This window comes from Cupressus sempervirens, chromosome 10 (genome assembly GCF_028749045.1).
Source record: "Cupressus sempervirens isolate cs-2001-9-10 chromosome 10, ASM2874904v1, whole genome shotgun sequence".
NCBI classification, from domain to species: domain Eukaryota; kingdom Viridiplantae; phylum Streptophyta; class Pinopsida; order Cupressales; family Cupressaceae; genus Cupressus; species Cupressus sempervirens.
The window spans coordinates 420,880,522-420,952,610 of record NC_143127.1 but is presented as its reverse complement, the minus strand read 5'-3'; the positions used below and the strand labels follow the sequence as shown (position 1 = coordinate 420,952,610).

General features: G+C 33.2%; 1 pseudogene; it reads left to right on the top strand.

Annotated features, from left to right (window-relative positions):
* The first annotated feature begins 28,518 nt into the window (after positions 1 to 28,518).
* Positions 28,519 to 54,505, top strand: LOC149534498 (nucleosome assembly protein 1;4-like; annotated as a pseudogene).
* Positions 54,506 to 72,089: the final 17,584 nt, after the last annotated feature.

The following is a 72,089-nucleotide window of genomic DNA, read 5'->3' as shown; positions in this document are numbered from 1 at the left end:
CTCTTTCTTGTTCTCTTTTTTAGTACAAAGTTCACATGGCAATGACATGTGGACTAAAGTGAACATGTGGAGCATTATGATGATGAGTGGTTGAGCTAGAAAATGGGCTTGAAGAATATGCTCTAAAAATTAATTCCTACCTATGATTCTAAATGTCTTACTTGATGCAATTTAGTAGTATGACCCATCATGACCTATGTTAAAGCTTTCATGTATGCAATTTCTAACTCAAGGTTTGTTTGGTGATGATAGAGCTATTGCATTCGGTTCATTGGTGTTTCTAGTCTTTTTATTGTCTTTAATATTCATACAATAGATTGTCATTCTGAATGATTTCATTGGGTGTGTATTTCCAAAATTTAGAACATTTGACATGACTGCAAATATTTTCCTTCCTTTGCAAGGACACTAGTAAGAAATCTATGTAACTCTTGAGTTTCTTGATTATGAGTCAGAACAAAGGTTACACTTCAAATTTGTTATCTTGTGGAAAGATTTTATGAAAAACCAATCTTTTCTCTCATTAGAGATAGTTTGGAAACCATTACAATTAATACAAATTCCTTATTAAGGGGGATCACACTTATGTTGTAAATGCTTAAGTAGAACCCAGGGCCATCAATTTTAGTTTCTGGGCTGACTATTTTGCCTTTAGTTTTGGAGTGCTATGAATATATGTTATTTCTTATTTTCTTTAGGTTGTAGATGTGGTTATATAATATGAATATAATATTTTTTCAAGTTGTACATATTAATACTAAATAATATATTATGAAATTATCTTGTTTCCCCCTCTTTTCCAAGGCAACTTGTTCATCAGGGCTGGTTTCTTTTTTGTTGGATGTATATTTTGAGAACAGTATCTAAAAATATTATGAAATGGTTAATATAATATTTATGCTTGTTTTCTAGACACGTATGTTTAGTTCTCTTCATTTTTTCCTAAATGATGAAAATATTTATTGAATATCTATGAGAACTATCTTGTTTGTGCTAATTGTGCATGAAATTAAAGCTACTTCTATAATGTTACTTAGCAAGCAATATAATTTTCAATATTATAGATGTTACTAGGAATTTGGAGCATTTTGTTAAAGAAATTAATTAAGCCTTATTTTAACATAATTGGGGTTGAACAAATGATTGTTTAATGTGTACAACTTTATTTGCCCATCTTTTCAATTTTCTCTGTAAAAGTGTCTAGAAAGTACCTAATTTCAGGCCACTCTTATAGTGATGATGATGATGAGTAGAAATATATTTTGTATGATTTTTTTTGAAATATACATAGAATAGGTGCTTGGATATTTGGATTCAATGATTTTTAGTTGACTGGGTCTTGTCTTTTATAAAGGTACTGGTGGAGAAAGTATTTATGGTGAAAGGTTTGCAGGTTTGTCATTGTCCACTCTATTATAATTTATTACATCACTTTGAATGTAAAATCTTATTGTTAGCATTTTAATTAATTTTTTAATCTTTTTAGATGAGAATTTTTGTTTAAACCATGAGGGATTTGGAATTATTTCAATGAAAATTCTGGTGTAGATGCCAACAGATCTCAATTTTTCATTAACTTTGTTGTAGCACCTCATCTTGATGGGTATTTACTTGATGCTAAGCTTGTAGTTAGTTAGGTTATGCTTTTATTTTGAAAAGGCATGCTTTGCCTATTTTTATAAATTCTAGTTTTATAGCAACCTGGGTTTGTGTGTAAACTGATAAATTTTTGTTATCCGCTAAACGAATAGATAGTTTCCTATTAACATCAAACACCTTTTTGATTTTTAACAATTGTCCTACAAATATTCATAATATTTTGTAGGTTATTCTCTACATTGTAGTTCAATTGGTATATATGCTACTGATGGAGAGAAACTAATATTTGGTTGACAAATATGGTTACAATTGATTGTCATTTTCCCCCTTGTGAACATTTCTAGAGTTCCTTTCTCAATAGTAGACATGCAATACTATTTTTTGTGTTACTTGTGTAGGTCTCTTTTAGGCATGTCTTGATATGCTTGACATGATTTTTCACTTTAAAATATAAATAGGCTCTCTTCTTTTTTTGTATCCATGCTAAAATATTTTGCTACTTTCAATATATAAAATCACAACTATTTAAAATATAAATTTGAGATGATAAGTTGTTTTCTTTGAGTATTTTGTTAATTGTGAAGTAATGTCATATAGCTTTTAAGGATTTTTTTAAAACTAACTAACCATCTTCCTTTTTCTATTCGATTATAAGGAGGCAACTCCTCAAAGAGAGATGGTAAGCACTTACACTTTACTATCATTTGATTACTTAATAGTTAGTGCATCTCTTAAGTCTCATGTTAAAACATATTCCTTGTAAAGTACAATATGATCTAAATAAAAAATCCTTCCCCTTCCCTTATTCTAGATTGGGATGCTTGCAGGGATGTTGAATGCAAAGATAACACTCCTATGACTTCCGGTTTGAGTACCCTATACTATGAAGTAAATGTGCATGTGATAACTGTAGACACTTTACCTAGAGTTATGTTAAACTTTTCTAATATCTTTGTTGGGTATATGAAGATACCCATGGAGCCCAATACTTGTAGGTAGACCTTTTTTTATTAATTGTTCTTGATGTAGTACAAATATATTTGAACTCTTGAGATAACTACCCAATATAAATTGTAGCTATCACATTATTCTTGAGAATACTTAGGCATTCAGTCTATTGGGAATTCAGTGTCTAGTTAAAAGGTAAAACTATATGCATGGCTCTCTATAGGTGCATTGTATCCCTTAATACTATATTATTAATATAAATTATAAATGTGGACCTATACCAAGATATTCTTTTTTTTTTCTTTAGTTTTTTGCAATAATATGATATTAATTCCTTTTAGATCAACAACTTTGTATAAAATCTATACAATTCAATGTATACACCAATCATATTATTTGGGAATCATGTCTGAAAAAGATAGCAATAGAAAAGATACTGACAACAACAAGTGAAGAGGTATCATAGAGTATTAGGCTCTAGTCTATATCATAGTGAAGAACATGTTGACTAACTTGGGTATGGTAGGATACTTCCCATAGTTTTGTTCCTACAATTTAATTCTGATCATCCTCACATGTAGAAAGAAATTGGTAACATGTATCTGTTGTAATGTACCCTATAGAATAACTTAGATTTTGTAGGTGGGATGGTTGCAGGTGATTTGATAGTTTTTGATATTGTTATTGGGTAGTTAGGTTAGGGTTAGTATCTTGATGAGTGTTTTTTGTCATTATGAGTATTATCAAAACCACATTACAATTTCATCCATAATTGGATATTGTTAACGAGTCATAATATTGAAAACACATAACAGTTTCATCTATATTTTTATTATGTAATCTGATACATTTATATGCATAACATCTTTATACAAACCCTTCATTGACTTCTCTATATATTTATTTGAGGCCTTGCCTCACTCAAACCATTGAATAAGCATTGGAATCCATCATTTGACATTTTATTTAACTGTTAATGAGATTTATTTCATATAGGCATGTTGAAAACCTCAATCGATAGAAATGTTGTTTCTTCATTTGATGTTTCATATACTACTATAATTACAATGATTAGGCAACATTTGTTTATTTTTTTCATGGTAACAATCATTTTATAAGAATTCTCTAAAACTCATATGTTAATATATTTTATGCATCTTGTGTCAACCCTTGAAAGGTTTTGCAATCATAACCATTGCCTTATACTTTTCTTATATATCTCTATAGCTATAGTGAGAGAGCTTCATGAATCAATATACACTATAGTGATGACATCATGGTCATAAGAAAAATTAGGTGTCATATCACTATGACATGTAGCGATCTCTTATATCACTATCTAGAGAAAGCATAAAATTGACATTGTAATGAGTGATAAGGAAGATATATCGCTATAACACCTACCAATTATTAGCAAGTGGAAATGAAATATAGTAATCCTGGTGATGAGTGATAAAGATATTATATTGCTATATATCTCAATGATAAAAAAAAATTATGATTGAAAAGGGGAGGATTGTGTTGTGGCAATCAATGAGAAAATACATGATTGCATGTAATGTTTGAAATAAACATGACATGGTGATAAGCGATGAATACACATGTATCACTATGTGTTATGATGAAAAAGTAGTATAGGTCTCTATATATTATAACAATAGGTCAAAAAGATCATGCGTCGTGTTTTTTGTAAAAATGACTGCTATGACATGTAGTGATATCTTATATTGCTATGTAGAGAAGCATAAAATTGACATAGCGATGAGCAATAAGGAAGATATATCACTATAACACCTAGCAATTATTAGCAAGTGGAAATGAAATATAGTCATCTTGGTGATGAGAGATAAATATATTATATCACTATATGTCTCAATGATAAAGTGTTTTCAATGATCAAAAAAGGGAGGATTGTGTTGTGGCGATCAACAATAGAAAATACATGATCACGCATTGCATTTGGAGTAAACATGACATAGCAATTAGCAATGAAGACACGTGCATCACTATATTTTATGAAAACAAAGCAATATAGGTTGCTATATATTATAGTGATAGGTTAAAAGGATTGGGTGTCATGTTTGGTGTAAACTTGACATAGCAATAAGTGATGAAGAGACATATATCACTATGTGTCATGATGAAAAAGCAATATGGCTTAAAGAAGAATTGATATATATTATACTGATTAGAAAATTTTATCAATGAGTAAAGTATATCACTATGACATGTAGTGATCCCTTTTATTTCTATGCAAAGAAATTGTAAAAACAATATAGTGATGAGCGATAGAGGAGGCTTATTGCTATAACATATAGTGATCATCAACAAATGGAAAATAAATATAATAATTACAATGATGAGCAATAGAGATGTTGTATCACTATAAGTCATGGTGATGAGTGTTTTCGGTGATAAAAAAGGAGGTGATATCACTATAACATATAGCAATCTCTTCTATCGAAAAGTAGGAGATATTGCTATAAGTCATGGTGATGAGTGTTTTTGGTTATCGAAAAGGAGGTGATATCATTATAAGTCATGGCGATGAGTGCTTTTGGTGAAAAAAAGGAGGAGATAATGCTATAACATATAGAAATCTCTTCTATCAAAAAGGAGGATATATCGCTATAAGTCATGGCAATGAGTGTTTTTAGTGATTGAAAAGAAGGAGATATCGCTATAACATATAGCAATCTCTTCTATCAAAAAGGAGGAGATATCATTATAGGTCATCGTGATGAGTGTTTTTAGTTAGTGAAAAGGAGGCTTATCACTATAACATATAGAAATCATTGGAAATTTGGTAGAAATTTCCTGAAGAAAAAATTGTTTGAATTTTCAATGACAAAAATAGAGACAAAATAGTTTTTCAAAAATTCAACCAATATGAGTGAAAAAATTGAACAATATTCATCAAAAAATTAGTCAAAATGTACTAGTGATCACCATGAAAAATAAGGAAACCTGCAATAATATTCTTCTCAAATATGACCAAATAAATTATTGGAGCTCTTACCAAGATGAAAGAAAAATTGATGCTTGACATTGATAACTAGTTTAGTGTAGATCTTGAAAAAATGAAACATGTTCATAAGTGCTTGGTGAATGTATGGATATAACTATAGAGGTGTCCCAATTTGTTTGTTAATCTCTCTCTCTCTCTCTCTCTCTCTCTCTCTCTCTCTCTCTCTCTCTCTCTCTCTCCTAATTTGAAACAAGAGAGATAAAAATTTCCATGACATTCTAGTAGTTGGAGGTGCCATCTTCATCACAAGTTTTCCATGACAATCTAGTAGTTGTAGGTGTCATCTTCATCACAAGTTTTTATGATAGTCTAGTAGTTGCAAGTGCCATCTTCATCACAAGTTTTCATGATAGTCTAGTAGTTGTAGGTGCCATCTTCATCACAAGTTTTCCATGTCAATCCAGTAGTTATAGGTGCCATCTTCATCACAAGTTCTCCATGACAATCTAGTAGTTCCAGGTATCATCTTCATCACAAGTTTTCCATGACAGTCTAGTAGTTGCAAGTGTCATCTTTATCACAAGTTTTCCATGAAAGTCTAGTAGTTGCAAGTGTCATCTTCATCAGAAAAATTTCATGATAGTCCAGTAGTTGCAAGTGTCATCTTCATCACAATTTTTCTATGATAATCCATTAGCTGCAGGTGGCATCTTTGTCACAAATTTTCCATGACAATTTTTTGTTCATCCAAATGGTAACACTTACCTAGGGAAGACCTAATTTCAATGTAATAATGCAATGTAAGGTCAAGATATAGGAGAGATATTCTTTTAGTTGAACAAGAAGATAATCTTTTGAAGAAATGATAGAGACTTCTTGTGAAGGCTCTAAGGTACATTGATTCAATATGCCACCACCCCCAGATTTGGAGGGCATGGAAATGAAACCATCATTATCCTATGTGATACACTTAATTTCATATGTTACAATAAATTTTTCACTTATATACATGATAGTACAGAAGTTGCAGGTGTCATCTTCCTCACAAGTTTGGTTAATGAAGTAAATTTTACATCACGGTCTTTATGTATTGCAACAACATTAGAAGCCATCTTTAACACAATATGATCACTAGATAGGTTTGTGTGCTACTTCTACAATTGGATGTTTTCTTTCTTGTTTTATGGATTTGGAAAATCCTTGGAATCCATATTTCATATATTACCACAAGTAATAGGTATCATGTGTTAAGTGCAACCAAGGTGAATGTTAACTAGGTCTTTCTAGTCTCAACAATCTTAGAAATCATCATATGATCCCTTAAAATATTGTTTCTAAGTACATGTGCACTAAATACCATTTTCCATTACTTGAGCTACTAGTAGATGGTGAGTATTCATCATCATCATCTAACATAGGCTCACATGCATATCATGTGTTAAGTGCAACCAAGCTGAATTTTAAGTAGGTCCTCCTAGTCTCAACAATCTCAAGAATCATCAGAGCCCATCAATATGCCACCACTACCATATTTGGAGGGTATGGAAATGAAACCATCATTATCCTATGTCATACACTTAGTTCCATATGTTGAATTTATTTTCTCACTTGTAGACGTGATATTTTTTCTATGTAACAAATATCAGTATAGTTATTTGGGTTTAAGTATATAGTTATGACTCTACATGTTAATAGGGTATGTAGTTTTTTCATTAGTGTCAACTTATTGTAAATACTATTATTTTTGTGAAATAAATATTTCTTTTGGAATTCTCATGAAGCTTATGTACAACCATTGAATCCTAATTCACAAAATTCTTTAGAATGGAAAGAGAAAGAACAAGAATAGAATGACCTAGAGATGGATAGAGGTATCAAGTCAAGGTACAAATAACATTTTTTTAATCATGTTGGGTTTGATATGGTTTTTATAACTAGAATGCTTTATATGTTGCCATCCATCCTATAAGGTATGTAGAGCTTATCACTAAAATTCAGATTTTTGTTTTCATGTAGGTATTATAAAAGGACAAGGAGGTCTACTTGGGAGAAAGCTTTAGAACCGGTGACATCAATTGAGGTGAGATATCAAATATTATTATAGATCCAATGTGTGTATTTCCTCCATTGACAAATATAAGTGCTCCTAGAAACTTTTTGGCTTTAATTTTTTTAAATGGGTCATGAGGATTCCTATTATGTTGAAAGGGACATTACAACCCCTTAAGATCCCATAGGATCCCTTAAATTTATTTTTTTGAGTGCATGTGTACTAAAGACCTTCTATTACTACTTAAGCTACTAGTAGATGGTGAGTATTCATCATCATCATCTAACATAGGCTCACATGCATATCTTACTTCTTTCATTTGTTTCTGTCCCATTTCTTAATAAAATTCATAACGAGATTCTCCATAGCTAATTTTCTTCTTGATCGCTGCAATATTTTCTCCTGAACTAAATATTTTGTAGTTAGTTGATATACAATCACAATTTTCTCTTGGCCAATCCTTTAGGCATGTAATTAAGTATGTTGATTCACAAAAGGGTTTAAATCTAGATTTGGTAGAAGAATAGTATTAGATCCACTTAGGGCACACTTGATTACTATAATGTGTCAAAAGGGGCCATAAGGGATCCTAGAACTTCTCAAAAGGGACATTAGCTCACCCCTTATGACCCCATTTGACCTCTTGGGACACATTACAACCATCAAGTGTTCCTTAAGGGGATTTACATCTCCTAAGGGAACACTTGACATATCTAATACTATTCTTCTACTAGATCCATATTTCAACTCTTTTGTGGATCTATAGACTCAATCACATGCCTAAAGGATTAACCAAGAGAAAACTGTGATTATATATCAACTGATTACAAAATGTTCAATTGAGGAGAAAATATTGCAATGATCAAGAAGAAAAGTGGATATGGAGAACCTAGTTATGAATTCTATTAAGAATGAAACTATTAATAAATTACACAGGATTAAGAGACAAAACCCACCTAGTTAATAAAAAAGAATGGAAAGGGATTCTTGGACCCATGACATAAGTTACACATAAGGACCTAAAAAGATAGAAAGGGGAAAGAAACAAAGGAAAGAAGTAAGATATACATGTAAGCCTATGCTAGATGATGATGATGATTAATAATCACCATCTACAAGTAGCTCAAGCAGTGACTGTTACAAGCTAGAGTTGCCATTGTATCAAAAGATTGACCTATTAATGCCTAATACAACCACTAGACTTATAGAACACATAGGAGGCAGTTAAGCCATGTTAGAAATCCTGAAGGGGAAGGGTGGTAGTTAGTCCAAAAATTTCCCCCTCAGTGTTACCCAAGGGGATTTGAACTTGTGACCAAGCTCTGATACCACTTGTTACAAGCTAGAGTTGTCATTGCACCAAAAGATCAACCTTTTAATGCCCGATACTACCACTAGACTTATCAAACAAACAGGAGGTAGTTTAGCCATGTCACAAATCCTAAAGGGGAAGGCTAGTGGTTAGTCCAATAGTGATAAATGGTCTTCAATGCACATGCACTCAAAAACAATTTTTTCAAATAGAGAAGTGACAAATATTGTGGAATTATCCATAGAAAAATGTGAACTCTGTCATTCCCCCTCCCTATCCCCCTTTCTCTCTCACTTCTCCCTTGAATATTCTTCACCCCACTCTCTCTATATATCTCACTCTCATTACTTTTGGTTCTTCATAACCTGATGGGGTTATGGAGAACTAGAATCAATGCTTCTAGTTCTTAATAACATAATCTCGTTATTTCAAATTTCAAATTTTATAATCTTTTTTTCTTGGCTTGGTAATGAGCCAAGACCCATTTTGAAATTTGATCAATAGTACACATAACACGATCATGTGATGTGTACCTTTGAATTATTTTTTTTATGGTCTCCACTTTTTTGCATATGATCTTGGTGCATATGCCCTTAATGAGGCAATGCCTATGCTAAGTATACCCTAGTTTTACTTTTAGACAAATGTTTTTGGATCAACAGAATAAGAAATCCCTCAAGGGACAAATCAACCTTGATGGAGTAAGAAAAATTGGGATTTCTTGCAAAAATACTTTAGAGCCAACTTGATTATGTATGTTCAACAAATGCTTTCATGTGGTCAAGTTACAATGAATACACTTAAAAAAGACACTTTAGCTTAAGGTTCTTTGTCTTCATTATAGTGTTCATAGGAAAGAAGGAGACCCATCTAGGTGTATCTAATTCCCATATATTGGATCCCTCTTAATCCAAGAGGTAAGATGATACAAATATGAATGACTTAAAATATGTGTGATAGAGTCTTCAAGGTTGTGATGATTAGGAGGCCCTTTTATGTGGGATTTTTGACTTTTGGTGATGAATTCCAAATAGCCTTATGTCTACAACCAAGGATAACACAAATTGTGAGTAACTTTAGAGGATGATGCAATATTCTTTTACTATGAACAATATATCGAGGAGAAAATGAGGCTTCTATGTTGGATCATAATAAGATCTATGGTGTCCTCCTAATCAATTTATATGTGCATGCCTTACTTAAGATACTAGTTGACCATGTTGGCTATTTAGGGATAATTCATCTAATCCAGACTACCATCAACAAGCATCACCTGATCTTGAGAGGATAAGGCAAGAATTTAATGAATTCTTTTTATATACTAATTAGGGGGTTACTAATTTGAGGTAATCCTCTAATGGGGAAACACACCCACTAGATAGGCCTCACTATAAGTAAACTAGATTTCTTAACCTTTCTCATCACCCAAGTTTTAGAGTAGAGTTTTTTTTGCACCAAAATATTGATCCTTTAGTGTTCAATACAACCACTCAACTTATAGTACATAGGAGGAAATTAAACCCTTGTAATGAATCTTGAGGGGAGCACTGAACAATTTTCCAACAATCTCCCCCTTAGTATTACTTGAGGATCTAAGGATTTGACCATGTGACCAAGATCTGATACCATTTGTTAGAGTGGGGTTATTGTTACACCAAAAGACCAATCTTTTAGTCTCTAATACAACCAATCACTTATAGTACACAAGAGGTGGTTAAGCCCTTGTCATGAATCCCAAGGGGATTGTTGAACATTTTTCCAACTCCAAGTTCTATAAATAATGAGGCGAGAGGATTGTAACATAAAAATAAGAATCCATTTAATATGAAAGATAAGTAATAAATGTGTATATATTGATTATGCCTAATTTTAGATGTCACATTAGGGAAAGTGAAAGAGTGACCTCTTCACATAAGCCTCAAATGGGCCTTGATGCAGGAGCACCCAATGGTGTAAGGGCAATCCTGTATCACCCAAAAATATGCTTAGAAATAGTTTTTTTTTAATGTGTTTTCATTTCTAGATACCCATTTGGGTCAAATAAAGGTTCCAACTCTCACAATTCCACCATTAGTGTTTAGGGTTAGAGTTTTTAAGCACCTTGGGATATGTGTAAATGTCAAAAAAGTAGGACTATGTAATTGAGCCATAATTATGGTGAGTTAGAGGGTCTAAATTGGAGGGATGGTTATATTTGTAATTTAAAACACTCCAAAAAAAGAATCAAGTCAAAAGGCTTCATGGTTAGAAAGTTATTGCAATTTTTTAGTTCTTGGAGACCTCCTAAGAGTGCTTAAATGTTAGATTGGGGAACTAAATGGCCTAGCATGGGGGATGAGAAAATATGGTCCATAGGGCTATAGAGAACTTCAAGAGCTTTCTAGAAATGTAAACAGTTCGTCAATCGGAGTTACGGTCCAAAAGTTATGCCTCCCAAAAGTTGGACTACCATTTTTGGATTCTTTTAATTTTACATTGACTTCTAACATGATTTTTGGAATCTTCTATTTTGGCAGTGGATGCCAACTGGCATATTCTATAATGTATTCCTAACCCTAAACCATTTGGGGCTTATTTAAGAACATTTCTGGCATTGTAAAGACAATTCTTAGTGGAGTTAGAGAGAAGGTACTGTGTGGAGGATTTCTTTCTCTAGAATCATACTGTTGTAACCCCATAGGGAATTTTTCATTGATAATAATATTTCCCTTTTCCTATTTGTTCATTTTGACCTTTGGTTGTGTCCCCATCAAGTGGTATGAGAGCTGATTTTCCTGAGTGTGTAGATAGAGTGCCAACTGTGAGGCAGTTTACACCAAGACTGTGTGGTTGTGGGTTTGAGTCAAGAAGATGCCTCCATGAAGAGAGCATGGTGGAAGGGCTAGAGCTATTAATCCTAAGGAGGTTAGAGCCCTCCAAAGGTATGTTGAAGCATTTTAGGAGGAGTCCATAAAGGACTGAATGTTGTCGTAGGTGATGAAAGTGAGGAAGAAAATGGAGAAGAAGAAATTGGACAAGAAGGGGAAAGTGAAGGGGTAGTCCTAAATTAGGCAAAGGAGAGGCTTTCTAGGGCCATTTCTAAGCTTAGAAAAAGACCTAAAATTAATGTGAATATGTTTTCAAGAAATCTAAACCTAGATGAGTTGATCGACTGGATCAATGAACTAGAGCAGTATTTTGAGTATGAGGATAGCAGGGATCCAGATAGGGTTAAGTTTGCGAAGGCCAAAATGAAAGACCATGCCAAAATATTGTGGCAAGAGGTTTAGCTAGAAAGAAATAGAAGAGGAAAGGAGAGAATCACAAGATGGGATCACATGGTGGAAAAACTAAAGAAGCAATTCATTCTTGTTGACTACGAGCTTGATTTGTTCAAGAAAATGCAAGGATTAAGGCAAGCAGAAATTTTTTTCCAAGAATATACAGAGGAATTTTACCAACTTCTTATTAGGATAGGGTGTATAGAAGCAAATAAGGAGAAGGTTTCCCATTACCTTAGTGTGTTATGACCTAGCATTCAGGAGGAGTTAAGTCTAGTAAAAATTACTAGCATTGAAGAGGCATACCAGTTTTCCCTACAAGTTAAAGAGAAGCTAAATAAAAGGTTTGAAGGAAGGCAAAGAGGGCATGGTCAAGGATGAAGGGGCAGCAGTAGGTCATTTGGAGGCCAAAATGAGACCCAAAAGATAAATGAAGATGTGGGTACTAGCAACAACCAGAGAAATGAGGGTTTCAACCTCTCCTGTGATCAAAACTTTGGAGATCAATGAGGAAGAGGTAGATGATGTGGACAAGGATCGGGAAGAGGAGGCTTCCATGGTACCTATTTTCATTGCAATGAAGAAGGTCATCGAGCCTTTGAATACCCTCAATGGCAAGGAAGGACAAATAGGAGGGTTGATGGTCAAGCAAGGGTTGTTCATGTGGATGAAGATGCATAGTCATCGCATTTTGAGGATGCAAAAAGAGGAGAGGTTCTTGTAAATGAAAGGGCCTTACTAAGTGGTGAAACTAAACCTAGACAAAGGAGCAGTATGTTTTGTACTAGGTGCAAGTGCGAGGATAAGTGTTGTGATGTGATTATTGATGGTGGTATCACTAACAACTTGGTGTCTAAAGAGATGGTCTCTAAGCTAAAGCTCAAAAGGGAGAAACTCCCCCAACCCCATTAGATTGCTTGGTTGAAGGATGATCATAAGGTCCTAGTTAGTGACCAGTGTTTGGTGAACTTAAAGATTGGGAGTTACCATGATGAAGTTCTTTGTGACATTATTCCAATGGATGTCTACCATTAATTGTTGGGAAGACTGTGGCAATCTGATAGACATGTTGTACATGATGGTCATGCAAATATATACTCTCTGACAAAGGATGGAGTTCAACACAAACTGAAGCCCATGATAAAGGAAGGTGAAAATGTATGCAGTAGTGCTAGGATATGTCTTGTTGATGGAAGAAAATTTTTGGATGGTATGAAACATCAACATATGTGTTATGCTTTAATTCCTAGAAGAGATAAGGAAGGTAGTAGTGAAATTCCACCTGACATTTTAGGCCTATTAAGTGAGTATGGAGATGTCATCTCTGATAATGTTCCAAAAGGGTTGCCACCAGTAAGGCAGATTATTCATTAGATAGATTTAATCCCTGGAGCTAGTTTTCCTAAAAAGTTTGCTCATAGGATGACTCCTACTGAAATTGAGGAACTAAACAGAGAAGTTCAGGAGCTATTGAGGAAGGGTTTGATTCAAGAGAGCCTAAGTCCATGTGCAGTACCTGTAGTACTGGTACCAAAGAAGGATGGAGAGTGGATAATATGCATAGACTCCCACACTATAAACATAATAACCATCAAGTATCAATTTCCTTTTCCAAGAATGGATGATCTTATGGACTTCTTGAGTGGAGCTCAGTACTTCACAAAGATAGATCTCAAGAGTGGCTATCACCAGATATGGATACAAGAGGGAGATGAGTGGAAGACTACATTCAAGACCAAGGAGGATCTATATGAGTGGTTAGTCATGCCTTTTGGACTAACCAACACACCAAGAATGTTCATGTAGCCTATGAATGAGGTACTAAAGAAGTTCATGGGCAAATTTCTTATTGTCTATTTTGATGATATTTTAATCTTCAGCCAGAATTTGGATGAACATTTATTGCACATTCATAGATTACTTGAAAGGATAAGGGAAGAGAAAATGTTGATTAATTTGAAGAAGTGTAGCTTTGTAAAAAAGGAGTTAGTCTACTTGGGATTTGTTGTATCATCTGAGGGTCTCAAAAATGGATCCAGAGAAGGTAAAATCCATCTTGGAATGGCCTACTTCAAGGTCTAATACTGAGGTGAGATCATTTCATGGTTTGGTTAGTTTTTACATAAAGTTCATTAAGAATTTCAGAGGCATATGTGCACCCCTAACTGAAACAATAAGGGAGGATATGAAAGAGTTCAAGTGGACTACAACAACTGCAAAGAGTTTTGAATTGTTGAAGAAGAAGGTGATAGAACAACTAGTGTTGGCACTTCCTAATTTTAGTAAAGTGTTCTAGGTAGATTGTGATGCTAGCGGCAGTGTTATTAGGGTTGTATTGAGCCAAGAAGGTAAGCCTATTGCATATTTTAGTGAAAAATTGAATGATGCAAAGAAGAAGTATTTTGTTTATGATCAGGAGTTATATGCAATAGTTCAAGCCTTAAAGAAATGGATGCATTATTTATTGCCAAAAGAATTTGTCTTGTATACTAATCACTAGGCATTGCAGTACCTAAATAGCCAAGGTAAATTGAACTAGAGACATATGAAGTGGGTAGAGTTCTTGCAGAGTTATAGATTTGTATTGAAACATAGAAGTGGAAGGTCTAATAGGGTTGTAGATGCATTGAGTAGGAGATAGTTGTTGCTTACAGTAATGTAGGTTGAAGTGGTTGGGTTTGATGAACTCAAGAATTTGTACCCTGAGGGTCCTGATTTTGCTGAAGCATGGAAGGCTTGCAAAGAACCTGTTACTATAGATAGAACTAGGTGGCTAGATTATTTGATTTAGGATGGTATGTTGTTCAAGGGTGGTCAGTTATGCATTCCATGGAGTTCCATGAGGGAAAACTTCATCAAAGAGAAACACAGTGGTGGAATGGCAAGACATTTTGGTCAAGATAAGACCATTTTCATTCTTAGAGAACATTATTTTTGGCCTCAAATGTCACAAGATGTGAAGAAATTTGTGCAGAGTTGTCAAGTATGTCAAGAAGCCAAAGGATTTAGTCACAATACTGGACTTTATCAGCCATTGCCTATTCCATCAAAGCCTTGGGAGGACATAAGTATGGATTTTGTTCTTGGATTTTCGAGGACACAAAGGGGTAATGACTCGATATTTGAGGTGGTTGATAGGTTCTCCAAGATGGCACATTTCATCCCATGCCACAAGACTCATGATGCTGTACATATTGCAGATTTGTTTTTCAGAGAGGTGGTGAGACTACATGGTCTCCCAAAGAGTATTGTTTCTGACAGAGATACTAAATTTTTGGGATATTTCTGGAGGACTTTATGGAAGAAGTTGAGGAAAAAATTAAGGTTCAATTATACACATCATCCACAGTTTGATGGATAGACCGAAGTGGTAAATAGAAGTTTGGGCAATTTGTTGAGGTGTTTAGTGGAAGATAAGCCCAAGGAGTGGGATTTGATTCTACCACAAGTAGAATTTTCTTACAATAACTCTGTAAATAGGAGTACTAGTAGATCACCATTCCAAATTGTGTATGGGAGTAGCCCAAGGACTACACCTAAATTGAGAAAGATGGAGCAAGGGGAGAGGACAAGTACTGAGGTAGAAGAATTTTTTGAACATATCGAGAGCCTACATGAGGAGGTCCATGCACACATCAATAAGATGAATCAACAGTATAAAGCTAGGGCTAATCAAAGGAGGAGACATAAGGAGTTCCAAGTAGGGGATATGGTTATCATACACTTATGAAAGGAACGGTTTCTAGTGGGTACTTACAACAAGCTAAAGATGAAGAAATTTGGCCCCTATAAATTTTTGAAGAAACATGACTCATGAAATGCGTATGAGGTGGAGTTGTCAGATGGGATTCACATTTCTCCTATCTTCAACATTGTATATGTAACAGAATATCATGATGATGGCACAAATGAGGGTTTGATGCTGGAACCTTGTTCAATTCCTACTTCTAAGAAGGAGGAGATAGAAGAGATTCTACATAGCCATGTGGGTAGGAGTACCAGAAATAGCCAATATGAAGAGTACCTAGTGAAGTGCAAAGGACAACTAATAAAGGACTCAACTTGTATATCAGCAGTGGAGGTTGCCCATTTGGGTTTTCCTCTACCATAAAGTGATAGGGTCACTTCTCAATCTACCTTGGGTGTCTGATGCAAGAGCATCTAGTGGTGTAATGGAAATCCTATATCACCCAAAAATATTCTTAGAAATAGTTTCTATTAAATGTGTTGTCATTTTTGGATACCCATTTGGGTCAAATAAAGGTTCCAACTCTAATAGTTCCACTATTAGTGTTCTGGGTTAAAGTTTTTAAGCACCTTGGATACATGTAAATGTTAAAAAAGTAGGACTATGTAATTGAGCCATAACTATGGTGATTTACAAGGTATAAATTGGAGGGATCGTTATATTTTTAATTTAAAATACTCCAAAAAAAAAAGGTCAAAAGACTTCACGATTAGAAAGTTATTGCAATTTTTCAGTTCCTGGAGACCTCCTAAGAGCACTTCAAAGTTAGCTATGGGGCAATAAATGGCCTTGTATAGGGCCCAAAAATGGGAGATATTCAAAGCTAGTCCATAGGGCTATAGAGCACTTTGAGAGCTTTCCCAAAATATAAATGGTTCATCAATCAAAGCTACGGTTCAAAAGTTATGCCTCTCGAAAGTTGGACTACCATTTTTGGATTCTTCTAATTTTACACCAACTTCTAACGTGATTTTTGGAACCTTCTATTTTGTTAGTGGATGCCAACTAGCATATTCTAGAATGTATTCCTAACCCTAAACCATTTGGGCCTTATTTAAGAACATTTCTGGCATTGTAAAGGCAACTCTTAGTGGAGTTAGAGAGAACGTATTGTGTGGAGGACTTTTTCTCTAGAACCATACTGTTGTAAGCCCATAGGGAATTTTTTATTGATAATAATATTTCTCTTTTCTTGTGTGTTCATTTTGGTCTTTGGTTGTGTCCCCATCAGGCCTAAAGTTGATTACCACTACCTAAATGGATGTAGGGGTGCCAATGTTAAATCTCTTTAGAATGATTAGAATATCTAAGAGCAGGGGTGAATCAATTATCCTTAGGTCTAGATGTACCAATTCAACTTTTTAAAACTTCAAAAAACTTAATCCAATTAATAAATCCACTTGGTCAATACAACAATTTCTCAATAATTTAACATTCTTTAACTCTTTATTTTGTATATGTGTGTTGACTAACATTAAAATAAACAATTGCAAATTAACACACATAACATAATATTCACACAAGTAAATTACACCAGGATTTAATGTGGAAACCCAATTTGGGAAAAGCCACCAAAAAACATGCTACCAATTTGCGAAAAACCCAATTTGGTTCTTCATTAGCCCTATTGGGCTTCTAGATGCAGCCTATGTGCTATTATTTCTATCTCTATATTGTTGTCATTTTGTATGCATCTGGCAAGATTTTTTTCTACAAATATGTTGTTGAATACATTTTTGCAGCATTTCAACTTGGGTTTGCAAGATCCCTATCAAAATCTATTTGTAATGGGTTTCAGGGCCCCATCAAAACTTGTTTTCCTAATAAAAAAAGTTGCTACCACTTTTTCACTCTTCTGAATTGAGCTTTGTTAAGAGCCAACCATGTTAAAGGTTACAAAACACAATTAAAGTGACCTTATTAAAGGATGTAATCACCCTATTAGGAGTGGCCTTGTTAGAGAACTTTGGATCATTCCATTATAATGTCACCTTGATTAAAGGATTTACAAATTATTGTTAGGTCAACATTGATTAAAGGATTTTGACTATTAGGTCAACATTGTTTAAAGGATTTTGATTGTTACAATGGTTAAAAAGTAATAACAAGTTTGATTTTTAAAATACAACTCATTTTTCAAATTCAGATCTCCATTTGCTCATCTATTGGTTCATTGACTAGACTCCATTATCATTTTCTTCACTGATATTCTTGGCACCTCCTCAAGTAGTCACACTTCACATCAATCTCTTCACTTCAACTTTGCTACTCTATTCTTCATAGGTTCTCCTTAATATTGCCAATAAAAAATGAACCTACCTTAGAAAACATCTCTTATGCCTTCTTGAAAAGGTAATTTTGATCTTTTTCCACTTAAACATCACCATAGATCTTAGGGTTAAGTTAGATTCATTGAATCCTTCCATCATTTTTTTCTCATCCTTTCTTGAAACTTATAGAAAATTCTCATAAAATCCTTTCCTTTGATTACCAACTCATATATTGAATATGCTAGCTCATCAATCCTTACAATCCACACATTTTGATCATCTCAAAAATTCAACTGTGTCAGTCTCAAACTTGATTCTTTTACAAACTATGAATTTTTTTGTCACTCAAAAATCACTAATTTATTTTGCTTTATCATCACTGTGTAGCTTGGCATACACTATTTTGTCTCACTCAATATCTTCTAGTTCACTCAGCCATTGTTATGCTTGATCACTATCAACATTTACTTTATCAACTTGCTCGGCATTAACTATCACTTAGCTTATACTGTTTGTTTGACTTCTTCCTATGTTCCTTAATCTTTTGTTTCAACCCCCTCATTGACTGACCAATACTAATACTCGCTCAAGGTTAGAGTTATATTGAGCTCCATGTTAATTCACTCATACATTATTTTAGTTGTCTTCTTTGCTTCATGTAATGATTAAACAATAAATTATCTTCTCAATGACTAACTTATCAATTTCCCAATGTAATTCCATGGTACTTAACTTATCATCACTCAAAAACATCACTAGCTCACCTTGCTATTTCCTCTTTTCAAATGCTCTTCATCAATCAAATAATATGACACTCTATACTATTAGTAAATGTCTCTCCAATAGGTTTGACAATGTCTCACCATTAGACTTGACATCAACAAAAACATAAAAAATTGTTCCAATTGTAGTTTCCAACAAATTCAAGCACTTTCAAGGATGGATGGAAATGGATTATCTTTCTATTGGATTTTCTTTCCCATTAATTTTTATTTGTTTAGTTTATTTCTTAAGAAAAAGTAGATCGACCAAATGAAGTACAAGTGATGGAAGAGCACGTATGAAAGAAAAACACATGTTATAATTAGATTTAGGACATAAAAATGATTGATATGGTGTGAAAAATGCAGCACAAAACTCACCTTTAAGGCCAATTAGGGAGGTCAACTTGGATATAAGAAAATTCTATTATAATATTTCAAGATAATGCATAATTCTAGATTTAGAATTAGGAGGTTTGAATTTGTAAAACACATAAATATGGAGGCCTAAGGCTAGAGAAAACTTTCCAAATCTAGGTCAAGATAGGGTAAGGGATGACTTGGGTCAAGGTTGAGGTTGATCTTGACCTTACTTGAACAAAAACCTAGAAACTCGGTAGTTTAATAGAGAAAAAACATTAGTTCTAGATTTTGACTATGCTACTTCAAAAACCTATAAATGTACTCTTGCACACAAGGAAAATAGATAAATATCCCTATATTCAAGGAAACCACTTGCTTGTTTCTCAAGAAAATATATAGTCATGCTTTCAAAATAACCTATGGTCCTTGAGAGAAGTTAAAAGAAGATAAGAGGAAATAAAATAATGATATAGATGTCACTCCTTATTGACCAACTCCAACTCAAGCTACATGCAATCCTCGTGGGGATCCCTCTACATCAAGGAAAAAGAAGAGCACAATGATCAAGTTGAACAGGTCTTAACTAGTGGATTCCCAACCTAAGGAAATGGTATACACTAGGTTAGCAAAGAGAGCTTACATTTTCCCATCTCTTCAAAATTTACTTGAGGAGGAGAAGCTTAGTGAGGACAAATTTTCTCTTATTATAAGGGATCAACATACTATTGTAGTTGACAAAAGAAAGGAGTAGGGATTAGAAGAAAAGGAGGCAATACAAGTAGAAGCTAGAAAAATATCAAAGTTAGGTGATGGGGATGGTCTATGAGAACATGAGTTTTCAAAATATAATTTTGAAAACATTCCTGGATTCAAGGAACAATCATTAGTATATTTCTCAAAGACCTAGGTACCAATGGGACATGCTGGCAATGGAGGAACAAGGAGATATCCAAACTTCATTGACCCAAACCCAAGAGTTGCCACAAGGGAACATCTAGGATAATCCATCATAATAAGAAGGGAATTAGTGGGGGGAAGGTAAACCAAAGGATAAGGAAACAAAGGCTACCATGCAACTTGAGTTGGAGGAAGGAGAAATTGAGGTAGAAAAGACAACTAAGGAGCTTAAGGGTGATAAATTAGTTCAATTTTTTTTTAAAATGTAAAGGTACAACTTCCTCCACCATCAGCTCCATTAAAAATGGAGTGGTAGGTTTCTAAAAAAAAGTTCCCAAGGATAAAGAGAAGTCAAAGAAAGGGTTGTGGATTGAGCTTAGAGGTTGGTCATCTTCTAAGGATGAAGTAAAGGAAAATACCTTAGAGAAGGATGGAGATCAAGAAGTAAGATCATAGGAGGATGATCCAACCAAAACTTCAATGATGAATATAGAATGGTAAGATCACTTCACTTCCAAATATAAACCCACTAGGGTACAAAAAGATGATCCAACGATGTCAGATAACATATATAGAGGTTAAAATGGTGGACATGTGACAACTACATCAATCATTTAACATCAGGTAATCCTACCGTAAGGTGTAAACAATGTCCTATGTGAGTCAAGATTGTTTCGGAAGATGGAAAACATAGGTTGTACCCAATCAAAATGTCAACTTAAGGATCCTTAAAACAAAGGATATACAATAGAGGAAGTGGATTTGGGAGAACACATTGAGGAAGTTGAAAAGACAATAACATCTTTAGGAGTAAAATTATAATTTGATTATATGGATTGGGTCGAGACTTAATTAGAAGGTCTCTTTCAAAAGAGTAAATTCCTAAAGGACTATGCTAGCGCAATAATTGGTCACATTGACTAGAATAACTCAGACACATCACTATAAGAGGAACTCAAAAAATGGAAAGCCCAAATGGATCTAGAGGTACTAGATTATTTTGTGAATGCATGTAGAGACTGGAAGTAGGATTTTTAGCGATCTTGAGAGGAAACTGTCAGAATTGTTTTGAAACACTTTTGAATAATAGTCAAAGAGTTGAATTGGTTATTACAGTTGATTGATAATGGGAATGATATTATGGAGAATGTTACAAATTGGAAGGAAGAATTGAAGGTAAAGTTTGTTGAGAAAAGACTGGTACAAGTACAAGGATGTGTTTCAATCATTGTTTTGTCATTGATGTCAAACCTGCTACTTGCTAGTAAGATACTTACTTAGTTGATTTGAGTACTAACATTTTTTTGATTAATGAAGACGATTTTATCAAATGAGATAACAAGAACACTTAGAGGAAAGGTTGAGTTATGGTATGAAAAAAGAGTACAAAGATCAATTAAGATAGTGATGATATAATGTATTGTTTATCTACTTAAATTTGCAAAGGTTGGTTACATTGATTAAGTCTAGAAAAACAAGTAAGAAGAATTATGTTTGCCAAGTTTGACTGATTGGACAATAGGTGCTGAGAAAAGTTACTACAAGCCAAGAAAAAACTTAGTTGGAGCTGAGCATAGTGAAGATTCAGTGTATGTTGAGTGAACATAGTATAAACCAAGTAAATTTTAGTTGATGTCGAGCATCAATAAACTATAGTGATTATCAATTGAACTAGTGTTGTTAGGATTAAACTACAGACAGAAATAACAATTACATGTAAATATAACCAATATTAGAAAATAATAGATCACACAGAAAAGAACACATGACACCAAGATTTAACATGGTTCACACAATCTCTAGGCTACGTCCACCAAACAGCAAGTCCAATATTATTACGATCTAGTGATTACAACCTGATTACAATCTGTAATCCCTTACAGCTCAATATTGCCACAAGAACCAATTTTCACATGATAATTATGAAATAATCCCTAACCCTAAGCTCTTTTATACAAGTATTTTTACCACTTTAGGGTTATAATTAATAATTACATGTCAGCCCAAATAATTTTTGAGGCCCAAAGAATTTATGAAGTATGTACAGTACTTTCCTGATCAGTCACCACAAACTAACAAGTGTTGGCCAAGTGAAAGAATAGTATGGAAGTTGAGTGATAGCATATTGCTGCAAAATGCCAATATTCATGTTAAATCATAGATTTGATGAATTTGAGCCAACTATTCTATTTTCTTGAATTTTGTGAAGCATGTGAAAGATAACTATGATAAGATCATGACATAGAATTCAAGGTAAACCATTTTGAGGAAAATTTAAGGAAGAAGTTTCTAAAGGATCCAAATGGAAAAAGTGGGTATATTCTTTGTATTCTACCCAATTCTACCTAACCCTAAAATGGATAATTGTGGTTAAGTGACAAAAGATCTTAAATCTCTATTTATAGAGAGAGCTAGTCAGAAGCAAAGTTTGTCATGTGTAAGAACCTAAGGAAGACAAGGAGTCTAAGGTATTGCTTCATTTAGTAGCCGAACATAAGAGACTACTACTGGAAAGAAAAGCAATAAGGCTTAAGAGTATGGATGCTTGAAGGGTGAACAAGATATTAGAGATGAAGTCTGTGAAAGACAACTAGAATGGAGGACTAAAATAGAGATCTATAATCTACAAGTGAGTTGTAAATTTTTATAAGATCAAGCCTTATTGTTACTTTCTAATAATTGTATCAGTCTAGGGTAAATCCTTTGGATTAAGGTTGACCTAACAGTAATTTGTAAATCCTTTACCTAGTTGAAATTTCAAGTGAATGGTCTAAATCCTCTAACAAGGCTCACTCCTAACAGGGTGATTGAAATCCTCTAACTAGGTCACATTTATTAGTGTGTATTGTAACCTTTAATAGGGTTGGCCTTTCATAGGGCATCAATTCAAAAGAGTGAGAATTAGTAGCATGTTACTTATGGTTTTTTCCAAATTGAGTTTCCATGTAAAAACCTTGTGTCAAATGTTTTACTAAATCTATTATGTTTCATGTTTACATTTTTGCAAAGTTTTTTTTTGACCTAGGACAATAACCTATAAAGTTTAAGAGTTGTATGATCTAATGGATGGATGCATAATAATGTTTTATGGATATGTGTTCACTAAGCTATGAAAATTTTTATTTTTACATCTAGACCTTGGATAACTAATTCAAACCCCACCCACCCCCCCCCCCGTTATTCTAAATAATTCCAAAAATTGGTATCAAAGTCTTAGTGCTTAAGAGGACTAGTTTGAAGGTACTAGAAGTAAAAGATGAAGATGTCAAAAAGAGAGGGATCCAAGCTTAATAAGGAGAACTTCCTTGCATGGTAAGTTTGATGAAGCTAAACCTAGGAGGTCTTAGAGACCATGCACAATATACTATCACCACTAAACATGTCAATCTTGCTAGACACCTAACTTCTAATGATTTAAAAAAGAAGAATGAATACAATTAGGAAATGTTGGAGATTGACACTGCCCTAAGTTATGCTAAGTTCATTGATATCAAGGGTTATGATTCTACAAAGAAGATGTGGGATAATCTACACACTATTTATGGAGGTGGCACAAATGTTTTGACAGCCAAATTTGAAAGTCTTAAAGGTAAGTTCAATGAAATGAGGATGCAAGAAGGTGAGAATTGCTCAATATTGCTCTAAAATAAAAGATGTTGTTAATGTTATAAGAGGAGTTAATGGTATTATTGATGATGATATTGTATTGAGTAAATTATTGAGAACATTGGTACCCATCTATGTTGTTAGAGTTTCTACCATGCAAGAACTAAGATGTATACTAGGTTCAAAGTTGATTCTTGAAGGTTTGATAGGTAGGCTCACTACCTTTGAGCTCTCTAATTTTAAAAACATCAAATCTGACAATGTTGAATCTGCTTTCAAAGCTAAACTATCATTAAATGAACCTAAAAAAAAGAAGAAAAAAGTCAAATATGTTTCTAGCGATAATGACATAGATAAGGATGATGTAGAACCACTTGAAGAACTACTAACAAGGAGATTTTATAGAGGTAAAGGAAAATTTAAAGGTAAGCTACCTATCATATGTTTTAATTGCAATGAGGTTGGTCATATTGTTGCTAGATGTCTAGAGAAGAAGAATAATAGAAGTGGAGACAAATATAGAAGTAAAAGAGATGAGGACAACAAAAATTACAAAGACAAAGGTAAGAAGTCTTGCTACATTGGAGAAGAGGAAACCAAATATGGACCTAATGATCATGATGATGAAGTGGTGTATGTTGCAATGAAGGATTGCAATCAAGTATCATTACTTGAGAGAGTTAGTTCAAGGCAAAGAAGTGAGGATGGAATATGTGAATACAAAAGAAAAAATAGCTGATGTTGGCCCTCATTTTCACTTTGCCCAATCCCTAAAAAATTTATTGTGAAAATGTCTTGAATTGTGATGAGTAGCTAGAGTTTTTTTATAATATTTTTAATCCTCTAGTAAGAACCCTAAATCTGATAAAATTGGCTCATTCTTAGCACTTAGTTTTTCCTTGAAGTTTCATAAAATTGTGTGCCTTGCCAAAAAACCCTTGTTTTAATTTTGTGTCCTTTTTTCAATTATTTAAAATCTCACAATTAACCTTGCATGTATTCTTGTTTTAACATTTTGGTGTCCTAATGAAAAATTGTAAATTTTTAAGTGTACGACCTGGTGACCAAAGCTGATTATATAGTCGAAGCTCTTCATCAAAATGTGGTATCAAAGGGTGTGACTCAACAAAGTAGATAAAGTTCCTCTTATCATAGATTTGTGGAGGATAAATGACTAAGTCATCTTTACATTTCCATTGAGTGAAACAGTCAATAAAGCCTTAGCTGTGTGGTCACTGTCAAGAAAGATAATTAATTGTCACAACAATTGGGAAAATGGTTATGTTTGTGTGGATAGAGTTTCATAAAATAAAATTTGAAAGATAATTGTGACTACACAAAATTGGTTAGAATCTCATCAAAAAAATTATTTGCACGGTTGCAGGGGTGATTAGAAGCTTAGAGTATTTGACTACGAAGGAGCGACCAAGTTAAAATGTTTGGCATATTGAGTTCAATTGATTAGTTGTTGGTTCTAGCCGACTGAGGAGGTGAATATTAAGTATTCTAATTTGTATTCAAGTCGACTTGATAATGTGTAAGATATAAATATAAGGTCAAGTTGAGGATTGAATATGTGGAACATAATAGAATATTTGATGATGCTTAGAGGAAGCAAATTAGAAGGATAATAAGAATATCTTTGTTGAGGTACAAAGATACATTCAATTAAGAAGTATCAAGTATTTTGAGAACTATAATCAATAATTCAGTTGTATTAGAAATTAGTTCATCTCATTGTTACTCTCTAACCATTGTAGCAGTGATCTAAATCTCTTAACATCATTGGCTTAATGTCTATCTGTAAATCCTCTAACAAGATGGCATTTCTATTTGAAGTGTCTAAAGACCTCTAAAAAGGCCACTCCTAATAGGGTGATTAAATCATCTAATAGGGTAACACCTATCAGTGTTTTTTGTAACCTTTAATAGGATTGGTTCCTAATAGGGCTCACTTAGTAACTAGTTGCACTTGGTATTTTTTCCCAAATTGGGTTTCCACATTAAATCTTGGTGTCACTTGTGTTCATGTTATTTCTCTTATGTGTATGCAACTAAGTTAAGTTAAGACTAATCATAGATAATTTTAAAATATTTTCATGTTAAGTTTTTACCAAGTTATTTCAGTTATTATCAAATTATAATATTTTCTAGTGTAAATTGAGTGCCAATATGTTTGTCAAGTTACAACATAATACAGTTTAATTAGAGTTTTTTTTTTTTGACATCTAAGGATACAGGATTTATTTTTTGTAGTAACTATTTCACCCCTCCCCTCTTATTTATTTCTCTTATACACTATTTCCATCATAACAATTCAAGGTAATGAACTTACTTTTATCCCCAGTCATGTGATGTGAACATACACTGCCAATGATCCATCTGTCACTCGTGTTCATACAAGACACAAGTGTAGTTTCCTCATCTTCATCACATTCATCCTTCATTGCAACATACAAAACTTCATCATCATGTTCATCACATGCATCACTTGTTTCCTTTTCAACAATGTAGCAAGACTTCTTGTCTTTGTCTTTGTAATCCTTGTTTCCTTCATCTCTTCTACTTTTGTACTTATTTCCACCTCTAATATGACCAACCTCATTGCAATTGAAACAAATGATAGATATTTTACCTTTAAACTTTCCTTTATCTTTGTGAAATTTCCTTGCTACTAGTGCTTCAAGTTGTTCTACATCCTCCTCATCTGTATCACTATCATTGGACACATACTTTGTCTTTTTCTTCTTCTTCTTCTTCTTTTCATCAGGTTCCTTCAGTGATAACTTAGCTTTGAAGAAGATTCAATATTTTCTAGTTTGTAATTGTGAAAGTGGGAAAGCTCAAAAGAGATGAACCTACCTACTAGACCTTCAAGAGATAAAATATTCCTTGGTATACATCTCAATTCTTGTATTGTAAAAACCTCTAATAGCATATATAGGCAATATTATTCTTAAAACTTTTCTTAGTATAATATCATCATCGATTTTACCAGTAGCTCCTCTTATTTCATTAAGAACGTCTTTTTTCCTTGAGCAATATTTAGCAATATTTTCACCTTCTTGCATTCTTATATCATCAAACTTACCTCTGAGACTTTTAGCTCTGGCTCTTAGAACATTAGTATATCCTTCATAGATAGTGGTTAAGGCATCCCACATTTTCTTTTCACTATCAAGATTTTTGATATCATCAAATTCAGCATAATGTAGGGTAGAGGCAATCTCCAACATTTATTGGTTGTGTTCATTCTTTTTTTTCATATCCTCAGTGGTTAGGGCTCCAACAGGATCAACATGCTCAGTAGTGATGGTAGATTATGCATGATCTCCAAGTCCTCCAAGGTGTAGCTTCATCAAACTTTTCCATGCATGAAAGTTATTTCTATTAAGCTTGGGTACTTCTCTTTATGACATCTTGATCTTTATGTTTCTAGCACCTTCAAACTAGTCCTCTTAAGAAGATGGCTCTAATACCAATTGTTGGAATTCTTTAGAATAATTAAGGGGGGGTGAATTAGTTATTCAAGATCTAGATGTACAAATAAAAACTTTTCTCAGCTTAGTGAACCCATAAAACATTTATCGTCATGCATACATCCATAAGATTATGCAATCACTTAAAACTTTGTAGGTTACTGTCAAATCAATTTGCAGAAATGTAAACATGAAACATAACAGATTTAGCAACACATTTGACAATAATTTATGTGGAAACCCAACTTGGGAAAAACCACTAGTAACATACTACTCTTTTTCACTCTTATGAAGTGATGCCATGTGAAAGGCCAACCCTGTTAAAGGTTACAATACACGCTATTAAATGTGACCCTATTAAAGTATTTGAATCACCCTATTAGTAGTGAGCATTGTTAGAGGACTTTAGACCATTTACTTGGAATGTTAGCCAGTTAAAGGATTTACAAATGACTATTAGGTAAACCTTAATCCAAAGGATTTACTCTAGACTGATACAATTATTAGAGAGTAACATTAAGACTTGATCTGATAACAACTTACAACTCCATTTGCTCACTAGTACATTTGACCCCATTTTTAGACCAAAATTTTTTACCATCTATTAAAATGTTTTAGATTGGTCAAAATATGTAAGGAAGATTATAAAAATAAAAATAAAAATTTCCTGCCTATGTTGGTCAAAATTTTGACCAACGCTTAGTCCATACTCATTCAATGATGAGAAAATTATAAACATAATCAAATCTCAGCCCGTGCTTTTGGTCACAAGTGCAGAAAGAGTGTTGGAGCTGAAGATTCAACTACTAAGAGATTTCGGCATTTGGAGGGAAAATCTAAGAAAAATTGTATTTGGGCTACCTCAAATATTAACAACAAAGCTAGAAATCCTCCGCTCCAACATTGAGCTTCTCAAGGTTGTATTTTTGACAGATGATTTTTTGATCAGAGCAATTAGGAACTACTACTTTCTTCATGGAAAATGCTTGTAGAAAACTTTGGGAGGGTTTTGGTTTTCATGGAACAGAGCTCACCATGTTTTTGTCGATAGATCCTCGTGTTTTGAGGCACAGTTCTCTGACCCCAGAGCAACTTGATCTCATTCAAAATATTGGCATTTGTAAGGAAGGAAAAATGTACAAATACGTTGTGAGCATGGTGGCCATAACTCCTATTAAAGTGTTACAGGCTAGGATAGACAATCTTCAACTTTGCAGCCTCTCATAGGTAGTTAGGGTTTTCCCTTTGATTCTCACAATGCCAGAGGAAAGTGTTAAGAAAAAATTGGAATTTATGCTCAATCACATGAAACTCTCTATAGACTTTGTGGCAAAGCATTCACACCTTTTTTCAATGATTTTGGACAAGTTAATCAGGCCCAGGCTTTTAGTTTTGCAAACTATAGAAGCAATAAATGGAGCAGGGCAGGTTAATTCGAATCAGCTTTTTTCAATGTTGATGCTATCCAAGGCCAAGTTTGTTGCCCAAATCATTCAAGTGCATTCTAGATCTGGTGCTCTGTGGACTGTCTATAAAAATGCAATGTCTCAAAAGCTCGTAGATAAATAGAATATAAGTTTCTTAGCAATTCATGTGTTTGGATTTTTCAAGCCCGTATGATTAGGCTAGTGCATCCAATGTGAAACGATGATGATACTAACCTTGTTCTTTTTGAGAGCACCGATAGGTGGAAAAAATCTTGCTTCACAAACACTTATCCACAAATTGGGATTGTAATTGCACTAGTAATAAAGGTATGCTTCTTCCATTCTACCCAAAAATTCCATTATAACAACAGATATTGTGTTTTTCACAATTCATCTGAGTTCTTTTGAATTCACAGACTACTATCCCTGGATTGGAATTGTAATTGCACTGCTAATCTACGCTCATTCTTTTGAATTTCCTACTTCTATTGATAAATTAGGACTGTAACTGCACTGTTAATCAAGGTATGCTTCTGCCATACTACCAAAAATTTCTATTATAATTCAAGTTATTGTGCTTTTCACAAATCATATGAATTCTTTTGGATTACGAACTATTGCCCATGAATTGGGATTTCAACTACAATGCTAATCAATTTGCTTCTTCCATTGTACCAAAAAATTCTATTTTAATATTAGTTATTGCATTTTTCACAATTCATCCTATTGAAGCAATAAGGAACATATGCTACTTGCATTTGATTTTGCGAAATGTTATTTTTGACCACCTGAATAGGGAAACTATTTGATCATCATGGGACATCCCATAGAACAAAACTTATGCTAGTTGTACTTGGCTTTCTTGATTCCACTCTTAAGTAAAGTAACTCACTTTGTAGTAAGTAGATGATAAGAAAAGTTGTCATAAGGTTCACTCTCCTACTTAGTTTTTTTGTATCCTTATTTACTAGCAAATACATTGAATAATGCTTCTGGATTGAATAGTGTCTGCAATTTTTTTTTATACAATCTTTTTTTTTATCTTCCTCTTGATGATGGATCACAGAGTGTAATCTAAAAAATTACTACGGTATGTTGTAAACATAGTTTAATTCAGAACCATTATTCAATATAAGCATGAACTTTAGAAATCTAATGAAATTAAGCAAATGCATTGGTATACACTTTTGCCTTGACTCCTCGATCAGCTTAGTATATAATAAGGTAATGTACAAAATAATTTAAACAATCCTTTGGCAATGTTGTGTTAGGGTGTATTAGTAACAACAATGTGCATCTAGCTTGGAGTCATAGACTGTAGCTAAGGATAACTCATGTACCTAATGTTGTGCCCCCTGCCCAATTGATATTGCTCCTAAACTCATCACTTTACTTGCCATTAAACTAAATCTTTAATATAGAATAATTGTATAACCTAAAGCATAATGGATTTAACCCTTAGTCACTAGGAAATCGGGATGGAGATAAGATGAGTATGCCAATTTTTTGGTATGAAGACCCCATACAGCTGATTCTTGATTATTCTTATTTTAATGTTCTTGGGATCTTCCAGATTTTTTCTTGAAAATAACAATTTTAACTTAAGTTGGAGTATGCATTTCATTTACAAAGATAACTTCTATAAAATATTATTAATTTTGATGCATATATGAGATAATTCTGGTTTAGATATTACATTAATATGAATTAATAATCATTAAATAGTAAGAATATATGATAACAACTACTCTAACGAGTCTTATAATTAAATATCAAAAGGTTTTCGTGGTAACATATAAATTCATATGAGCATCACACATCTCTATAACAAAGTTTCTCAATAGCATTAATAATTTTTCCAAGGGAAATTTCTACTGTAATCATATCAAGAATTTGTTGGAAATATTTTCTAAACATAAATCTCAAGGATGGTTGTCTTTGTATTGTGAGAACATGGGCGAATTCTCTGTTCATCCATCTCTATGTGGAAGTAAAAATTTTAAGGCCCAGGATAAATTGGCAATGCCTTTGCTTGATAGAATCTGGTTTATAATAGAAATTTCTAGTTATCACTGGATTTAATAACTCTTCCATGATATGTTTCAGGACAAGCTATAGAATCTTGTCAGTACCTCGTCAGGCTACATTGAATCACTCCTCACAAAGTAAAGAAGTGAGTGGAGGCATTGCAAGATCTATAGGTATTGATATGTTTAGATTGTGATTTTCTGTGTAAATATATTCATGCAAAGGGATTTATGATTTTTGTGCTGCCAATAAAGGGTAAACATAAGGAGATAGAGACCAATTTTTTTGAAGAAAAATCTGCGTTGGAGGCCAAGTATCAAAAGCTTTATGAACCTTTTTACAAGAAGGTATCTATGTTTAGTGTTTTTTTGGGTGTTCAAAATTGAAAGCTTCATATAATCTCTTGATCTCTTGCTTTTCTAAGCAATTACTGAATTTTCAGCACTGTTGTATATTGTTATCTTTATCAAAAAACTTAGTCCAATAGATTGAAACTTGCTTACTCATAGGAGTTTGCACACATGTAGTTGATATATAAAATGAGAGTCAAGTAATTTTCATATTATGAGATTTTACTTGATGCTGTTGTCTTCTTGCTATGTACATTAAACCATTTAAAACTTAAATAGGTTTATTCTAATGGATTGGAACCTACAAATTTGTATATATTTATTTAGATAATTTGTTGATATTAAGCTACCACAAAGGTTGATAATTTAAGTCAGGTGCTTCGTACTCATTACATAAATTGTACCAGATGTTGCTATCTACTTCTACTTTATTCTTATTAGTTACAGTTTTGGGGTCAGGTGGCACATGATTCATTATAGATCGACTTGCCTGGAACACAATATCTAGCATCCCCTATGCAGCATTTCCTTGTCATATTATTGATTGTCTTTCTGCTCTAGGATTCCTATATGATCTAATCTATTGTATCTTTGATTTTTTGAGATGCTATTTTTTCATTATTATTGCATTTTTTGTTCGCATAATTCATAACAGAGATTTTCCTAAATAGCAATATCTTGTTTCGCTTGTGCAGTTTCCTCAGCATTCTCTAGAATTTATTTTTATCCTATGATTCCCACGTAACCTTATCTATTTTGTTTCATAATGTCTTTCCTTCTTATAACCTAGATTTCATCACCAACTAAATATGTTATGCATTCCCACAAATATTGTGAGATGCGAGTCTTCTTCGTTTACATTGGAGGTGAGTTTTTAGTGTTGAGCATAAAATATCTCAGAATAAGAACAAGAAAATGGAAGAATAGATGATGTCTAATCAAGTGCAAATAGGATAATATCATAATAGAAAATGCTTTTTGGTTCTATGACATGAAATCCTTAAAGCATAAATGGAACTTTTACAATCCTTTAGGAGCAACGTGATCTGTAATAAACTATATTTTATTCAAATCTTTCTCTTGGATAATTATATCTAGGTAAGAAATTAAAGAGACAAAATAACTACTTCAGTTTACAATTCTCAGTACAAAATTTTGTAAAAGATGTTTAGCTCTTAGGGTAAAAACTTTTTTATTCTACTCGACACTCCGTAATCTATATTCCTGAAATGAAATATTCCATTGTAGTGATATGACATTGTGAATGGAGTAGTAGATGTTGAAGATGATAAAAAAGAGGTGGAAGATTCAAAGAAAGATGATGCTGGTATGCAATAATTGTTTCGAATTCAAGGTTCATTTGATTTGTGATATTTGGTGGGAAGTGCTTATTGTGATATCTTTGTCATTATGGCAGAAAAGGGCATTCCTAAATTTTGGCTGACTGCCATGAAGAAAAATGATGTTTTGGCAATGCAAGTAGGATGTTTCTCCTTTTCCTTGTATCCAATACTCACTTTGGCTATACCAAGAAATATTACCTATCTTCAAAATGCAGTGAATTTATTGACTTTTTTTTAATAATAAATAGATTACAGAATGTGATGAAGGTGTCTTGAAGTTTTTGGAGGATATACAATGTTCTCGCCTTGACAGTGACAAGGGTAAGAAAGGTTTCAAGTTGGGGTTCTTTTTCAATGAGAATTCTTATTTTAAGAATTCTGTGGTAAGTACTCACATTTTAGTGCCCTTGGAACACTTTTAATGTCTATTTTATCTTTCAATTTCTTAATATATTCATTACTTTCCTAAGCTATCATATTTCCTTTGTGAAATGCAGTTAACAAAGATATATTACATGGAAGATGAAAATGAACCTATCCTAGATAGTTTAGTAGGGTAAGTCTAATGTAAATATCTCCTTTTGCTAATTAGATTATGTGAATTTCTTCATTCATGTAGTGATGTTATTTCACACATAGAACTAAAATTGATTGGTTACTCGGTAAGAACCTAACTTGAAAGGTCATGAAGAAGAAGCCTAAGAAGGGAGTGAAGAATGCAAAACCAATGAAAAATTGAGCAATGCCCCAAGTTTATTCAATTTCTTTGATCCACCCAAGGTTCCTGAAGATGATGATGTTGATGATGATGTTGTGAGTAATGATGAGAAAACTTTTTATTATCGTTGTAGTCTTTAGTTCTCAAAGAATACACTTTTTGGCATCCTGTATTTGTGTTCTAATAAATTTATGGGGTGGTTTACAGGCTAAGGAATTACAAGATATGATGGAGCAAGACTATGAGATTGGGTTTGTTCTTGATCCATTGCAAACTGTTTGGGTTTATGTACCTTCTGGGTAACGGGTATCATTGATTTTATGTATTTTTTGTAGATCAACAATTAAGGATAAACTCATCCCTCATGCAGTTTCTTGGTTCATTGGGGAAGCAGGTGATGATGATGAATGTATATCTGAAGATGATGACGATGCTGATGAAGATGATGATGGGAGTGAGGAAGAGGATGAAGATCACGAAGGGGAAAAAAATGGCCATAAAAGTGCTTAGACAATTTTCTTGATTATGTCATGCTCAGAAATTTATGCTTGTTCCTCAAAATTTGGCATGAAATTAAACATTTATTTATCTTTGCGGCAATGTAGCAGTGTGGATTTAAAATCCAGCCTAGATTCTAGGTAAGCATTTGTTAAGGGTTTGGCAGTTTCCAAGTCTGGGTTGGTATTTATTATGGGGTTTACTTTTTAGAAGATTATGATTAGGAATAGGATTAATTTAGAGTCAATTTTTTGGTGGATGGGTTTAATAGCAGCCATTTGAGTACAAATAGTAGTATAGAGTCTACAGACATCAGCAACAAGCAATTGAGTGCAAATTCAAATTTATAGGTGCTGATATTGAAGTATATTTCTAGGTATGTTCATAGATAGTTCCTTCATATCATGCATTTTTGTTCATAGATAGTTCCTTCATATCATGCATTTTTGCCAGCGTCTTTCTTTAGATGGAAACTGTTGTTGAACAAAGAGATGATGTTATGTGTAGGAGTGTTGACTACTTCTTTTTTAATCTAATGAAAATCATGTTTCAAAATTTTGTTAATTATAGGATTAGATTGTATTGAATTAAGTTAGCTTTCCTCCAAGCCTTAACTTAGGATGAATTCAACATTGATATTTCTCCAAGTCTTCACAATATTTGCATTATAGCTATCTGAGTAGCAAATATCTTTCTTGTGAATAACTTGGCAAGACAAATGTTTTTCTTTTTCCAAATAATGGGAAAACATTGGGTTAGTGTTAAGTTAGGGGAAGAAAATTGGTCAGGGTTAGGTTAAGGGAAAAATTTAAAAAACAACTGGTGCAAAAATTATTGAAGTCCAAAAACCGTAATTTTTTAATGAAAAAATAATCAGAGGTTGCTAGAAAATCAAAGTTTTCCTGATTTACTCATAATTTTCCACTCTAAAAACATTAATAACAATCCACATCTTGCAAGTTATTCCAATCTCAACAACTACTAGCTATCATCAGTTTGATAGGCCGGGTGCAAACCCTTCTTTCTTTCCTATTGCATTAAAAATTTGTTATGATCTACGTCTGATCGCAGTTGTGCTAATTGAATGTTGCTGTTGATAAACTTTAGGCATTAGTAAGAAAACTATTATAGTGCTTGCTATTTCACACATGGAAGGTATTTGGATGATATCATGTAGAATTTTGTTGTATCGCAACCACACTAATAGCAGGTTGTAGGAGTATTATGTGTACGTTTTTATGAGGAAACACAAGGGATATAAGGCAATGCAATTTTATTTTTATTGTGGTTCCAAATTAATTAATTATACATTTTGTAATATAATTAAGTACAATTTCAAATTAATTCTACAATCAGCACTAAGTTGCAGCACAATTGCAACCCCCTGCCCCAACTATACAACATTCCCATGGCATTCATATATTCATATAGTATATCTGCTAACACCGATTATGGTTTTTGTTTTCTTGGTTTGTGAGGTTTTGATGTATAAATCTATGTGGGATTTGATGAGAAATAGCTAGGATTTTTCCAAGCTCGGTAAGAATATAAAGTCATGAATGACCAGGCATTGAACAGTGCAGTTCGTTGCTGTACATGGATTTGATGTGATGTTTTGATCGTAGGCTCTTCTATCTCTCCTTTTTGCATACATACAAATCAATGATAAAGAGAAGCCACGGGGCTACACAATGGAAGCTTTTGTTAAGTTGGGGGAATGGAATGGGAATTAAAAGTCATTAAATTTTGATTGAATGTGTTATAACTTATACCGCCACCTAGTTTTTCCCTTCATTCATTCATTTATGATTCAAGAGTGGATATATATTTTGTCTTTTGTTGTGCCCTTGTGATCTATGTTTCTACAGTGATCTTTTTCAGTGGAGAAGGAAGAAAGGGAAAAGGAAAAGGAAGGGTCTTGTATACACTATGTAGTAGAAGTGATTTACATACAATACTTTCGTCGCCAGCAGGAGCAGCAGGAGGCTAGGTCAGTCAGTAGTAGTGGTAGTAGTAGTAACAGTACTAACTATACCATGCTATACTATGCAGAGGCAGACTATGATTCCACATTTTACATGCATGTCTACCAAGCTAATGGAAACAACATCCAACAATAGTTCTCTATCATTTATGCTTTGATAGATGTCTATAACCCATTTCAAAGGTTCCATTTTGGCATAGACAAGAGATGTTGGTAAAGCACATATATTTAACTCATTTTCTCTGATATAAATATACACGCGCATATGTGCATGCATGTGTGTGTGTGTGTATGTGTGTAGATATATTCAACAAATCAATATGCATATCCTGCAATATTGGCTTGCCATTAGATGACATTTCATGGAGGCATTCAATAAAATAGTTCAAACGCCTTACCTATGATTCCACATTTTGCATGCATGTCTACCAGGGCAGTTGCAACTTAAACAAATATATTCTTTCAATATATCTATTTTGTGCATATCCAGCAACCATGGCTTTTGATGACCACATTATATTCAGGCATCCTGTCAAACAGTTCACATGACTTATCTATGCTTCCATTTTCCAAGCATGTCTCCCAAGGCAAATGCTACTACTTCATCTACACTGTCTGACAAAATCCTTTATGCTTTTATGGATGCCTATAGCTTATCCCAAAGCTCTCATTCAGCAGTTATGAGATGATCAATCAAGAGGAAATAGTTGAGAGCTTAGAGTGACACAATTTTTAGATGATCATATGAAATGAAATGGGCGTGTGAGTAGAAAGATGGAGCTGGCAGGTATAAAGATTTCAGAACCCTTGCCAACATCCTCCTTGTCAGTGCCAAAACAAGAGTTTCGGAACAAGGCATGAACATTTCTCAAAGCATACACAAGGCATGTGATCTTTTTGATTTGATGGCTGAAAGAAATTTTATCTCAAGGCTTACAATGATTTTGGAATATAATAGATTTAACAAAAAGCCTCTAGACACATTCAAAGACAAATTCCACAACCTTTAGTAGTATATTGGATGCTTGTGTTGAAGGGGGAGCATTGGAATAGATCGACATCTATTCTTAATGGGAGAATTGTCCAAATAGGGATAGATGCAGCTATAACTGGAAAGTCACTCATGCTATTTCAAGACAACTAATGCCAAACCATAGTGACAATAATACCCAGTGTACAGATGTAAAATGCTAATAATTCCCAGCACTCATTGTCTTTCTGACCACAGTAGAAATAGTAATGGAAGATATTAAATATATTTCCAAAAATGCAAATACCAATTCCACTATACCTTTGCAATGGACACAAAAATAGCACAATTGAATCCTCTTCTCACAGTAAATATAGTTTGAGAAGACCCCAAGAACTATTGTAATGGCTAGAAAGCTAGGTCTTTCAGGGCTAAATTGATACAGGTCATTTTAATTTTTGGAAATGATGTAATAGTCCTGCTCACCAAATTCTTCAACATTAGAGGGAGTAGCCAATCAAGCCTCAAAATTTTGTTCTCAAAAGTATGATGGCTAGCTCTACTTATTCTATCAAATTTCATGCAAGACTTGTACTGAGCTTTGTCTTTTGGGCATTGAAAGATATAGATGTTCATTACTTAAGCAAATGGAATGCAATTATAATCCCTGCTAAAGGCTACATAAATAATTTTTAATCAATGACTTCAAAAGCTACATTTAATTTGGGCATACAACAAGCTTATGTAATTATTAGTTATTACATTTTCTCTATTGTTTCTAATTGAAAAAATGCAAAGAGAATAAGATGAGAAGACAGTAGATTATCAAGAGAGCTACAAATATATTTGTTGTTTTACAATGAGCAGAACAAGTTGCAGAAGACATAAGGGAGTCAAAATACAAAAACAGTAGAACAACTACAATATTAATCTTGTATATATTGCAGTCAAAATTTTTAAGTAGTAGAACAACTACAATACTAATCTTGTATATATTGTTTTAGTTCAGTACTATTTTGGTGTTTGCAAGTGGGGTTTGGATCGATAGTTTGCAGCACCTCATTTTCCCACTGTAGGAAGCTACATTGCAGGTGATGGATATCAATGAGGAAACCAGTTTGGCACGCAAGCGCACTTTCATGGACTTTCTAGACCAAGATGTAAATTTCTTCTTTTCTCTCCTCTCATTTCATCTCATCAGCCTTTTAAAAGATATACCAGTCAAATGTACTATGGTAGAAATGTCAAAACAAAATAGATGTCTATGGTAGGGCTCATGAAATGTTAAGCAAATCTGCTCTCTTCTCATTCGGTTCTTGCTCAAGTTCGAGATCCCACAAATAGTATGTCTGCTGATCTTAGCTCATTTTCAAACAAAAATTCTGTTAACATGTTAAACTTATTTTTAATCAGCTTATTCACGAGCTCATAAGACATAGGTGATATTTCTTCCTCCCTTTTTCCATATAGCCGACAAGTCTAATTGTAATTGTTTACAATGTACATACATCATCATCCTCATATATAATTAGAGACATTATCATTTTTATGCAAGATCTCACAATGTCTAGATGATGTTTCCCAATTTTTCTTAAGAAACATTGAAACAATTGTCGAATCATCTTTTCAGAGTCGAGATCCAACATGGGAGTAAACAATCTAGTTTTTTCCATGAGTTCTAAGATCTTCACCTTCTTCCTAAAACTAAGGCCCTTGACATCGTGTAGCCCACATAGACTATCCACAATCAGCTGTAAAACCCCATTTAGTATGTTATCATTTTAAAGTGTGACCGGTGCCGTAATTTTGATACTTTAGTGAGGCAAAAGGTGGCTGTTGGTCTTACTCATTCGCTCAGATGCTTCATTAACCTATGTTGTACTAAGGCGACCATTGAAGGCAACAAGATCCAAATTAAGAACCTCCAATTAGTCTGATTTGCCTTAGATAAACAAGACTCCAGCTCTTTGAATTTTTTAAGGACACCATCCATACATTGTATAGACTCCAATTGCCATCCTGTAATGTACAACCTGCTTCCTATTGCCTTTTTCTTTTGTGAATCCCTTAGCTACTCATGGTTGGAAGTTTCATTAAATTCTTTTGAGAACATTGGAGTTTTTAGACCTTCCATTTCCTCAATTATGCTTCAAACTGAATGTCCTTTCAAAATTTCATTTACTGAGCTATGACAATAATGTACTTTTAAAAATTGATCAGATCCACTTTTTTACTCCAGCAGGTGCCCTGACTTATTGATAGAGGAATTATTGTTATCATATTAAACAACCCAAACTATGCCCAACATTTGACAACATCAATGCCAAGTTTGCACTTGCCCAATTTACAGTCGGAGAGCGATTTATGTAAACACAGATAATATTGGAGCAATTGCTCGTGGTTCCAACCCCACTATTGCAGATAGCTTGCATTTAACTTAGTTGAAAGTGAATCAAGGATCCAAATTAACTATGCAAAATTTAAAGACGTTCTCCTTATTCAATGTTTTCATATGCCTCATAACAGATACAAATTGCATTAATAAATTCCTTCTATAGCAGTTCGCGTTTGCTCTCCAGAAATTTTAATTGAGTGTTTATTCCAATATATATATTCTCAAGAAATTTTGTGCACCTGTCATACCTTCGTTAAATATCTTTGATTATATTCCTTCCGTTAAATCATGAGGATGTTGTGGCAATTGCAATTTTTTGAATTGTCTGACACTGGTGAAATGGCAACATTCCTCCTTAATACGTACGTTTTTCAATGCCTCAAATTTTCACTTCTTCATTTCGTTACCAACACATCAGTGACTAAAAGTATATGCCAGAATAGGTGTTTGGCCTTGTTATTATTTTTGTTTACTGTTGCTCTGAAAGCCCAAAATTTATCTTTTTCTACCAACCATTATATATTGGTAAGTAAAAATAAAAAAACTTGTATGGAAAATTTATAAGTTTAACAGTTGGGTCATAAGGTAGACAAATAGTAAAAAGAATATCTATTCCACAGGGAAACTTGATGCTATAGATATTTCTTCAAAATTCAGTAGCAGGTGGAGACATTACTGGAGAACTGAGATTCACTGAGGAGATCATCATCAATTTTTTGTTTCTCTGCTAATTACTCTCTCTAGATTGGAGTGCTCATTACGGTTGTAGATTCTCTACAAAGAAAGGCTGCTCAATTAAGTGTTGCACTATCCATTGGAAGCTTACTCAGAATTGACGAAATCTTCAGAATATAGTGGAAATTTAGGACAGTCAAATACTCTAGTTTGTTGCTTATGCTAGCTGTCGTTTTCTTTTAACACCAATCTTCTCAGTCATGTCTAGAAGATTGGAACGTAACAGTCTGAAAAAATTATTAGCTTCCTCCACACAAAAAGAACACAATTGTTTACATGTTATCCTTTGAACGTTTTATAATGAGATGTGATTCAGATATACACAAGTTTCCATGGCAAGTGTTTTCTTCACCACTATGAATTGTAGAATATCTTCACATTGTCACTTGCTCGAGTAAGTCCTGAAAAATATTCTCAAACAATTGTTCACAATTTACTTCTTTAAAGCCTCCAGTACACAGAGGTTCTTCACAACTTTTAAAGTGCCCAAGATGCTTCTTTCAACACAATAGACCATAAATTCTAAGAAGAAGACTCGCAGAAAAATCATATATTGTCTTCATCAATTTAAAGTATTAATATCAATAAACACACCCCTCCTACATGCATTAAGAAGAACATCCATAGTTCGTTACTAGTTCGATAGCTGCGAAAACACTAATAGTTACTTAGAATGCTATTCAAAAAAACCAATGAACTTCAATAACAATTTTAAAATTGTGATCTTTGTGAATGCCTTCAAATACTCCTCATTGCTCGATTAAATTCTGGTGTAGATTTTTGGAAAGGACTCATAGTTTTAAACAACCCGGTTGTATCATTGTTTTCTCAATTCTGTTGAAATGTCAAAACAAAATAGATGTCTATTTTTCTATTATCTATAAGACTACAACATATATACCTCTTTTTCTCTTGAGTTAGTTTCTCTGCAAGAAGGGATTGCCTCATTTAAATTCTACATTCAATGGTTCCTCTATTTCTCTACTTAGACTGATAAAATTTGGTTATCTTTTGTTGAGTGTGTTTGCAAAGCAGTTTTCTCTATTTTTTGTAGTATCTTTGGAATAATTCTCTATAGATATACATGTTCTCATCTTAGTAATCTTTAGGAAGAGCACTCCATGTTCCTTATATTGGGATAATAATGATAATTTAATTATTGATGCTTCTTTTACATAATCTTATTTGATAGGATGTTATAAAGGAACACATATGAGCATATACAGAGTTTCTATTCTTGGTTGTTTACATAATTTAGAGTATCTGTTCCTTTTGTGCTAAATGTTTTATTGTTTGTCAATTTAGAACTTTCTCCACATTGTGGTCTTGTGTTTGTTATTAATAGATTTATCTTTATTCCATCTCCAAAGTATTTTTTGGGGTTAGTAGAGAGTATACCCCATTTTTTTGGGGTTAGAAGGTATCATCTCCATTTTCAAGATCGAGAATTTTCCCTTCATGTTTTTATTACTTGCATATATTTTTCATGTGCATTTGGGTTCCATAAAAATGTTGTTTTAGCCCATTTGAACTTCCTATCTGAGCTCATGCACTTGTGATTGTTGTCCACTATGGTCCATGCAGCCATTATCAAACATTGATTTATTTTCTATCTAGTTGGAGGCATTGTCCTAGGTTACTATAGTGTTGTAGAGGATAAAAGTGCATACTTAGCACTTCTTTCAACTTCTTTTATACAACCTTCAGCCATTTCTTATATGTAAAAAAGAACATCAACTCATGCGGCTCCTCTTGTTAGTGTCAACCATGAGGAAGATGATATTGAGGATAATTTAACACAACTAGCTCGCAGGTAGCTTATCTGTGGATGGCTAGTTCTTATAGAAATGTGATTGTTGATTTAAATAAGTGGTAATTTAGTATTTTTGAAAGTGTCTGCAGAAGCTTTGCCAAGATGTTTCTTACACATGCCATGGGTTTGTGTAATTTTTAAATAATATAGTTACTCATCAAATTCTTTCAACTAGTTCCTTTCATCTATTAAATCCATGTACTATGATTTGACAGGCTTGTCTAGAGAAAAATCAAAAGAGAAATAACAGTATTTTATGCATTGTAGGTCAAGATCCAGTGCACAAGCTCATCAGAGAGTTGATAACACTGAAAAGAATTAGTGAACAGGTCGACTCCCATTGATACCTCCACCACCAGGACTTTAAAATATTGATACTCAGGGCCAGCAAACTGAGTAGACAATGGTTTTCCTCAGTGCTGATGCTTACGAGTCACCGACTGTTGTAACTCCACCAACAGCTAGCACATTTAATGATAAATACACACATTCACCACCAGTATCAACCATGCACTTAAAATATTTAAAATATTGATACTCACGACCAACAAACTGAGCAGACAATGGATTTCCTTAGTGTTGATGCTTACGAGTCACAACCTACTATAACTCCACCAATAGATAGCACAGTCAATGAGAAACACACACATTCAAACTCCAGATAAAATGACTCGATAATAGCAGAGTCATGTAGTTACTAGATCTCTCATGGCTTGGGTGACAAGTAGCTTGAAAATAGATGTTAAATTTGGAACTAAGAATTTAAGATGTTTTGTGTGCTTAACATTTTTTAATCATTTAATTCACACATTTTCCCTTTAGGAAAAATAGTCTCGATGATTACTAAAAGTCAGGATGACCATGAGAGAGAGAGAGAGAGAGAGAGAGAGAGAGAGAGAGAGAGAGAGAGAGAGATCATCAGAGTGTGATCCGAAACGTTGATGCAAAAACATCTACACAATCAAAGTGAGAAGCAACTTCAAATGATCTCATGGATTGTGGAGATCTGCTTGCTCTAATTTATAAAAGTTAAAAATCTTACACTTTAATAAAATAACTCTTTTTGTCAATAAAAGTGATCAGTTGTAATTTAGAATCAAAGCCATATTGGTTATTCTTGATTCTATAATAAATTTTTATTTTCATTTACCATGCAATTAATCATAATTAATGGTGATACTTTTATTTACATATAATATTCTCATTGAATCCATTTCTGAGTTCTCATTTTATTTTTTATTTAGAGATCAACATTGGAATTTGGTACTAGAAGTAGCATTATCTTTATTCCAAGAATGAACTCGATGTTTAGTTTTAATCAAGGTAAATTTTCTTTTCATTAAAACTGATTGATTTGTATTTCAGGTAAAGTTCAAGAACAACTTGCACTAAAACTTTTGAATCTTCGGCCATGTGGGTTCTAGCCCACACATCATAACAAGTTAGGCAATGAGTTTGTGCTTTTCACAAATTATGACCCAGAAGATCGGCTTGGTGGGTGGGAGAATTCTAGATAAAAGTCATTTTCATGTCAAATAACTTTATTTGGCTGCTTAGTATTTAACTTAGGATTTTCATTTATAGTTTTAAAATTGTTAGCAAATGGTATGCAATGATGTAAATGATTTATGTTCTTTTGCTCAAAAGTCCAAGAACTTGAATCAAAAATTTGAAACTACAAAGATGTAGGTTTCCATCTAGATTTTACAACAAAATAGGTATAAAATCTTAGTATTCTCAAATGATGATCCAGAAGAAATTCTTGGTAGGTGGGAGGCTTGTGGTAAAATTTGAAACTACAAAGATGTAGGTTTCCATCCAGATTTTACAACAAAATAGGTATAAAATCTTAGTATTCTCAAATGATGATCCAGAAGAAATTCTTGGTAGGTGGGAGGCTTGTGGTAAAAGTTGCTTTAAGGAGCTTCCTTTTGCTGGTCAATATTTATCTGGTGGTAGACTTCTTATTTGTAAAATGCAATGAGGTAACTTCTATACATGGCTGTTGTTCTCAAGTTTAAATCTTTCCCCTTGTGGAGATGCTTTGGGGCTGCATCATACTTTGACAAACTCAATTTTTTGTCACTGATTGAAGGTTAATATTTTGCTTAAAATATAGTTTGGGCTTGGATGTTTCCAGTTAAAAAACAACTAAAATATGAATAGCAAAGGAAATATATATGATCTACTACCCTTTGGTAAAGATAAATTGATCATGCATGTAAACTATTTTCTTATTTTATAAAATGGTGAATCTAGCTTGTCAAGGTCTATAAACTCTTTCTTATGATTTTCTTTTTTTCCACCATTCCAAATTTTTGCAAGTTCTTCATTCACCATTGTTTTCATTGGTAGTTTATGATCTGATGCCAATTTTGTCACAGGCTGGTGGATTTGGTTATCAGCAGTAGCTTGTCCCTAGTATTAGGCCAGGAAATGCACCTATTCCAAATTTCTATCTCCCTTTGGTTCAGCCACAACAAGGACAACGATCTAACGTTAGGCGGTCTGGAGCTGCACCCATTCAACAACAACAACAACAGCAACAGATGCCACTTATACCTCAATAGGCAAAGCACACTTTATCTGTATTTTTTAATTGTTGTACATCAATCTTGGTTCTCAACTATCTTCCTTACATGTTCAATTCGTCATTGTACAGTTCAATTGCTATAATGCTTTTCTTTATTTTGTACGTCAAGCGATTGCTATTATTAACATTTCTCCTATTTTTGAAATGTTCTAGAATGCAGATTTGAGCCTTCAAATGAAAGTTTTATTCTTCATGACCTAAATGATGGGGTTCTTTTAAAACCACCATTAGACTTCATAAAAATGGGACAAATATATAAACATAGAGGCGTCGAAAGTATCTCCTTCTGGTTGCCTTAGGCTCCTCATGGATATGCTTCTCTAGGATGCATTGCAAGAAAATCTCCCCCAAAACCAGGTGACTTCAAATCATTGCGTTGTATTTGCAATGATTTAGTAATTGAAGCTCAGTTCCCTAATAATAGTATTTGGGACTTAACTTAAATTAAATAGAAAAGAGAAGACTTTAGCATACTGATGCTAGATAGTGAGGTATAATCTGTTGATCACTTTTGTAGAAGGATAATTGAGATTTTTTAAATTTTTTTTTGGAATCTGACCATGTGAGGCAATTTATAGGCTGGTACATTCCTTGTAAGAATAGGAATAAAAAAGCCACCAAGAAGGTTTGCCCTAAGACTGGCTGATCAGACCAATTCCCATGAACTAGATGACTTGGTGATTGATGCCCAAGTACAAAGGATTTCAACAACACTTTTTGATGATTTTGGGGGTCTGGTAAGCATTTCATGGGTAGGAATCTTGCGATGTGACACTTTTCTTGCATGTACTCTTCACTTTTCATTTGTCCATGCAGATGGTTCCATTGTTGAACATTTATTTCACTGGCATCATGTCTAGTTTACATGGAAGACTCCATCACTTAAATTCAACAGTAAATTTCTCATGAGTGACAAGGTCATACAATGAAAAGCATGACTTTTGGGAACCTCTCATTGAACCTGTGGATGGATTTTTGGGGTATGATTATATCTATCAAGAAAGAAAAAATTATTTAATCATCTTGCTTGCATCTCCTTAGAAGCCTTTTTCACCTTGAGCTATCATTTCTACCATTAGAGGACTATGTTCCCTGCTGTTTACCAATGAAATAAATGGTTTTCATTTTAGTTTTGAATATTGCTTTCTTGCCTTCATAGTGCAGATTCTAAGGAGTTCCTTAAAAATTCATAGAATGAATTGTAGAAAAATATCAAACAACACCATATTTGTAAAATATGGGAAGTACATGCTCTCCTAAGATAAACTATAGCTACAAATTCTTGACTATAAAGAAAGAGTACTCAAACAATGGTGGTTCTGTCTATTGCATTTTGAAAAGAAGAGATTTATTTTTGGGAACTAGGGTTATAGGCTAGAAAACAAGTATAATGTTATTTTGTATTTGGACATTTAGAGTGGCTCTTAGACATTATCAAATAGAAGGGTTGAAACTGATCATATCTACGTTAGATTGGATCATGCTTTGTTTCTCCTGAATGGTTAATGTCTAATGCGTGCTCTCTTTTATCTCTCTCATTGACTTTGACAACTTTCCCATTGTTTTCTAGTTGGAGATCTTGGGAAGGTCATCCCTTTCCACTTTGAAAAGATGTAGCTGAAGCTCCCTGATCAAAGAAATAGGTTAAAGGTAGCCGAAGCATCAATATTGATGATACTGCAATGTATAGATTAGTCAAGAAACTTAGCTTTGTGAAACCCGGCATGAAGAAATGGAATAAATCATCCTTTGATCACATTTTTTGGGAATAAGGATTCTCTTTTGAATGTGCTAAAAAATGTTCAAAGCTCCATCCAATCCAATGGTTATAATGATTAGATCAAAGACCAGAAGGATAGTCTCCTTGCTTATTTACTTAACATTATTCAAAGGAGGAGGAATTCTGGAAGCAGGGGTCATGAGCTGTCTGGTTGTAGTGTGTGGATTAAAATACCATGTTTTTTCATCTCTCTACCTTCATAGAGCTTCTAACAAGATATCAAAAAACTTTAAGAATGGTCAGTTATTGGATAAAGAGGGATAAATTATTGTGGTGGCTTGTGACTTCTCTAATCTTTTTTTGGAGGAAGGTTTTCAAGATGTTGTTGTGAGAAGAGCTTTCTTAATTTTATTCCTAAGCTTGTTGATGATGACTGGAATAGAATATTGGTTGCTATCCCCATGGAAAATGAGATTAAGAGAGTTGTTTTCTCCTTTGAAGGTGACAAATCTTCTGGCCTCAATCACTTTCTCTTGTTGTTATCATGCTTAGGAATGTTTTAGACATGATTAAGGAATTCTTTGGTAGTCGACATGTCCTGAAAGAGCATAATTCCATATTACTATACTTATTCCAAAAACCTTGGGTCTTAATTCCTTTAACAAGTTGTCTTATAAGTCTTTGTAATTTAGTTTTAAAAATCTTTTTGAAAGTTCTAAGTTTCCAAGAGGTCCCCCAAGAGATCATGTTGGCCCAACAATCTTGTTTTATTTCAGGTCACCAAATTTTGGATTCTATTGCTATTGTCCATGAGAATATTCACTCTCTTGGATGTAATAAGAAGTCTAGTCTTTTTCTCATTTTTTTACGTCTCTGTAATGCTAAGGAGAATAATAAATTGTTGTTGCTTCTTTTCTTCCATTTTCCATTGTTAATCACTGGTGCAAGTTAATCTCTACTATATATATATATAGACTTTTGAGCCAACCAATAATTTTGTATAATGCATTTTTATAGAGAAACATCCTACAACCATCAAATAAAACTGGCTTTAATAACAGTCCTTTAACATTAGTACCTAAAGATAATGTAATGAATGATGATCACTCTCTATGTAGAAGAAAAAAATCATAACAAGGAATACACCCCATAGAAATCAGAAAATAGGCCTATTACAACTCAAGATATTATGCACAGAGAAGCTGAGAGGAGACAAAACTAGTAGCCAAACAAGCTAAGGTATAACAAATTACAGACAAGGTGTGATGTTGACCGCAAGATGGCATTGTATAAACTCTCAACTGTTGTTATTTTTGCCTTAGATGCTTTACCATGGTATTGTGATGATTATATAGCTTCTTGTAAGTTACATTAAAAGAATATTATATCTGAATATTCTGTTTTTGAACCGTGTTCTTTTCAGTTTAAAGTCACTGAACTTTTGGTAAAGCCAATTTTGGAAGGCAAAACTTGTAGAATGCATGGATCATAGCTTGTGCCATTGATTATTTGCTAATGATTTATTTCAGCTATTAAAGCCACATTTTCCATCTTCAATGAGTATTTATTTATTACTGTGAGTATTATGATGAATGTAATATGGCATTATAAATAGTCTAAACTGTTGTAATTGTAGCCTCAGATGCCTTACCATGGTATTGTGATGATTATATAACTTCTTGTAAGTTAGCTTCATCCTATTACATTAAAAGAATATTATATCCCAAGACTCTATTTTAAAACTGTGTTCTTTTCCATTTATAGTCATTGAATTGTTGGTAAGACATTTTTGAATGTCAAAACTTGTAGAATGCATGGATCCTACTATATGCCATTGATTATTAGATAATGATTTACTTCAGCTAATAAAGCCACATTTTTTTATCTTCAATGAGCATTCATTTAGTAGCAGAAGCAACTAGTGTTTAAGAAAAGGTTGCAAGTCTCTTTTTGTTGAAAGCTTAGCATGAATATAAAACTAAAAACTAAAAATTACATGAATACTTCTCATTCTTTTGTCACTATTGTTCTACAGCTCAGCAGGAGTTGCTTGAACAAACAAAAAGGGCAAACAATTGGTTGAAGTTAAATGCTGATGATGAAAAATTCACAGCTTTTTTTAACAGGTATATTCCTTACTAATGACTAGTTTGTTCATTTGAATAATTTTAATTGGGGTTGGCTTGGTACACACTACTTTTAAAAAGATTTTTAATACTGCATTTTTTCTTGATGCTAGAAAATGAATATCATGTACTTGTGATTTTCATGTTTGTGTAGGTTGAGGTCATTAGAACTGGAAAAGATAGAGTGGCAAAATAATCTACTTGCACAACATATAGAGAGTAAGTTTTTGGTCTTTTAAATTTTTTTTGTAACTATTAAGCTTAGTCTTGGTATTATGATATATTTCAGATGCATCTAATTGTTGTACGTAAGGCAGAGATTTACTTATGTGAAAAAACCTTCCATTATGTTTTTATTGCCAAATTTGGAGCTCAAAAATGAGGTGAAGAGACTTCAGTCATTGCTATCTGAAAGGTTGATGCAAAAATATTTATACAAACGGCAAGTTGCAAATATCTCATGGATTGTGGAAATCTACTTTTTCTTAAATAGCCATGTTTTCAACAGATACTGTTTGATGAGAAGATGACTTCATTCTCTGTGATTTAGAAGAAGACCCTATTTCAAAAGCATAGAGAAGAAGAGGAGTCTAAGAAAAAGGTACATATCATTGACTTTGAGATTTAGTCATGAACGATTTATTTTTTCTTGATTATATAATCTCCTTGTTAAGCTATCTTGTATGATTTGTTCTTGTGATGCAAAGAGCAAATGAAGAAGCAGCTCGCTTGTATGAAGGGTTTGTAGAATCTTTCAAGGAAGATGATGTACCTAGTGGCAAAGCATTTGTACGGGGAGGAACTATCAATCCTTATGATCGATCAAAGGCTGGAGCTAAAGGTTTGTGTGAATATGTACTCAGGTCTTTTGTTGCCCAATTGGTCTATTTCCACCTTGTTAACAAAGGGGTTTTTCTATTTATTTCATAATAACAGGCGTGTCATCCAAAGATGGGGCTTCTGGTTCAAAGAAAGGAAGTAGGTATTTGCATAGATACTGGATTATTGCTAATGCTTGGCATGCATTTCTCAGAAAACAATAGGCTCTTACAACTAATAAGGGTTCATTGAAGTTCGAACATGTACTCCCACATGGGGCAGCTTGCTACACTTGCACTGCTAATCATTCCTAACTTTTGAGCTATCTAACTAAACTTTAAGATTGAAAGAGGAGATGCAATTTTTCTTTGGAATAGGAAAATTTCAAATTTGTCATCATTCTAGTCCTTTTTCTTGGGCATTGTTTCCCTTATCATGTTCAAAACATCGATATGCTTTTTTTTTAATTATCTACATAACAATCAGCTAGTTAATCTTGGATTTCTTAGAAGCAAACATTTCTTCCTCAGATTGGGTTTTCATCATTTATGCTGATATTAGTGCAAGAAGTTGGTCAAGCTGGTGCAATCTACAACTATGATGGCTTATTACTGTCTGATGACCAGACCTCTATAAATCACCTTGGAATGTTGTAGTTATCCTTATTGGACATCATCTTCTATGATACCATTTTGATTTAGTGATATAGAAATCCAAGATTTAATCTACTTATCACTAGATATATATATATGTTATATAGATAAATCTATAGGTACAACAGGTCTCGTGATGAACTCTAAACTAAATACATGCTAAAGCTATTGGGCTCTATTGGTTGCACAATTGAGAAGAACTCCTATTTACTAGCCTAAGGTATTGTAAAGGGATAGAAATATGAGACCCTCCAATGGCAGTATAGGTCATTATGAGTAGGTTTTACATGTCAAGCTATAACTTTTCTTATACAATAGAAGTATAATGGATTTATAAAGGATATGGTTCTACACTTTTGGAGTGTTGTCATTCTGTATATATATTTGAAATATCCCTTGAAAGTTACTTTTTTGGCACAATAACTAAATCCAATATTTTTAATGGATTGCAGGTGTTGGGGTCCTAGCTCTGGGCCTTCTGATCAGGAAAATGTTGAGAGCATAAACTATAATGTATTAGTGTGTATTATACGCATAGTGAATAATAAAGGAGGCAATTGAACCCTCCTTGAGGCTCACACTTGTTGAGGTCCACTTTAGCAATGGCCCTTCTGTGAAATTGCTATCAAAAACCTTTCTAATGAGATAATGTGTTATGAGCTCTTCGTCAGTGGGATGGAATGTGAATCTAAGAAGCAGTTGTGCATCACCCATATCATGACTATAACTAAAGTTAAGAGCCTCTATTATTGAATTCTCTTCCCTATCACCCATATTCATTTCCTTTGCTATTCATGCTTCACATGGGAGTCTTTTTATATGATGATTTATTGTCAATCATGTCCATTCACTACCAAACAATTCATATTCTACAAATTCGAGATGCTAGAATTTTTGTGGATGTGCAAGCCATGGGAACATACTGTAGGGAGGATGACGAACTTATTCTCAACTGTCAGACTCAGGAAAGTGATACAAATTGTAGAATCTTAGCATATGGTTGTTCAAATTTTGTATCCCCTAAATGATTTCCTTTTAGTGTATAACTTGTTATGCATAGTTGCCAAGTTTTCTTATTGTATTAGGCATATTAATGAAGAAGCATATTACTTACTGTTGGTGTTTATGACAGTTTGATTAGTTACTGTCGATGTTTTTCAGGCATTCTATAAAATAATTCACATCCCTACGTATGATATGACATTTTGCACACATCTTGCACTCTCTCATCTGGCTGATGATGGATTACCGAGAGTGATCTGAAACGATGATGCTAAAAAACACACACAATCAAATCCAAAATGAACTTGCATTACAAATGGATTGTGGAAATCTGATATTGTTAATTTGGCATGCATGTCTTCCAGGACAATCACAACTTAAACACATAAATATATGTGTTTAAGTTGTGATTGTCCTGGAAGACATGCATGCCAAATTAACAATATCAGATTTCCACAATCCATTTGTAATGCAAGTTCATTTTGGATTTGATTGTGTATTTTTTTTAGCATCATCGTTTCAGATCACTCTTCGTAATCCATCATCAGCCAGATGAGAGAGTGCAAGATGCATGCAAAATGTCATATCATATGTAGGGATGTGAACTGTTTTATAGAATGCTTGAAAAAAAATTTACACCCAGGCATTGGTAGAAATTTCTACCTTTATTGGTCAAAATTTCTACCTTCATTGGTCAAAATTTTCAGCATTCATTGGTCAAAATTTCTACCTTCATTGGTCAAAATTTTCTACCTTCATTGGTCAAAATTTCTACCTTTATTGGTCAAAATTTTCTACCTTCATTGGTCGAAATGTCTACCTTCATTGGTCAAAATTTTCTACCTTCATTGGTCAAAATTTTGACCAAGTCCTGGCAGAACTTGCACCATGGCTATGGAAGTTTTTCAACCAACGTATTGGTCAAAATTTCAATCGAAATTTTTTTGACCAATGGGTTGGTCAAATTTGGTTGACGTTTGGTCAAAAATTGGGTCAAAATTTTGACCAATAATGGTCGAAAAATGGTCTCAAATGTACTAGTGGCTGATTACAAATCTATATTTTAGTCCTCCATTTTTCTTGGCTTTCACACATTTTAGTTCTAATAGCTTAATCACCCTTCAAGCATTCATACCCTTAAGCCTTCTTGCTTAACATGTCATTATAGACTCTTCACTTAAGTCACTTGACGAAGCAATACCCCTTGACTCCTTTTCTTCCTTAGGTTCTTGCACATGAAAACCCTTGCTTCTAACCAGCCATCCATATAAATAGAGAATTAAGATCTGTTGGTGTAAATAAGTATTTACTATTTACACTTTACTTAAGTTTACTTAGGTCAATGCATTATTTTATTATTTATTTAGATGAGACACTTAGGATTTTGTGTACTCTCATGAGTTGTCATGTTGACAACACAAAAGTATGCAACTCTAATTCAGCACATGGTGTCTACAACATTGGAGTTTGCATCATTCACTAAGTTTTCATGTAGACAGCATAGTTATTCGCACTCCCTTTTTAGCACATGTTGTCTACAACATAAATTTGCATGCTACACCACTGTAGGCTTATCCTCTCATCATCACACTAAATTTTGTGCTTAATGGAGGATAACCCATATCTAGTGGACATGTGTCTAGTTGTATGACTTATCATGTTGCTGACTTCTATGCATTCTAGAAGCTCTCCAGAGGCCTTTATATACAAGCACTCCTAGTGCACTTTCATATGGCATATTGAATGAATATATTGTTATTATGATCATACTCTCTCTTTGATCTACAATTGTGTCATTCTTGTTACTTAATATGCATCTTGTGTATTTATGTTTTATGAGAGGAATTCAAGATAAGATAACATACTAGGAATAATAATTGATGGAGAAAGAGTTTCATTGTTAGCTATGTGATTGGCTTAATATATGTGTATTTATAACATGTGTCAATAGAGAATTGATGGTAGTACTTGTATACCATTTTGGAAGTTGGACTAATTTCCTTGCTAGAGATAAGTTAAGATGATAAAATTAATGGATACATGATAAATGGACTTATGGTCTTATCCTTGTATGTTGATGGGTATATGGAACTCAATGTTGGATAAACCATGTTGTGATTTTTTTCTTTATTTATTATAAATGATAGAGATGGACTATGATACTGAAAGGATAACTAAGAAAATGTTGTTATGTTATCTTTTTGATTGTTTACTATTCTTGACATTATTTGTGTAACACGATTCCATTACTCGTCTAAGTTTTACTTGTTTAGACTATCTCATTGCTGGGCTAAGTATCTTTCATGTCAAGAAAGATTTTGAGTAAGCTTAATAGCTTCATGATAGGGTGGGAAAGCACTCTTACAATATTCTCGCCCTTGTGTTCTTAGACAGGTTTTGGAGCTCAATTCAACCTAGTTGTCATGGTTAGACTATCTGGTATCTTGTATCTGGTATTGGTAATCTAGTAATGAAATTCTGGTTTCTTTTAAACTTGAGTATATATGAATATGTATCATTTTAATTAAAGTTAATGATAGTTAATCGAATAATGTTGACTAGTCAATGTTCAAAAGACTTTGACTCTCATTGATTCGTGGAGATTGTTGATGTGGCATTTATTTTGCAGGGGAGGTCCTTACAAGTTTATTTGAGGGAAATTGAAGCTATTGACATGATTTTCCCATCCTTTTCAATGAGTTTGTTTAGATTAGTTTTGCAATAAGGCTTTAGACATTGTGAGAATTTTAGTTATAAATAAGCAAGATTACTGGTGGCTGAGAAAATAGAAAGAGGTATGTACTTTTACTTACTGTTCAAGGCTTGGAGCTATTAATATTCCTTGAAATATCTTGATGGATAATGTTTGCAGGTTTTGGTTGAGGAATTTTAAAGAAGTGTACTTAGGGAGAGTTTAAGAATAGTCATTCGGAGGCTTTAAGCTTTGATCTCAAAGGTTTATTTTATGTTTGAAGAAGATTATGGTTATAATGGATAAAACAATCATTCTCAGAAAAACTTTGAAGAAGATTATGATTATAATACATGTTTGGTGTTAGTATAATACATTAGGAATTGATCTTATGGAAGAACAATCATTCTGAGGAAAGGCAAAGATGCTGATTTAAAAGTTCATTGAGAACTAAATTTTTTTAAAATATTGTAACGTAAAAAATCTATTAAAAATGTGGAGTTGTTGATTTGAAAGTTTATTAAGACCCAATTTTTACAAAAATATTCTAATATCAAAAATCAATTAGGACTGTGGACTGGTGTCTTGTGTTTTACAATGTTATTACTAAGAATTGTCACTGCTATCGTTATTTTACTATTGAAATGATAATTTCAAGTTTGACAATCCTAATTTTAAGTCCCTAAGCATAGTGTTATGAAGGTGCATTTTAAAGTTCATGAGGTTTAAACTCTGTGTAGGTTCTGTAATTTCTATTAAAGTCCTGGAATGTAATTTATGGCCAGTTTGGCTTTTTAAGAATTTTCTCTTGACACCATCTTGATATTTGAATTTGATAGGGGCCTAGTTGCTTGCAGCCTTTGTTCGGTTCTTATATTCATATTTTTGGCTTGATTTGTACAAGATCCAGAGAGTATGAGTATGAAACATCTACTGAGACAAACCTCCTTAGAGAGAAGAAACAAACACTTCTCCAACTTCCATAAGATATTATTATTTGGGGGAGGAGGCATTTGGGTCTGCTAAAAACATGGTTTCCAGCCCTCTTGATAGAAGAGGTCTAAAAGCTCTCATCCCACAATGTCTTCTATCTCTGCTTGTTTTCCTTGCATTTTTAGATTCTCTGTAATCCTTGTTATGTTTTCTCATCATTTTTTGCTTGTTTATGTATTTTTGGATGGCACTTGCAGATAAAACCTTGGACAAGAGTGATGGATTCAGAAGCCATAGAGACAATGCCCTCAAAGAGAATAGAAATATTGCCAAACAATCATCTTTAGCTTTGAGATTGAAAGAATATGTGAGTATTATGGAGCTTGAATATGAAAGGAAAGCTAGAATTGATGTTGAATCTGCAAGAGAGCAAGAGATGAAATGAAGAGGCAAAAAGATGAAGTTTTGCAAGAAAAGGCAAAGGTTGCGAGACAATTAGCTGAAGCTTTCAAATTGAAAGAAAATGCAATTAATCAAAGAGATCTGAGCATGTTGAACCACAAACTTGAAAGGAAAGCAAGAAAAGCTACCAAGAAGGCTGCTGAGACTATAAAAGAGCAGGCAAGAAAGACTACCGAGACTGAACATGAATATTTGAAGGATTTACATAACAGAGAAAGGAAAGCCAAAATGAATAAGCTCCTCTCACAGAAAGAAAATGCATGCAGAGAAAAAGAAAAGATTGCAAAACAATTAGATGAGGTTTTAAGATTGCAAGCCGAGAAAATTAATAATCTGCAAAAACAGAGAGATGACGCCCTCTCTCAAAAGGAAAATGCTTTCAGAGAAACATAAGAGACTGTAAAACAATTAGATGGGGTTTTGCTATTGGAAGCCAAGAAAATAAATAGTCTACAGAAACAAAGAGATGATTCTATCTCTCAAAAGGAAAATGCTTGCAGAGAAAAAATAGAGATTGCAAACCAATTAGAAGCAACAAAGAAAAGGGAAATAATTCTAAGGGAACAACATGAATGGGATCAGATTGTTTATTGGATTGTTTTGGGTTGTGACCTGATTATTTATACTGCATTTTTCAATGTTCTATACAATCCTTAAAAAATGAGCTATTCTGGTATGTGGAGATTTTACTACAAAGTTTAAGCTTCTTTTGTCAATCAGTCAAGAAATTCAGTCTGTCAAATACTTTGGAAATTTGAAACTTTGAACTTTGGTGGATGATCCAACAAATTGAACTACAATACTTTGAAAAACTTATGTAATATAAGATTAATATTTATGACCCAAATTGAACGCTTTCTTTATTGAGAAACAACATTTTCATTTTCACCACTGTGGCCATTATATGAAGCTGGAAGCATGAACATGTCCTCATTTTAACTATGATCTTAGTAAAATACCATGTAACGATTTTAAAAAGGTCTACCATTTGTTGGATGTCTGTTGGATGTCTGTCTAGAATTTCTAATTTTTTATTCTACTTGAGGATCTCCTCATTTAATTCATTGTGTTCATTGTCTATCTAGAATTTCTAATTTTTTATTCTACTTGAGGATCTCCTCATTGAATTCATTGAGTTCATATCCATGAAGAGGATTTTAGTAGGATCTCATTAAGTTCATAGTCATGAAGAAGACTTTCATACTGTGGAAAATGAAGTTTTGTAAAATAATTAATAGAATTGGATAAAATAATGCAAAACAGACAAATGACAATATGGAACACCGGATTTACATGACCTAATATGACCCCTTAAGACCTTGGATTACTAATAAGACCTAATAGGGCCTAATATGACCCTTTAAGACCTTAGATTACTAATAGGACCTAATATGACTGAGTAAGACTTTATATTACTAATAGGACCTATTATGACCCCTTACAACCTTTGATTACTAATAAGACCTAATGGGACCTAATATGACCCCTTAAGACCTTAGATTACAAATAGGACCTAATAGTTCACATATAATTTTTTATCGAATACATGTTCTTACACTCTCTCTCTCTCTCTCTCTCTCTCTCTCTCTCTCTCTCTCTCAAGTACTTAATTTTAAGTTAACATTTAGTTCGTACATGTTACCTATAGATGACATCCCATGATAGAGATCATGTACCCCAGGATCATGGGCAACCTCAACCTCAAGATCACAAGCAACCTCAATCTCATGATCAGGGATATGGAGAGGGCCAGGGACATGGACATGGACTTGATTAGAGGTAGGAGCAAGGGTAGAGATAGGGTTAGGGATAGGGACCACATGTTGATGTAACCCTTGTCCACCCTTGCACTCTTGATTTGGCAAGACTTTTCCATTTTTCCAACTCATAGATTTAGCAACTCAAATCATCAATTGATAGATCTAAGGATCATCTATACAAAGATAATTTTCAGTAGATATTGACTAGTCTTTGGGATCTTATTGACTGACCTGGATCATAGTCTGTATTCATGCCACACTTTATAGATAGAATTTTTGCGGAACCTAGAGCAGAGGTCTTGGATGAGATGTCCTTAAAGAAGGTTCAAAGCCTAGTTCCTAAGGAGACTATCAAACAAGAGGTCTTCCCATTTTATGAGGTGAAGGCCAAGGTCACGGGATACCAGGTTGCTAAATGTTTTATGCTACAGATTGCTTGTATGATTTACCCTTGATTTCTAGTAACACATGGTCATTATCCCAATAACAACCAAATACCATTATATTTTGCCCAATTTCCTTCCAAAGCATTATCATCCAAAACCATTCCAAAGTGTTATCATCCAAAACCATTCTCCTCTTACCATATTTTGATATTGTTTTCTACTAAAACCAATCTATGATGAAACTCAAGTTATTTGTCTATTTTAGGGTATAGTATTGCGTGTACAAAAAGAGGCACACTTCTACAAACCATTACACTTGAGAGAACCCATGGAAGAGGGAGCCTCAAGAAGTAGCTTATAGCTTCCTATCTATGATGTGCAAGAGATATGAGAGTGGCTCTCAAATGGACCTACCTTATGTAGCCCTTGCAAGGAGCACCATAGAATGGAAGATTCAAAGAGTAGGGGCAAGAATTCCAACATCCAAGAATCAAGATGAGTGAAATGCAAATGCAAGTAAACTAGAATAAGATGCAAAATACAAGATTAAACTACAAGTATGAAGAATTACAAGATCCCCTAATTAGACTAGGTGATCTATACTATGCATAAAGGAAAATCTAAGATGAATGCAATTGTAGAATGAATGCAAAGTTAGTGCTCCAAATCACCAATAAACCCTATAGCATAACATTAACATAGATAAAAAAGATATAGAATGAGGAAAGAACCCTCTCTTTTAAAGAAAAATGGACAGTTGAGATCAAAATCCAAGAGAGGCTTAATCAAGGGTGGAGGATGCATCTTGAGTGATCCATGCGCATAAACATCTCCACCAATCACAATAAAGAGTTGAATTTTGAGAGGGAAAGAAATATGTGGAGGAGAATTGAAGTTATTTTAAAAATAGAAGATTCCTCTCACATAGAAAATTGTGCATTCATGTGTAGACAAAAATGTCTTTTCCCCTTATTTTTGAAATAGGAATAATGCTTTATGTGTGCACGCTTAGGATAAGTGGGAAGTGAGACTTTTTATTTAATTAAAAGGGAGAAATTTATTTTAATTAAATAAAAGACTTAGGATAAAGTGGTCAGACCATAGGTTATAATAAAAAAAATAGATTTTTGATGATTTGATCAAAGATATGCAATGGATAAATTATGCAAAGTTGCCAAAAAAGGGGCTCATAGTCTAGATGACCATTTTATAGTGATTGCATTTTCCCCTCTTTAACTAATGTGTGATCAATCTAGGAACACATTACATTCAAAGAATGAAGAAGCTAAGCAAGTAGTAGACTCTGAAGAACAAAGCATAGAGAGATAGAAAATCTTGAACGCTCAACCTATTAGCAGTAGGATTGATCATTAGGAGAGAGATAAACAATATAAATATTTGAGACAAGCACCAATATGTCAAGTTAAGTAACCAAAGAAAGAAGATGAATCAAGAGCAAATGGAAAGGTCAAACATATGCTTCTGAGAAGTAGATAGCTATTGCATAAAAGTTGTTTGCAACAATGATAGAATAGTCCTATCCCCTTGGGATCAAAATCAAAATGAGGTAGAGGAGATGCATAAAGGAGTTAGATGTGATCAAATCAAGATATAGTAAGGTCCAAGATGATAGAGAATAAATTAAGACCAAAGAATGACCAACAAGCAATGAAGATATGCCCCAATTTGACTAAAGTTGACCATAAAGATAAAGCATCAAAATTAGGTCAAGGCAAGAAGAATGATGAAATAGAATGGAATAGCATGAGAAAGAAGAGTTTAAGAGAGTAGAAATGATGAAGAAGTGAAGGATTGATGAATGCCCCAACAAGATTTCGAAGATTAAGCCTCAGAAACTACACAAAAGAAGGAACAATTTTAAAAGGCAATTTTGACCATCCAGATGAACTCAAATTTCAATTTTGTTCCCAAAAATGGATCTAGGACATTGAAATTATCTATGAGTATAGTTTTCATGAAAATCTAAGGAGTTCAAAAATGAGGTCAAAATAGGGTCAAAAGGTTACATAAGGGGCCCAAATGGGGTTGCAAGCTTTGGGTTTAACCATGGAGGAAACTCCGTAGTCAAGAACACTCAGGCTGGAGTAGTACTAGGATGGGTGACCTCCTGAGAAGTCTCGATGCTTCACCCTTATGAGCACCACCTAGATCCAATGAGTGTTAAGTGTTCCATTTATTCTCACAAGAGATGGATTCATGTTGAATCACTACTCATGAAACATGGGTCAATGAGTTTGACTCAAAATCACATACTTAAATCTTGATAGCAATATCACAATTTGACTTACTGTGGAAATTATCTCCTACTTATCAGGATGATTATGATTAACCCCTTGTGATGACTAGATAGAAAAGAGGTGATCGAAAGCCAAAAAGAGATGACAAAAGATGATCAAGAGAAGAATGAATGCAGTTAGCCAACATGACCACGAAAGATAAAGAGAACTCTCTCAACATTTAAAATACAAAGCTATACTAAAAATGAACCCTAGAATGCAAGCTAGTATGCAAATGTGCAATTGAAAGGGCTATATAGACAGGTCCTAGTTTTTACCATTGAGTCTTATTAGGGACATCAGAAGATCATACAATCATCACTAGTATAAAATATAAGGATATGAGTATGATCTATATATTGAAAAATTATGTGGGAACCCAACCTATGCATCAAAGACATAATGGTCAAGATGTATAGTGCAATTAGATTCCCAAGGTTCAATGTACCAGTATTATGCTCACATCGAGACACAACATATCAAGATGGCTATAAACACGTACTTGGAAAAATAGATAAGGATGATATGTTATAGGTCCTAAGTGTCAAGTGGGACAAGCAAGAAGCTCAAGACACCTAAGATCAACAAGGTATACCCACAAGCATAAAGAAAAAAAAAAACATGCCCCATGCCCCCAGTCTTTTAGTCCATGAGACCCTCGAGAGACTATTAGGGAGAGAACACTCAATAAAGAAATCATCATAGACAACACACAAAGTAAAATAAATTCAACACATCTCAACCAATGTTTAGTGTTTAAGCATATGTGTGAAAGTTACATGTGTTGGCAATATTGTCAGTTAGATGTCTAGAGTGTTGTCATTTATGGTAACATATATTCAGAATTTCATTTATGTATTTAGAGTTAGCAAAAGTGTTAGATAGTTTGCAATAGTGTAGAAACAAATGTGATGTGTACGAAAGACACACTTTGAGTTAGCTCATGTGTAGTTGAGAATCGATAGATGACAACGTGGTGACGATGTATGCTAGTGCACAAACCTATACAAACTGTACGGCACAAGTTATAGCTGATTTACTAGTTATGAAATTTAATAAAATAGAATAGAGCATATCAGAGAATTGGATTGATCGACTTAAGAATTATTTTGGTGAAAAAATAATTACTAAGCCATAATGGGCCAACATCCTAGATGTTTACCCTAAGTTAGTTTTATATTAAGTCAAGTGTGTGAAGATGTGAAGGCTGACTAAGCAGAGTTTTATTAATTTGCAAGATATAAGTAATGATCTTATCTTGTGCAAATAATGTAAAGTGAAGCAAAAACAAAAAGAAGTGATGCAAACTATTGTGAAGAAAGCTTAGATGACATGCAAGCCTTATGTGATGTGAAATCTTATGTATGATCAAAGCAAGTGCGAGATACAATAGTAAGATAGTATTGTATGTATACCTACTCTTATGAAGAACTTAATTCTATAATTACATGTTAGGGCAGTGGGTTTCTTTTGCATACATTATATTTGGTCTACCAAATCCTAATGGGGTTGAAGAAACTCCTAACAGGGCTAAGGCTTTTAACAGAGCCTAGTCCTCTAACAAGGACTTGAGACACTATATTTATTTCATAGACTCCTAACAGGTTCAATATCCTTAACAAGATTATTTTGTTTAGTGGATCATCTTGTGGGTATCATCCCCACCGAGGTTTTCCCTTGGCCAAGGTTTCCCTAGTTAATAAATAATGGTGTTATGAGTTCTCTTTGTGCATGGTTATATTTACTATTCAAAATTGTTGGTTTACTTTCATATGCAAGTTATAAACTAATTAGTTGTGAGAAATTTTTTTTATAATATTGATTCACCCCGCCCCCCCTCCCCCTCTCAACATTATCTATTTCTAACGTATCAGATCATAGTTACTCAGAAGAGGCTTAACATCTTGAGTAAGATCCCTATAGATATGGAGCAGTAGATAAAAATTGAAGAAGCTCTTGAATAAATTTATCTTCTTACAAAAGAAAAAGACAACCTAAAAGATAGGTATGAGGATGCAAAAGTCTTCATTGGTAAACTGAAAGACAAGATAGATTATCTAAAATCTGGTAAGGAATAAAATGTGTAGATTAGTAACAATGATGAAGTAGGAGTTCTCAAGAAAGAAAATGAGATTATATGAGTTGAAAATTGTTGAACTTAAGTTGAGTCTTAAGAAAGATGGTACTAAGAATGAACCTAATCTGAAATATGAGAATATAGACCTTAGATCCCAGTTAAGTCAAGTAACATTTGAATTAGATTCTATCAAGATTGAGCATGCAGAATTAGAAAAGTATAAGCTAAGCAATGGTTAGAAAAGGTTTATTCTAGCAATGAGAAACTTGATGACCAAATATTTCACCAGAGACCTTTATATGACAAGATAGATCTTGGATACTTTATTGGAGATAAGTTTGCCAAGAAAGTTGAAATTAGAAAAGAACTAGATCCAATTGTTGGGTCCCCTAAAGAATCTGATCTGAGTAGGATTGAATCAAGCATTACTAATGAAGCATCTAAAGAGATTTAGCTAGTTGATTTATCTGTGAAACATGATGAACCTAAGGAATAACAGAAAGTTGATCAACCTAAGCAAGATGAACCACCCAAGGAAGTTAGACATGAATTCAGAGGTAGATGCTTCATATGCAATGAAGGTGGACATATGAAAAGATATTGCACACGTAAGTCTTTCAAACCTATTACTAATTTCTATTGTTATAATTGTCATGGTTATGGACATAAAGAAGTAGATTGTAAGAAACCTAAGTTTGATAGTAATAATTCAAATAGTAGAATGTTTAGGAATACTAACTCTACAGGTAATTAGAGAGGAAGATCACAAAGTATATTTAATGATGGAGAAAAACTTAATTGAGAAAGGAAACAATTTGTATGTTAAAATGTAACAATCTTGGACATATTGTGAGGAATTGTTGAGCACCTAAAAGTTAGAATGGAACCAATCAGAGAAGAAATGCACCTTTATGTCAGTTATGTAATAACTTTGGACACACAACAAGATTTTTTAAAATGGACAGAAGAAACTTCAACAGGAATCCCAATTATAGAAGGAATAATAATAAGAATAACACAAGGAATGATAATAGTAAAAAAGTAGTAAAAGAGCATGTTGATGAATTCAAAGAATCATTCGTGAAAGCCAAGGATCCAAAAATTTCTTATATAGTTTTTGAGGAACAATATTTTGATGGACTTGATGAGAAATTCAAGCCAAAAATTGTTTTTGACTCATCCTATTTGACTTAAGCATTTGTAGTAGAGGCAAAGCATCAGTTGGTTAGAATTGATGTTAGAAAGAGAATTATAAGTTGCATAGTTAACATAAGGTAGAGGACATAGAGAGGAAGTTGCGGTCTAATGCACAAGTATGTATGTGATGATAGTAAGTCATACCAATGAAAACAAGTTTATTGGTAATTAGTGACAGTCTTTGAACTCGTGGTAGATACACATTTAATGCAGAGCAAGATTTGAGATGATTTAAGGAGTACGATAAAGATTTTGAGTACCATTTGATTGTGCAAAGAGTTTGGAGTGAATCATGAGTGATTTGACATCAAATTGAATTGCGAAAAGAAGTGTTTGGAGTGTGAAGTTGTAGAAGCCCTAAATGCAACATTTAAGGTATTTTACAAACCTTGAATTTCAATTTTTCAGTATATAGAGTTAAGAATTATGGAAAGTCAGATAGTATATGATGTCAATGAAAGATCAAGCTGTAAGTTCAAGAAAGGTAGAGGACATAGAGAGGAAGTTATGGTCTAATGCACAAGTATTTGTGTGATGACAATAAGTCGTATGAATGAAAACAAGTTTACTGGTAATCAGTGGTAGTCTTTGAACTTGCAGTAGATACACATTTAATGTAGAGCAAGATTTGAAATGATTTAAGGAGTATGAGCAAGATTTTGAGTACCATTTGATCATGCGAAGAGTTTGGAGCAACTCGTGATTGATTTGACATCAAATTGAAGTGTGAAAAGAAGTGTTTGGAGTGCGAAGTTTTAGAAGCCCTAAACACAACATTTAAGGTATTTTATGAAGCTTTAATTTCAATTTTTAGTATATACAGTTAAGAATTATGGAAAGTCATGTAGTATATGATTTCAATGAAAGACCAAAGTGTAAGTTCAAGAAACACCATTTTTTCTCTTATGGATGATCCGTTAGGAGTGTTATTACAAATCCCATCAAATGTGCTTCATGTGGAAGATGTTTGAAGTTATATTCATTGTAAGTTTGAAAGCATTGGAGATGAGGATATACACAAGGATTTAGGAGTCATGTGTAATAATGATCTAACCCTAAAATCTAAGTACGCACACCTAAATGAGCTGAATTTGACCAAGTATATGTTCAACAGAGTTTGACAATCATGAGTGGACTAGGATTAGCTTGAGTAAAGTTCATGATGAGATGTTTTGGATAGGTGATGTACCAATTGCAATAAAAAATGAACCAAATCACAAGGTCACAAGTTTGAGTAATGAGGGATGCAATTTAGTGAATGAAAGAAATTAAAAAAAGACAATTGAGACAAACCTGTATACTAGGTTTGATGGAAGGAACATGAAGGAGGAGATGATTCAAGACAAAGGAGTCAAGGTGTTAAGTAAGATATTAGGATACAAGTTTAACCACAATTCTAGTGTGAACTCAGTGCCAACAAGATTTATGCATGCAACATATGTTATGGTTGTAGAAAGAAGGAAGGTAAACCTATGTGAGATAATCAAAACTTGGTTATTAGACAACATTGAAAAGATGAAGAAGGACTAAGAATGTAGTCTTTAGATTTGGGGTGAACCCACAATAATGGGTTCCACTTTAGTGGGATGAAAAAAAGAAAAAGAAAAATTGCAAAATTGGCAAAGCGAATTTTATGTATGTTCACGTGAACAATGTTAATATGTTCACGCGAACATAGTATCAAAATATGTTCGTGCGAACATATTTCCTATTTATGGGATATGTTTGTGTGAACATGTACCATAAATATGTTCGCACGAACATAGAAGCGATGATTTCCATTTGCTTAAAACACCATTTTCTACCCTTTTTTACCATTCGTTGTTCATTTTATGGTGTCCATTATTGACTTAGAGGTTGGAGTGAATGTCCCCTATTCGTTAGTGTGCCCCATCATTCTCCTCTAGATTCTTGTCTTCACACTATTTCAAGTATGTCTATATGTTATTATTTGAAATTTTTTATGGTTTTTATGTTTTGAAAGCATATTTAAATGTTAATTCAATATTTTTATTGTTTTTTTATGTTACTTAATTCTATTAATTTAATGTTTACAATTTTTTGTATATGTTAGTTATATATTAGATAAATAATAATATAGCATTAGAAAAGAAATTTAGAAAAAAATTAGTGTTAAATTAGATAACTATTAGAAAAACAATAGTTTAGAATATTAGAAAAACATTAGAGAATATTAAAAAATGTTTATCTAGAATACCAGAACATTAGAAAAAACATTACATAAAAAATATTAGAAAAAATATTCAATTCAAATATTAGTTTTTCTTAGAAAAATATTAGAATCTTGAACATTACATTTAAATATTAGAAAAACATTAGTAAATATTTTTTTAAATGATAGTCTTGAAAATTAGAAAATATTATAAAAATATTATAAAATATTAAAAAAACAATAGTGTAGAAGATTAGAAAATAAAATTTAGAAAAATATTAGTTTTATTAGAAAAGCATTAGTTTAATTAGAAACATTTTTTTAGAAAAATATTAGTTTTATTTATAAAAACATTAGAAAAAGAAAATTTAGAAAAATATTAGTTTTATTAGAACAACATTAGAAAAAAATTACATTTTTAAATATTAGAAAAACATTAGATAATATATTTAAAATATTAGTTTGAAAAAATTAGAAAACTATGAGAAAATATTAGAAAAAATATTAGAAAAATATTAGAAAAAATATTAGAAAATTATTAGAAAAAACAATAGAAAATCATTAGAAAGTTATTAGAAAAATATTAGAAAATATTGGAAAATATTTTTAAAAATATTAGTCTTGAAAATTAGAAAATATAAGAAAAGCATTATAACAGTGTAGAATTATTAGGAAAACATTACTGAGGAAAATATTTTTAAAATGTTAATTTCTTGTACAATATTAGAAAAATAAGTTAGTATTAAACATTAGAAAATATTAGTACATTTAACATTAAATAAAATAAATTAGTATATATAACATTAGAAAATATTAGAAAAAAAACATTTTAAATTAGAAAAACATTATAAAATATTTGAAAAAAACATTACAAAATATTAGAAAAAACATTAAACTTGAAAATTATTAGAATTTAACATTAGAAAAAAGAAAAAGAAAAAGAAATTAGTGTAGAAAATCAAAAAATATTAGAACGAGCTAGATCTACATTTAACCCTAAAACTAACTATAACCCTAAAAGATAACACTAACCATAACCCTAACTCAAACTCTAACCCTAATTTCTAACCCTAACTTGAAAACTCTAAAAAACTCTTCAACCCTACAATTTCGTAACTAAAATGAAGTAATGTACAACCCTAGACCTATCTAACCATAACCCTAATCTAATCCGAACTAAATTTAACCAAAACCCTTATTGAAATCAAACGACGTAACCAAAACCTAATCTAATAGAAACCCTTTAATCTTTAAATGAAGGTTCCCTCTATATATCTAAATCAAACCCTAGAATAGATAACTCAAACCCTAATCTAGAAGGTTAAATTCTAATATCAAGGCAAGTGTTATTGTAATATCAAGGCAAATGTCAGACATGTGCAACTATATAAATTTTGATTAACAAACTCCAAATCAATAGGGTGTAGCACATTGTTAACCATTCCATTGTTCATGCTCGAACATAATTTATATCCATTCAATCAAATCAATCTAGGACGTCAAAAATCTTTCGTAATTCTTCATAGTGAAGAATATTTCACATCTTAGTCTTCCTATGTCTAGAATAATTAGTGTCTTTGAGAAAGTTAGTGTTTAACAAGATCACTTTCAACGTAGGCATGATAATATCAAAATAAAAATCAAAACTAAACAATAGATATATGTTATTGATACCCTAAGTTATTAGGGGGAGCCAACATACACTAAATATAAAAACTTAAAATATCATTTGAGAATGAAGATAATTAAAATTAGTACATGATATTAATATACAATAGGATGGGGAAATTTATGTGGGCATTCTAGCTCAACTTCATTGTCTCCATAATAACCAAATTTAGTACAGTAATCTTCTTAACCTGGCAACAAGCATCAAACATGTAATGTACTCAAGGATCTCTTTCAAAATCATCTCATCAAACTCAATATTTCCAATGTTTCAAAGAGAAAGACCTAACAACAATAAAGAGCTCCTTCCAAATCATCTCATCAAACTTGAGATTTTCAATGTTTCAAAGAGTGTCAACCAAATAAAAATAAAGACTTGCACTATTAGTTATTCATTTTTGTGCTCCTTGACTTCTCTCCACATTAAAATCAATAATCGAGAATATTCGACATTGACCAAAATATTCTAATAAAGACCACATGTATTGATCACATATTCATGCAAAAATTATCAATCATGTGTACATTCATCATATGTGATCACATGGGATGTAACTTAAAAGGTAGGAGAATGCATAATGAAATACCAAAAGAATTGTATAACAAGATAATCCTACATATTTACACTTTCTAAAGACCAATTATATACATCCACACTAGTAGAAAAAACAAAGAGTGGTACCCATACTTCTATTAAATATGTTAACAAAGAGAAGGAAGAATATACAAGAAGAATTCAAGGTTCACAACATTGTCTATCCATTTTAATTATTTTTTAGACCTAACTTAGGCATCACCATCATACCCATGGTTCTGAATGATCTAATTGTAAAGTTACCAGTGTTATGTTGCCCCTAGAAAAATAATAGTCAAAATGGAGTATGCATGCATGAGTTGTATTTAATATACCTGATCATTCACCAAAGACCATAATTCACAATTCCTTACTATAAGTTTCTTCAATCCTCAACTAGATTCAATAAACATGCTTTGATACCAAATGAGAGACTATAGAAATGTTTTGAATTGCACTTCATAGAAAATTATAAAAACATATTACTTAAATAGAATAAGATGAACCCTTTATATTTCTTATACAATCAGTTTAATTGAAAACTACAAAATAGGAAAACTATATATATTTTAGAATAACTACTCCAAATATATGATCTAAGGATAAAATAAGATCTAGTATCCTTGGATCATTCTTATTTTATATATAATAATTAATTATGTTTAGACTAAGTTTAGAAGGATGACCAAATTCAAGTTATGAAAATTACAAACATTTAATCCCCCAAGATTTTGGGAGTGTGTAATTTCTCCTAGTCAGTAATAAATAACCTCTTCTCATCTTTAACTCCTAGCCAAAGGAATATCCTTTTTATTCCCTCAAGCTTGTTGAACCACACAACAAGTATATGTACTTGAGATACATGATATAGATAGAGGTAATTTTAATTAACCTCATGAGTATTTTGAGTTACTTGCATTACTAAGAAGATACCATTTCTAGGCTTAGATAAGGCTAGAACAAATAAAATTTTCCACTTTACCAATAAAAAAGGGCATACCTAGATAAGAAGAAGTCCAAGATTGGAAATGTGGCTATGATCTCCTAAAATGTTAGCACCCATTATTAGAGGCTCTAAGAACTATTAGACCCTATTTCGGTGATTTCAAGCTTTGGATGTATTTAATGTGTCTTTCTTGAATATATCTTTCAATTTCACTCCCTTCTTTTTGTAACAATGCCATGACTTGGCTGACTAGGTCTACATTTAGGTAATATTTGAGCCCAATGTGAGGGATCGTCTTCCCAGTCTTTATGTTGTATCATGCTGACAATATTGAATCCAAAATTTATATAAAAGGGGTTTTCCTCCTTTCACTTTCCATAACATGAAATCAGTAGATCAACAAATTTAAATCTTCCATGAATTTTTCAAGTTTTTGTGTAATTGAAGACTTGTACTCAACATTTGAAGGAAAACACCCAATTAAAGAACTCCAAGTCTTCAATTTTTTATGATCCATTCAAAATATAGAAATATTCTACATCTGATGTACATTTTTCTTCATATATGATTACCAATTAGAATAATTCTCAAGAAATAAAGAAGATCCAAATATCCATTCTTCTTATCTCTTCTTTTCCATTGATGACCATAAAGAACACCAATATTCTAGATCTAAGATTCGAAAGTGTATACAAACATGCATTTAAAAAGGATCCCTTGATTCAAAAATACATTTCAAGCACATGTATTCAACCATACTTATGGATTCTATTTGTTTCTTCATCCATCCATTACTAAGAAGATACCATTTCTAGGTTGAAATCATGAATTTTTTTCTAGGACTAGGTTGACTATGTGATCCATCTCAAGGTAATTTTACTCTTTCTATCTCACCTCTTGTGCCTACTTTTATATATGACATGTAATAGCATACCTTTCTATTTTCCATTTCCTTTGTAGTATCACAAAATACTTAAATAATTTTATACATCATAAGAACATATTTATCTTGAAAGGAAAACATCCTTGACTCCCCCATCCTTGAATCTATATCTTGCACTAGAACCCCTCTATTCATTTTGGGTTGTGATAATTCACTTTTGGTTTGAGGGTGAGCCTCTTGAGGTTTTTATGTTTTTATCATACCTAAAATTTGGTGAGTGATCATCACTCATATAAATTCTCACCATTTCATACTTCTCAAACATTCTTAGTTTTTATCATTTTCATCCTCAATTTAATATTTTCACAAATACATTTGAAGTGTAATTGCAATGACCTATCATTGATATTGTGATGCTAAGTTGTCACAAAATCAACAAAGGGTATAAGCATCAATATACCCCTTGGTATGACTTAGATGGATGATGATACTATTGCACGAGTGCAACACCATCGATTGTCACAATTCACAAGTAGGATAACCAACCTTTGTGACACCACGTGATGTCTCAACAAAATGAAAGTCTTATCATGAAATGGAGAAATATTTTGAATTTTTCTAACTTTTAATTTCATAGCAATTTGATGAACCACTCACTAGCTAATTTGAATCTTCATTAAAAATGACAAGTCTTAAACAATTTGTTTGCATGCAATTACTTTGAACCCTAATCTAACTCATGTTGAACCATTTAAGTCAAACCTAGGTACTAATATTTAATTCCTAAAGTTCTAAAAACATAAGAACTCCCTAAATAACTCTAAATCTAACTCTAACTTGCATGTATGTATATGTGATCATATTTAAATTTTACTGATATGTACGTGTTACAGATTATCTAGACATGTGATGTACATTCAATTACATATAATTTTTAAGTTAAGTAAAAAATTGTGTGTCTAGTCTAGACTTAGCTCTTGAGACATTTGTACAAATATGACTTCACATGATCAGCTTGCTCATCATCCTATTTTGGTTCCTACTATAGCTCCTATTATGGCTCCTATTGTAGCTCCTGCTGCAACACTTGATGCAGCTCCTACTGCAGCACTTGATGCAGCTCCTGTTGCAACACCTAATGCAGTTCTTATTTTGGCTCCTCGTGTAGTTCATTGTGTTTCTTGTGGTGGGGCTTATGTTGCAGCTCATGGTGGGGCTTGTATTGTACCTCATCATAGGACTCATCGTGTAGCTCATGTTGTAGCTCTTGGTGTAGTTCTTGGTGTAGCTCTAGCTAGTGTAGGTCCTAGTGTGGCTCCTAGTGCAACTCTTGTTGGAGGTCAGGCTGCACCTGCAGCTCCTACTGGAGGTCCTACTGCACCACCTCCACGCATTGATATCGATGAATTATTTGCATTTTTAGAGCAAGAGGTTGCTAGACTACAACAATCTATATTGTCTTCTAATGATGGTCTATATAGAGACATATGTGCTACTATATGTAGGAGTTTACAGGATTTGACTGCTAGATTTACAGCTCACCATTCATTTACTCCTAACATATTAGCTTCCATATCTAGGGAGCTTAGGGTTGAGATTTCAAAAGATGCATCTTTTGATGATGTCAAGAGGGTAGCCCCCAAAGGCGTCATCAAACAAGATCTCTTTCGATCATATGAGGGAGCACAGGGTAGGGTGAGAGGCTATTGAGTCACATGATGCAGAGATCCTATTATTGCTAGCATGATCTATCCTCATTTTTTAGCTGCACATGGTCATTATCCTAATAATGACCATATACCTCTTTATTTTGCACAACAGTTGTAAACTAAGTTCTGCATGGGGCTCAATGTCAACTACTTAGACATTCTAGATTATTGCAGACAAGGGTGTGGTCAAATTGTAGATCATGACCAATATCGTAGTGCACAGTGTCTTCCACCTCCAAATGTTAGACAATTCATTGGACAGAGACTGCCTCCAATGGCTCGAGCACTAGTTCCTATTGTAGATAGAGTTGTCATTGCTTCCCAGAGGGGAGCAATTGACACTATTGGACACATTGCACCTATGGCTGCTAGTATCACATTTGATTCTCTTGATTGTTATATTCATAGTCGATAGAGTCATCCACTTGGTTGACCATCTTCAAAGGCATCTAGTAGCACTTCAGGCACCTCCTCTGATGAGGCATATAGAGCTACTAGACTACCAGTACCAAGTGATGTTCATGCTCTTTCAAGAAAGCACACGCATATGGATTTAGTACTATATTTTTTGGAGGATCTATTGCAGAGTATCAATTATATTTTTGATACACAGGGGATGCTAGTTCACTTAGTGATGGATGTCGTTACACACCATCAAAGCCTTGTAGTTCCACAAACACTAGCTGCCACACTAGTGACAGATGATACACCTATGCATAGCTCATAGCATCAGCACCAAGCTCATGGTACGCTATAGATGACTCGAGCATACAAGTTGGAGATGTTAGGATCATAGCTGAGGGTCTTGATGATTTTGGTGAGTAGTTATGAGGGTTGTCTAAGATTGATACTAGTTTGAGCATGGGTATTTCATCGTACATGGACATGTTATTCTAACCTAACAGCACTGATTATACACCATTACCCAATCGATTACACAGTCCACTTCACTCATCATTACTAGCAGTTGGACATGGTACTAAGGGTGGTTTAGTAGGTGTTAGAGTTTTAGGAGGTGCATCGATAGATGTATGATGGAGTGTGTTGATCATCCTCCACCTCTGGAGACCTAGGTACATATATATAATTTATTTTTAAATTTAAATATATGAAATTAAAAAATATTAATTTATTTAAAAATCTAGTTCAGATAGATATTTAATTTAATCTAACTATAATAAATCATGCAGGCACAGGTTGCTAAGCACATGATGATTACATCTAGTGTTGATTCAGGGCATGTACGTGAGAGAGATGATTCTATTGAGGCACCCAATAGTGCTCAAGTACATGTTTTAAATAGTTGGTTTAAAGTTATTTATGTTTCAAACTAGATATATATGCACTCATATTTAATTTGAATGTACACATGTATATATATGTTTTGATAGAACTCTAATGCACGCGCACACACACACACACACACATATATTTTTTTTTATTTTTTTTGCAGGGCTCAGTTGATGTGCCTCGGCCACATGATGTAAAGGAGACTCGATCAGAGGGTTGTTATGTTCGTATGTGTCTTGAGGGGTCCCTCTAATAGTAGTAGATTTATATATTTTTTGATGCATTTGTATATTGCAAAATTACATACACGTGTATTTTAGTAGCTTGATGACATGTATACATATGTTTCACTATTTATTTGACTATTTAGTACAAGTCAGTAGTTAGATGGTCACATGTATATATGACTTTTTATATTTTGCTACATACATGTATTTATTCAAGATTTACAGTTTGCATATGTATGCCTTTCAGTTCTAGAGATATATTAGATGTAGATGTTTATTCTTGAGACATGTACATGTATATACATGTGCTATTTTTTTTGTATTATAGTAGAACATTCTTCATGAATTAGATTATAGTTTTTAAACTTTAGATTTTATTG